The sequence below is a fragment of the Pantherophis guttatus genome, chromosome 1 (genome assembly GCF_059756535.1).
Source record: "Pantherophis guttatus breed Tessera chromosome 1, ASM5975653v1, whole genome shotgun sequence".
NCBI lineage: Eukaryota > Metazoa > Chordata > Lepidosauria > Squamata > Colubridae > Pantherophis > Pantherophis guttatus.
The window spans coordinates 83,341,482-83,402,939 of record NC_142063.1 but is presented as its reverse complement, the minus strand read 5'-3'; the positions used below and the strand labels follow the sequence as shown (position 1 = coordinate 83,402,939).

Genomic DNA, 61,458 nt, shown 5'->3' with positions numbered 1-61,458 from the left:
AAGCACTTATATACCCTATCAGTGGTTTACAGCCCTCTCTAAGCAGTTTACAGACTCAGCAAATTGCCCCCAACAATCTGGGTCCTCATTTTACCAACCTCAGGAGGAAGGAAGGCTGAGTCAACCTTGAGCTGGTCAGACTTGAACTGCTGGTCTGCTGAAAGCCAGCAGTCAGCAGAAGTAGCCTGCAGTATTAGATAAAAGAGCTTTGTGGTAAAATGGTACTAAAAAAAAAAGGGGGAAAAAAAAAAGAAAAACTTAAAATAGATCTGCTTAGCCACCCAGAGTGAAAATATCTCCATGCTCTCCCAAAGCATCTAAAAGGGGCAGAAGTAATATACCTAGCTTTCTGGATACATTAGTGCACTACCTATGTAGTTTTCCAAGGCACTCCACTAAAAAGAATATAGAAAAAAACATGGTCACCAAATAGAAAAAAAATTCCACTTCATCCTATTTTGCAAGGAAGTTAAGTATCCAATTTTGAAACCATTGTGATACAGCGTATGATCCTGAAAGAAAATATACACAGAAAAATTTGACCCCTATACAGCAAGCAAAAATATGTCTTCGTATGCTATTTTTTTAATAAACTTTATCTGATCTAAAGAAATATATTATTCAATTTTTATGTACTCCAAGGAAATAGAAGGTTTTTGTGCACACATACATAGATATAAACACACTTCAATTGCACAATTCTTCAAAGTACTGGATTTTTACATGTAAGAATAAAAAAAAATAGCTTAAAATGCTCAAGAGAATCCAGAGAGATAACCTGGAACTTTTCAAATCTTGGTGTGGGTTACAGTTCTGAACATACTATAACTAACATTAGTAATACTAACATTACTAATGTTATTGACCAAGTCTGTTGGGAACTGGAATTCAAGACAGCTAGAAGTCTATGAGTTACCTCTCTTCCATTCCATGCATATGAACTATTGACCTATAGTTTATGAAAGCTTATGCCTTTTAATGAAATTTGTTATATTGAAAAAGTGCATCCAGCTAATTTCCCCCCCCCCCTGTCCTATTCCCACTATATGGCAGAATATAAAACACTGAATTAAAAACAGTAGCATACTACACAGATAAGCACAATATATACAATGAAAAGGGATGGGTAGCTGGTAGTAAGGAAGCTAAAAACCAGGTAATTAAAAATAAAATATAAGATATGGATTAGATCTTATTAATGTCCATCTGCAATTAATTCCAAAATTAGGACTCATAGTTTTGAATTAAAAAACCGGATAAAACAAAAGCTAAAATATTGCAAGTGATGGAAAATAAAATTAATTTAATTAATAGACAAAAAGTAGATATTTTAAATAGGAATCTTGATACGTATTAAACCATTTTTAAATAAAAGATGAGACTGCACAAATAAAAGATGAGACTATTTTCATTATCTGAAAGTCTATTCGGGTTGACTTAACAGTTGTCCATAAGACTACCTGAAGCTGAAATAAATCTACATATAGTAATTAGCTGCTACCTTTATTTTATCAGAGAAGGATTTGATTTATGACAATTTGAAAGAGCAACTGACAAAGTCAGGATATGCTACTTAATAGTTTATTTACGAAATGGAATATGATTCCTTAAAGGTTAATGCTTATTACAATAAATTACTATTCATAACCTGTACCCTGGAAAATTGGGATTTTTTGTCAAAATAGCATTGTAAATATGCAGTAAATTGATACATTGTAATACATAATACTTTTGTATATAAAAATATCTAAAGATGCCAGCATTCTTCTTCTTAGCTTACTAAAAGATAGTTAGAAATAAATTCCAATGAGTGACATGTACTTTTGGATAAGTAAATGAAATATATCACACTAAGAGTTTCTACATCATCAAAAATGACATCCCTACAATTAGATCAAGTTTAAATAAAGAATAATCTATACTGTTCTTTTTCATAAAAAAGCATGAGACTAGATAATTATACGGTACAAATCAGTATTTATAAAAGTTTGTATTCTGAATAGACAAGCAATTATTTGAAATAATGCACATTTTCAGGGCCTGTGTGGGGTGGGAGTTTAGAAATGGTAATGTAACTTTTTGCTTCCAAGAAAGATTCTCTTCTATAAAAATGCAGAATAGGTAACTTTAACACTCTCTTACTCACATTACAGCACCAAGTAATACTTTATCTCACTCCCAAATGCTGGGAAATGTTTGGTTTAAATAAGCTTTGTCCTCATTTGTGCCTTTTCACAGGCAGGGTTCTCACAGGTGCCCTCAAAATCTGAGAGATCAACTCAAAATCTGAGTTTTTCTGTGATTGCTTCATTGCTGTGTAGCTTTTATTTGTTTGGAAGGCAGGGAACATACTCTGATTATTCTTATAAAATTGTAAAGAAAGATTATGTTCTCATGGAGCAACAGGTTTACTGTCATATGTTGCCACCAGTACTAGTTATATCAGTATTTTTTTTTTCAAAGTGATTATTTTTCTTTCATGCATCAAAGCCACATATTCATCCTTTAGTTAATTTTGGGCGTGACTCCACATTTTTGCTCTCATGGCACACGGGTATTATCAAGAGCACTTCCACCAAAATGATCTTGTCAACACCAATTTTAGTCAGAGACTTCTGTACACAAGGTAATAACTTTTACAATTACCCTGTTTTCCCCAAAATAAGACATCCTTGATAATAAGCCCAATCGGGATTTTGAGCACATGGCAATAAGGCCAACGCTTATTTCAGGGTTCAAAAAAAATGTAAGACAGGGTCTTATTTTCAGGGAAACACAGTAGCACTAATAGCATGTTTATGCACCAAAGTATCACATTGCTATACAGATTGTTGTGGTCAAAAATGTTATAGCTTTGCTCAGATCAGCCAATCTGAAACTGGATAAAAAAAACCTTAACATTCTTGAGAATTGTAAAACCTATGCTGAACATGTCAGCAAAATAAACTGAAAACACTGCAGAATGCGAGCATCTATGCCTATCCCAAATCACCTTTAAAAGAAGGGGAATTTCCTTTAAGCCTAACAGATTGCAACAGTGTTTCCAGGTAAAAATGAAACATGTCTAACATTTGTAGCAGAATCACAGTTAAAACTTATCATCATAAATGCAAAAAAAAAAAAAAAATGCAACAGGGCAAATGATAGGATTAAGCAGTGCAAATGACATAGTAACATGGAAATCTCAAGGATATCTCAAGATTTCATCAGGGCAAAGATGTCCTGAGGCAATCAGGTTGATGCCTCATTAAGCTTCTCCAGAAGACATCTGCAGTGAGCTTTTAGATACATCAAATCTAATTTGTCATTATGTTAACAGTAGTTGAGAATGGATTAATGCTAAATTCTCTGGGAAGGCAAAAAACAAGAATGAAGTTGTAATTAATACCAAATCTACCAAAATATGACTATTGACTTTCTCGCTTTCATGGTAGAGCATTGAGCAATTATGCATTTTATACAGGTAGTCCTTGATTTACGACCACAACTGGGACCAGAACTTCAGATACTAAGCGATACTAAGTTAAGTTATCACATGATCAGATTTTGCCGCCATTTTTACTGCTGTTAAGTGAATCATGTGGTCATTAAAATGAATCCAGCTTTCTCAATTGACTTTGCCTGTCAGAAGCCAGCTGGGAAGATCACAAATTGCAGACACATAACCACAAGACACTAAATATGAAACAGATGCAAAGCATTTGAATTGCAATCATGTGACTGCAGGAGAGGTGCAACTGTGGTACCTGAGGATGAGTCTTAAGTCACAAACTATGTGTGTGTGTGTGTATGTCTGCCTCACAATTTAGACCTAATTTATTAGCTTATATACTCAATTCATGAAATCATAGGAATTCTTTGGAATCCATTGGAAGGTAGCTTGGAGGCTTTATAATCCAAGTCTTCCCTCCCAGGGTAGGAATCCTCAGATAATCCAAGGCAAGTGGTTGTCCAACTTTAGCTTAAAAATCTCCACTCAAGGAGTACCAATGGTTCTGGGAAATACACCATTTGCTTTTGTCCTACATTTAGGCATTAGGCAGAACAAATTCATACCTTCTTCACTGCAACAGCCTTTCAAGCACTGGAAGACTGCTATCACTGATATCATGTCTCCTATTACCCTTCTCTTACTTAGGCTAAACAAATCCAGTTTTTGAAAGAGTTCTTCATAAGAATTACCTTCCAAGACTTTTACCATCTTTATTGTTCTCTTCTGCATTCTTCCCTGGCTCATGCTTAATCTGTGGTCTACTAGATCTTTTTCAGGAGATCTTTTTCACAAGTACTATGGCTGAGCCAGTTACTGTCTATCTTCTACCTGTGCATCTGATTTTTTTCCACCTAGGTGCAGAACCTGACTTTTTTTTTTTGCCACTGAATAGTATTTACTTGCATAAAGTCCAATTGTTCAAGCATAATGAAACATTTCGAACCTTGAGCATGTCATCTGATAGCTTTGTGCTATTTGCAAATTTGGTAAGTTTCCCTTCCATCCTTTTCTCCAAGTAATTTATAAAAATGTTCAAGAATTCTGGGCCCAAGACAGAACCCTGAGATATCCCACTTTCTATTTGCCTCTTATGTAGACATATTTCATAATATAACTTCTGAGATACAAATACAACGTTTATAGCTTTAGCTGTCAACCTTCTTATGATAAATAACAATAGAATTTGGCCCACTCCTGACTGTACAGTAAGTGGCTCTGTTTTAATTACAATTTTTAGCACACGTCAGCTACTGATAATAGTCAGTTATCTAGCTCACCAAAAGGAACAACAGAGTACACTAGATATATATTTTGTCTTATGACAGAAGAACGATTTCCCCTTTCCTGAAAAGCATACTATTTTTCCAGACTGACAGTCTAACTTCTGCTTCAAGATCTTGATTTTTATGAATCTCACCCTTCATTTACAGTTCTGCAGATTCTTCATATAAAAAGATAGAAAAAGCAGCTGCTATAGGTGAAAGATTTTTCATGTAGCAAAAAAAGGCATAAAATGTGTATTTATTTATTACTGCTGCCTTTTGATTCCTAAGGAGGAAGAAGTGACACTACCAGAATTTTGCTACCTCGGGTTAACATTGTGACTTTTTTCTTTTTGAAACAGGAGCTTCATTTGCTGCTCCCCTCAAGGGTTTAAAATAAGTTTGGTTTTATTAAAACCAAGCTTGGTTTTCATAATTACATAACAATCAAGACTGGACAATAGGCTATGATGTTCCATCTGTACTACGAGGCTGAAAACCTTCTCTTCGGAGACTGGTTAAGTCCAAACGTGTTAAAACTTCACAGCGTACCAAGAGAATATCATCTTTTATGTATGTTCTTTGTTTTAGGGCTTGCAACTGCATAAAAGTTACATATCCAAAACCCTTTGGGTTGCGATGGACCATAGGACGTTGGAAGGCTAGCAACTCAGGCTTGGTATCCATTACTTCTTCATGGTTGTGTCTTGGAGATCCTTCAGACTGATCCAAAATTGATAGACGTATGGTGCCTTGGAAAGGCCAAGGGAGATGACTGTCATAGTCCCCTTGCATGGTATGAACAAAAAGAGAAATGTAGTTAGCACAACGTTGAGCGCTTGGTAACTGGATATGCAGACGCAAGCAAAGTTTATATCCTGGTTTCCCTGTGTAGAAACCTGGACTATGGATCACAACGGGTCTTTCTTCCTCCTGGGCTTTCAGGTATGCACTGAAATTTTCAATTTTCCACAGGAAAATACCATTACATTGTTGGGCTTCAATGTCAGCCATTTTTTCCTCTAGAGTTCGGATGGTGCGTTTGAGATCTCCCATCTGGGAGTGTTGTGTCTCCATTTTTGCAATGAGTTCTCTAATTTGGTGATCTTGCCTTACCAAGCGACCTTCCAGTTGCTGAATAGTCTCCTTGAAGTTCTGGACCTCTGGGCTACACTCACACGAGGGTGGCATGCCTTGAGAGAAGAGTGATGGGTCAAAGGGTAAAGTTCCAGAAAAATTCATGGAAGTTGGAGTAGTAACACTGATGCTCCGAAGAGTCTGAGCCATCATTCTCATATGAACCTGAGTAAATTCTTGCATGTGGCGCGCCAAATCATTTCTCTTCATCTGCAATTAGACAAAAGTAAATACAACTCTATTTCTTTTGAGTAAAATCAAGGACTAAGTCTTAATGGCGAAAGGAAAATGCTGCATTAAAAAAGAAGTAGCTTTATTGCTTTATATTAGCTGAAACAAAGAAGGATAAACTGAACAGAACCGAACTATTAATATTGTAGGGATTTCAAATGGTCAGAAGCAGATCAGGTCTATGAAAATACTCAGGTGTAAAACAAAATATTTTCATATACTTAAAATAGCATCAGTATTAATGATCATTAATGTAATATTCGAACTATGTCATTTTGTATGTAAACAATATTTTTAGAACTTTGTTTTTAAAATTTATATTTGTCAAGAATGTAACCCTTCACATGCTAACAATAACTTTTTAACATTAATGGTCGGGCAAATAGATTAGAAAATATGAAGACTGAAATGAATTTTTTTCTTATTTAAGTACAGGAAGAACATAATCAGCATATACTCTTTTCCTTTGAAAAGAACATTTGAATAAACATTCTCACATGAATATATAAAGATTACAAAACAGCAGTTTAAGATGGGAAGCCGAAAAACATTTATGTACTTTAAAAAATCTGCAAAATTATAAAAACTTACTGAAATATTTTATTTTCATTTTTACAGATCTACATTGTTAAAGTACTTTATTTTTCATATACTGAAATATTTTGCTTAACTGTGTAAAAATATTTTTGCTGTTACTCCTTTTTCTTTAAAAAGTCATGTTGATATTCTACAGAATTGATTTACCAACATTTTCTGGAATTTATTAGTTAATCCCCATTTTAGAATAATTACAAATTTCCACTCCAATAAATTAGCAAACTGAGACCACATACACACAGATCAAATATATAGAGATTATTATTTATATTATATTAATTACTTGGCTTTATTTTTACATTAGTATATACTTTAACTTTGGAATAGTTTAAACTTCAACCAGAAGCCCTCCAGAATGCGTTGAGCTACAATTCCTAATCACCAGTGGCTAGTTAGAATCCTGGTTAGAATTTTGGACGTCATAGTCTAATGTTATTTGGAAGTCTCCCAGCTGTGGAAAGTCATATAAAGCCAGAATGACAAGCTTGTTCTTCTGAAATAAATATGAGATTTAAATTCTGTATGTGCTATCCATTATTCAGCAGTTCAAGGTACTGTATTTTACAGCCTCATTGGAAAGTTCCTTTTCCTCCCCTCTACATGGAATCTATTTCATCCTGCAAATTTTATCTACAAAGAATTATTGCAAGAGAAGAAATTAATAATTCAGAACAAAAAACTACTATATTGGTTGGAAAGAAACTAAAAAGCCTTAGCAGACACTAAATTGAAATCCCACTAAATGAAAGCTAATTACTTTCACATTAGCAATTACAGAATTAACTCATTCCACGGAAAAATCAAAATTAATTCTGAACTGATTTTCAGGAAAGACAGACTTTTTCTACCCTAGAGCCTGGATTGAAAAATGGGCTACATTTTGACAATCATATACACCTGAATAAACAAAGATTTTCCCCCCTCCAAGGCTCTATTTCAGCCCCAGCCTTCTTCTTCCTCTGTTGATGAGGTATGCGTAGTCCTATGCAAGGCAGCTGATTGTTGTGCCATGACTTCTTCCCAAGACTACTGTATTTGGTCTTCTCCAAATTGTGCAATGCTTCTCATGATGCTTCTGAGTCCTCCCAAAAGCTGGTAAGATGCCCTTATGCAAGTCTTCAAATCACGGACTGCCTTATCACAATGCTTCTGAGGCCTTCTAAAGCATTGCCTTGGTACGAGCCTTGGTGGCGCAGCAGACTAAAGTGCTGTTAAGTAACACCAGCTGCCTGCAATTATTGCAAGTTCAAATCTCACCAGACTCAAGGTTGACTCAGTCTTCCATCCTTTCGAGGTAGGTAAAATGAGGACCCGGATTGTGGGGGCAATAAGCTGACTTTGTATAAAAAAGAACACCACTTGGGGGGGCAGAAAGCCCTACTAAGCAGGTATATACAAAAGTATGAAGGCTATTGCTTAACGCATTGTAAGCCGCCCTGAGTGTCCGGAGAAGGGCGGCATATAAATCGAACCAATAAATAAATAAATAAATTGCAAAAAGGCCGTGTGTGATTTGTAGGAGCATGCAGCCTAAATTTTCTTTGTCTCAGGGCTAACTAAATGATCATAGTGGGATCAATCTTTATACATTTTACATTAATTACAATACTGTTTGATAAATATTCTTCTAAAATCAGCAAGCATATACATATATAAAACTAATTTAAATTACCTTTTCGAGACATCCAAATGCACTAAAAGTACATGGTACTGGAGCAATAGGGCAGTCATTATCATAATGATTAGGCAGCTATAAAAAGAAAAAAGAATGATCTGTAGTTTCCAGAAATCCTACACTGAAAAGTACATATGTATCATTTATAACAAAACAGAATTTATTAAATTAATATTCTTGATAGTGAAAAAAGTTGAAAATTCATAGCAAATTTGACATATATTGTCTAAATGTTTACACTCAAGTTCAGATCATTTTCCAGGCATCAAATAAAATAACAGATTCAAAAACATTGCCACTATTACTGTAAACGTAATTCATCAGTAGCATTATACTCCACTGAAATTACATTATATTAAATGTAATACTTTTAGATGGTATTGGCAAAAGTTTAAATAAATTATTTAATTTATTTTTATAAATTTAATTTAATTTTATACTAAATTTATTTAGTTATGTATTTTTCTTTTGGATAACAAGATTCAATTAGCCAAAGTTTTGATAAAACTGACAAGCTTTGCAAACATCATCATAAAATGAAACCTAGGATTATATTATTATCTATTCTGTTTTACGTTGCCTACAATATGAGTGGTACATAAAAAAAACTGATTCAATTTCTATTTAAATTGGCTGCCAGATCTGTTATTGGAAAACAATGGAAAACAAATTTTCTTCAGATCAATGGTATCCCATTGATAAAAAACTTTCAGATACTCAGGTCCCAAGATATTTCTGCCTGTACATACAAACACACACACAAAAGTCTTTTGAATCTAATTATAATATAGATCTAAAATCAGGTAGGACAAAACACAAGATAATGTTCCTCCCTGGCATTTAACTCTATGTAACAATTCACACTAACCCTTTATGCTTCATGATGAATGAAAGAATTCTTTATAGAATAGAATTCTTTATTCGCCAAGCACAATTGGACACACAAGGAATTTGTCTCCCATGCATAAGCTCTGAATGTACGTATGAAGAACAAGTGATAAATCATGATAATGATCATAAAATACAATCATCACGAATCATAAGATACAACACTCAGTCATAAGATACTAAATAAAAGCAATCAACTTAAATCGTAAGTTACAAACAACAAGGTGATAGTCATAAGATGTTAAAGGAATAGGTAATAGAAAAGCTGAGAAGAATAATAGTAATGATATTACTATTAATAGTAATAGTGATAATCAGAACTATGACTTAGCAATTTGTGCTATTAAGGCTTTGAGCAAAGTAATAAATAAAAAGCAAACAAAATATGTCCCTTACCTGTTCTCTGATTAGCGCTGTATTACAATATGTACAGAAGACATTTGCCAAAAGGCATATTTCATCATGAACCTTTATTTTAGTGAAAGCAAAAAAATAAAATAAAATTAGTTGTCATGGAAAGGGAATGATTCATAATTACGATTATTGGATATTTTACAATCTAGGATACAACTTCTCTCTCATAATTGCAGAAGATTGTGAAATAAGATTGTCTGCCTTTCTCCCAGAATAAGAATTTTGAATTAATAGAGGGTACCCACTCAGATGAAGTCAGAGGGATTGAGAGCATTTTATAAAGCCATGCTTCTAGGGCAGAACTATTATCCTTTTTCTCAACTCATGTATGTAGGCATGTACATTCAAATTTTGTTTTCCATGGGAGTTACCTTCTTGAAAAATCCCATGGAAATAGAAACTGTGTTTATCAAAACACTGATGTGAAAACAGGTGAACTAGTAGCAGAATGGTGTGGAGATTCGTTAGCCCAATAAACACCATGAGAACAGGAAGGTGGTTTCCCTTGGTGTAACTCATGTCAATGCTGCTGGTAAGGCTCTCAAACTTTTTTCTCTACTGCTATGGTTGTGTACAGCTGCATTGAGACATTTGACAAAAAAGTAACTTCTACAGAATCTACAGCAGAATATTCAGATGAGGAATGAGTATAGTTTATGTACAATTACGGTATGTATATAGCCATTGACTTATAGCCATAATGAAGCCTGCCCATTACAATGGTAAGTTGTGATGATCATAAAAATGGGTCACCCACATGACTTTTTTTGTCATTAAGCAAAGCTGGCAGTCGCCAGGGGTGGTTTCTACCGGTTCGGGCGAAGTGCATGCAAAGCGTGAAGCAAACTGGTTGTAACACTGTTGAAACCCACCACTGGAGTACACCGGTTGTAAAGCAAACCCAGTGTTCATAATGGTGTTTTTTGCTGAAAACCAAAAATGCCAGTTTTCAGCAAAAACATCATAAAACATAGTAGTCACATGACGAGATGCGGCAAACAGCCTTAAATACAAGTCTGTTGTTGAGAGCCTGTCATGTCATTTGTGATTGTAGCAGTGCCCTCCTGTCAGAACTTCAGAACCAGGTTGTAAGTAGCTCTAGGAAGATCTATTGTAAGTTTGAATGGTCACTAAGCGACTGGTCGTAAAGGACTACTTTTACAGTTATTTTAAAAGTAAGTGTAACACAAACATTTTGTTCAAATCATTTAGGACATGATTGAACAGAAGGAAAAAAAAGCCGTATACCACTTTCTGCTCTGACACCAATAAATACTGGTCTACATCCAATATTATCTAGAAAGAGTTTTCATTGTTCTCATCTAGATTAAGATAATGACCAGGCAGAACTGAAGAAGGATCATTTCCACAGAAAGATGTTATTACCTCAGTGGACTGAGGAATAGGATACTCCATTTTATGGAATATACCATTTTATATGAGACAACAGAAAGAAACTTTAGAACAGAGCCTGTAGTACAGTGGACTAATGCACTGTTATTAACATCTGCTGCTTGCAATTACTGCAAGTTCAAATCTCACCAGGCTCAAGGTTGACTCAGCCTTCCATCCTTTCAAAGGTAGGTAAAATGAGGACCCAGATTGTGGGGGCAATAAGCTGACTTTGTATAAATATACAAAAGTATGAAGGCTATTGCTTAACGCATTGTAAGCGCCTGAGTCTCCGGAGAAGGGCGGCATATAAATTAAAGCAAAAATAATAATAATAATAATAATAATAATAATAATAATAATAATAATAATAATAATAATAATAATAATAATAAATCCATTATTAAAATAAGCTTATTAAATTAGTATAAATATAAAAACAGTTCTGTTTTGCAACATACCTTTTTTTCTTCATAAGGCATACACATGGCACAATTTGGACAAGCAATTTGCCGCCGTGGACATTCTAGCTTAATATGTTCTTGCAACTGGTTCTTCTGGAAAATCCCTTGACATTGAGAACATTTTTCTGATGCGAATCCACAATGTAGCTCATGATCCTGGGGAAAAGCCATTAGAAGAACAGTCACCAAAAACCAAACCAAATCAAACCAAAGTTCTACTAATTTTTTACATAATTCCTGAATATAGCGTTTAACCATAATTATAATATTAGCGGACAAAAACATTACTGGTAACTAACTATAGCTTTAACAACTATAAAAGCAAAAATAGACAGATGGTTTCATATGGTTTTTCTCAATGGTGTTATAGAAATATTGCAGTGGTGAAATCTAAAATTTGTTACTACCGGTTCTGTGGGCGTGGCTTGGTGGGAAGGGGGGGTAATGTGACTGGGTGGGCGTGGCCAATTTTTTTTTAACTTTTAAAACCATTTTTTTTACCTCTTCGACAAAGAGGTTTAAAAATGCTTTTAAAAGGCTCTGACGATCCCAGCTGAGTTGCCTGATCGGGAGAGGCTTTTTTTCTTTTAAATGCCTCTGACGATCCATGCCTGATAGTCAGAGGCATTTAGAAGAAATGCCTTTAGAAGAAAAAAAGCCTCTGCATATCAGGCAACTCAGCTGGGATCATCAGAGCCTTTTGAAAGCATTTTTTCTACAACCTCTGAAGACGTTGTTGAAAAAATGCTTTTAAAAGCCTTTGACATCCCAGCTGAGCTGCGCGATCATCAGATGCTTTTTTTTTTTTTACTTTTAAAACCATTTTTTCTACAACCTCTTCGACAAAGAGGTTTAAAAATGCTTTCAAAAGGCTCTGACGATCCCAGCTGAGTTGCCTGATCGGGAGAGGCTTTTTTTCTTTTAAATGCCTCTGACGATCCATGCTGAGTTGCCTGATAGTCAGATGCATTTAGAAGAAAAAAAGCCTCTGCAGATCAGGCAAGTCAGCTGGGATCATCAGAGCCCTTTGAAAGCATTTTTTCTACAACCTCTGAAGAGGTTGTTGAAAAAATGCTTTTAAAAGCCTTTGACATCCCAGCTGAGCCGCGCGATCATCAGATGCTTTTTTTTTTACTTTTAAAAGCATTTTTTTGGCCGAAGAGGTTGTAGAAAAAATGCTTTTAAAAGTTAAAAAAAAGCCTCTGATGATTGTGCGGCTTAGCTGGGCATGGGGGGGGGGGGCGCGCAGGGATTTTTGCTACCGATTCTCTGAACCATCCGCCTCCATCACTACTGGATTAGACGATCCAGTCCGAACCCGGAGCATTTCACCCCTGAAATATTGTCATACTTTGTGACCCACAATCTATTTTTTTTTCATTTAAAATCAACCTGTATTACAAAATCAATAGTAAACTTAAAATGTAACAAATATTATGACCTGCTGCAGTCAGAGATAACACTCGTAAGTGAGCAGCTGAAATCCATTTATGAAGTACTCCTAAGGGCATGGCCTTCAGAAGACTCTTAATGTTATTACAGGTGGTTCTTGGTTTCCAACTTCTTTGCTGACTCAGCAAAGTCAATGGAGGAGCTAACAGGAAGGTGCAAACCATGAGGACCTCACCCGTAGTGATTTGCTTAACAGCAGCAACTGAGAGTGTCAGAATTGCTGTCACTAAGCAATGCAATTTTGTGACATTGCACTTTAGGATTGTTGCTAAGCTATAGCAATTCCAGCCCAATTAACACTGTAACTGAGGACTATCTGTAACTTATTCTAACAGAAATATCCCTTTTATCCATTTCTTTCAAGAGTTGTTGCTTTGCCTATCCTAAGTATCTCTTTTTATAAATCCTAAATATACTGATCAGAATGATATAGAACTGAACTTTAATTCTTAAAACAAAATACACATTAAAACTTACCTCTAAGTGCCTTAGCTCCATCTTTTGACTGCAGCCTTTGTTGGGACATTTCACTGTCAGTGAGAGGATTTCACGTTTTGCAAAGTTATCAGGGAAGAGTTGATTTTCTAGTAAGATTTCATTGTCTATTGGACATTTATGACCTGCATCTCTGTCAAAAAGAAACAATATAAATGTATGCATCTATGCATGCTTGTGTGCATATACTGGTATGTGTGTGTATGTTTGTATGTAGCTGTATGTATTAATACCAAATAGCATTTGGCTATAATATGGTTCTTCACATTTCTGCAAACAATCAGCTTTGGTTCAAAAGTGTCTCACATGAACTGGAAGTCATTTTTATTCCTGCTTGATTGCCCCTCCTCACAGCCACAGTCTGCAAATGTCTTCCTCTAACTACATCATCTTTTACAGCTCATAGCAGATTAATTGAAATACCTTAGGAGTGGTGGGAATAGAGATTGCAGCTGGGAAGGGAGTCAAGGAAAAGTAATATTCCAGATTTTTTTTTCTTTTTGCTTCCATTTATCCAGGTCGCAAAATATACACTTCCACTCTCTCTGTGTGTATATGTATGGCTAACACAAGATATAAACATATTCATTTCATATATTTACGACATGTAACGTGGTGTATTTATTTCTTAGACAATATATCTGTTTCATTTTCATTTTTTAAAATATTTAAAACAGAACATACAGAATCAGAATCAGTGGAGAAACCGGAATTTGTGGTTTGATGCTGAAAGAGAGTTCCTGGATATGTCCATATATCTAAGGTCTGGACTTTTTAAGTCAGAATTTAACATACTGAGTTTCTAGTGCTAAATGGATGGATATACGTATATGTGGGATTCACACTGCTATACTATTATTTTTAAATAGATTGTAAACAATTAAAATATAACTGAACCAAAAAAAAGGTTTAATTTTTTAGACATTTGTCTAATAAATTCAGACATTATGAAAATCAAGAAATGTTTATTTGAGGAAGGGAAAAGGGAAGCTTATATTTAAAACTCAGTCATTATAGGTGTTGAACTTCATGGGAAGGTTTTAAAATGATTTAATTTTTTTTCAGTGGAATAAAAGCTAAGGCCCATGATTCTAGTACTAAAATAATGGAGAAAAGTATTGAGGACTTGAGTTCCTACAACCTCTGTCACACTAACATAATTTATAATGCAGTAGAGGCCAATTGCTTGATCACAATTCTCATAACAGCAATCCAACTTCCAATTAAAAATGGACATTGTAATTTTAACTTCCATTCATAGTCTACGTTTACTATATATTTCAACCTTTATTTAACATAAAAACACAAAATACTGGGAAGCTGCCTTGGTTTTTAAGCAAAATAACTTTCATAATAATGGAGACAAAGCAGTGTAGGTGGAGGAATGAGATTAATACATTATAAAAAATAAAGATTTACTGAAATCATTACACTGCATTTTCTTATCCAAAACTGCTATCAAGTGCTACTCTTCATTTTTATCCATAAGGCCAAGTGATAGTTATGTATCATATGCAAGTCATTTATTCAAAGAAATAAAATGCCACGCCATTTATTCAAGATTTCAATGGCTCAGTTTTAAAACTTCTTCCCTTATGTGGGGCAATCACCAGCTGACTGTCATAACTCAACGATTACTATTAAGACCTGAATATAGGTACATATTTTGCACTTAAATAAGATTAACAGAGTCTGAGGAATTGGCCACTTGCTTGATACTATATTGATTCTTAGGACAGAAATGGGAAATGAAAGAATACAGTGCTGTGGTCTCCTGGTTATTCAGGGGTGATTCTTTATTATTAAGATGATTGTTCTAATTTGAACTGCTGTGGGTTTTTTTAAACTGTTTTAAATTGTTTTTTGATTCTGTTAGACACTAAGTCTACTAGGGCAGCAGCTATAACAAATTTAACTGAATCAATCCATCAATAAATTATTGTGCAATACTGTATTTTACTTATTGATATTTATCACAGCTCTCTAACAGTAACAAAGGTCTACTTTATATCAGCATATCACAGTTTAAAATCAATCAAGCATCAAACCAATCATACATAGAGAACACAAACTGTGTCATGAATGACCACAACTGAATGATTAAAAACAATTCTGACCTTGCAATGATTTGTTGAATTATAAATAATTTTGGAAACGGATAAGACAAAAAGGCCTTAAAAGCAGACTGTATGAATTTCTCTCAGGTGATTCACAGTAATCTTTCCTTTGATACCATTCATTTGCACTCACAAGAAATTTTAATTTTAATTTTTTGAAGATTACACAAGAAATCTGATGGAGCAATTAATGAAAAGGATGCTGTTAGGATACTGAACCTGGAGCACTACTGATTTCCTTTCAACATGCTCACTGTCTTACCTTATGGATTTGACAATGCAAGCTTTGCAAAAACGATGTCCACATGGCGTCTGTACTGCTTCCCGTAGAGCCATTAAACAGATAGGGCATTCATATTTACTTTCCAGTGGTGGGTCAAACTCCACATCATAGCCTTGGGTTTCCTCCATGAAAGAGTTTGAAAGTGTCCCACCAGTACCATTGCTGATGGGGGCAGTGAAGCTTTCCTCCTTGGTCCCAGCACTGCAAGCACTGGCCATGGCTGCACAGCAGTCACTCTCTTGATCATTGATTTCAAAACTTGTGTTACTATGTAGTAGACTCATAGTAATTTAAGAAGTGGCAGGATACCTACAGGCATGAAAAAGAAAAGAATAACTTGTCATACTTAGATGTTTATTACATTATTCCCTTTCGGAATATTAGGAAAAGTGTAATTTTACACGAAAGTGCTACAAGAGCAAAAGAGCCATCACTGGAGAATATTCTATACTTCTCCATATCTTTTCTAATGCTTCTAATGTGTTTAAGTATCATTTTATACATTGCTTTTCATTTCTTTATATAATGACTTATAAGATTTAATTTTGGGAAACCTTACCAATTCCATCCAACTACAACTATATTTCTACTCAATCTATACTTCTTTCCTTTTTATTCTTATTTTTTTCTATGATTTAATCCTTATTTACTTCTATATGAGCAAACCTCTTCAACTTATTTAATACCAGTCACTTATTTGAGGCAAAATGGTTACTGTAATGCTGAAGATAGAATGTTCCAAGTCCATGTACGACTCAACAAATGTACATCCTAATAGTTCAATCGTATCCTATTTCTTTCACAATCACTGTGACTCATGTTTTATTATATTTCTATTATCCATCCATCCATCCACATCAACTTGTCTATCTGTCTATAATCTAAGTTGCCATTACCATGTTATCAAAACCAATAAAAAAAATCCCTTATATTTATGCGAATGGATTATGAGAGTAAGGATATATAATTCTACTATGATAGGATAAAAAAAAAAGCTAGATCCATAGCTATTCAAGAACTTTATATAAGTACAGTAGAAACTATTCCATGTTTGTTACACATTACAAGAATGTACTATCCTATGTAGTGGAAGGTTTGACCAATTTCTATTCAGATATGTTTAATTTGAAGTTTAAGAATGCAATTCTGCCCAATCTGAAGGAGTGTTCAATTTGGCAGAATTCCCCAGAATTTTTAACGAACAAAGTAGCTACACCCTTCACAAAACTGTTTCCTAGACAGTGGGCATTTTGCCAGTTAAACATTTAAAGCAGGATGTGAACACCCCAGGGAAAGAACATGCTTAAGCTGTACTTACATTGCCTTAATTCAAGAATTCAAGAATGCCTGGCCAAGTCTTGGTAGAAAGGATTTATCTCTTACAGAATTCAGGGCAACTTTTAAAAAGTCCTCTGTACACCAATAATCATTCCATTGATGCAACGGTAGTCCTTAACTTGCAACCACAATTGAGCACAAAATTTCTGTTGTTAAATGAGTTTTGCCTCATTTTACAACCTTTCTTGTTACAGTTGTTAAATGCTGTTTAGTTAATAACACAGTTAAGTGAAACTGGTTTCCCCATTGACTTTGATTGACAGAAGGTCACAAAAGGGGATCACACGACACTGGGACACAGCGACTGTCATAAATATGAGTCAGCTGCCAAGCATCTGAATTTTCATCCGTGACCATGGAGGTGCTGCAACGCTTATAAGTGTGAAAAATTGTCATAAGTCACTTTTTTCAGTGCTGTTGTAATTTAATATGGTCACTAAATGAACTGTTATAAGTTAAGGACTACCTGTATAGTGTAGGATATATTTACACCTTGGAACAATTAGTATGTGAAATCACGGAAAAAGAAAAACTCAGGTGATAAGGGATTACCTCTCTCTGCTCTTGTGCATTTTAAAGAACTAATAAAGGGCATTAAAGATAGAACTGCTTTTCAACATCATGAAAAGTAACTTTATAAAGGTATTAAGTGAAAAGCTGTATTTTGTTTGAAAGATGAATTTAAGATATTGCATTATTTGCTAGTATTCCCAAAGTTCATAGTCCTCCCAAGACAGTATGCCAAGTGTTATTTCCTATTATAGAAATTCTCATCAGCAAAGCTTCCAATAATTTGATAAAACATTTCTGCCTGTCAATGAACAACCACATCATAGTATTCTGAGTTCCATGTAATAAAGAGTTAATATCAAAGAAATGACATTTAGTCTACAGAAGATACCTCAAAAATAAGAGAGGGGGCAAGATTTTGAAAAATTCCCATCTCTCTTCTAAAAAACTAGTTAACAAAAACATGATCAATTTTGAAAAGACAGCTGTCAAATAAACTGACATTTTATTTTATTTTATTTTATTTTGAATTTGTATACCGCCCTTCTCCCTGAGGACTCAGGGCGGTGAACAGCCAAGTAAAAACATCAAATACAAATATTAAAATACAATTAAAAATATATATAAATTTGGCCCCATTAATTAAAAACGATAAACAAAACAATTAAAAACACTTAAAAAAATAGGCCAGCCCGGCTTGCTGGAAAAGGAATGTTTTAAGGGCACGGCGGAAGGCACTGAGGTCTTGGATTCTCCTTATCTCTGGGGGCAATTGATTCCAGAGGGTAGGTGCCCCCACAGAGAAGGCCCTCCCCCTGGGGGTCACCAGCCTGCACTGTTTGGCTGATGGCACCCCGAGGAGGCCCTCTCTGTGGGAGCGCACGGGTCGATGGGAGGTCATCGGTGGCAGCAGGCGGTCTCGAAGATAGCTAGGCCCTATGCCATGGAGCGCTTTAAAGGTGATAACCAACACCTTGAAGCGCACCCGGAAGACCACCGGGAGCCAGTGCAGCTCACGCAGGACCGGTGTTACATGGGAGCGCCATGCTGCTCCCGTCACTACCCGCGCTGCTGCGTTCTGGACCAGCTGGAGCCTCCGGGTGCTCTTCAAGGGGAGCCCCATGTAGAGAGCGTTGCAGTAGTCAAGGCGAGAGGTGACGAGGGCATGAGTGACTGTGCACAGGGAATCCCGATCAAGAAAGGGCCGCAACTGGCGAATCTGATTTTGCTTATTTCAGAAAATTTCTTTATTAAAAATATAAAAGAGAAATATAATGGAATATTTAAAGCACAACTTGCAGTAAAGGTGCAATCCATTCAATCATCAAAGCTTTGGTTTGTTTAACTCTTATTTTTTAAAAAACAGAATTTAAGAATTCTCATTGTAAATTGTGTAAAATGCACAATTCTCAGTTGCAGCCAAGATACCTCATCTTCCAGGAATGGGATCTATGTTCCTTTCCTTTTTTTTCATTCTGTCCTTTTCTTACAAAGCAATAAAAGTCAAAAACCCCAATCCCTGTTTGTTGAGCAGTATCAGCAGCAGAAGGTATCAGAACAACTGTCAGTAAATTAGCAGGGATAATATAGATGATAAAGTCATTAGTGCTTTATTTGGCCAGCCAAGAGCTTCCATTATGAAATTTCTTGCCTTCCAAATAAACCTGGGTTTTTGTGAAAGATAGTGTCAAATCTTAAATGATCTTACATTTGTGTGTGTGTGTGTGTGTGTGTGTGTGTGTGTGTGTATGCATAGATTCCTTAAGATGCAAAACATAATTTTATAAATTACATGACAGCCTGATTTACTTGTTTATTCCATTATTGGGGCAATAAGGCGCAGTGGTGGCAGTGATTAGAATGCAGTATTGCAGGCTAATCCTGTCCACAGCCAGGAGTTCAATCCTGCCAACTGCCCACAGTTTGATCCTGGGGTCAGTAAAATGAGGAGCCGGATTGTTGGGGGCAATATGCTGACTGTATAAACCACTTAGAGAGGGCTGTAAAATCACTGTGAAGCGGTATATAAGTCTTATTGCTACTATTGGGAATAATGAAAAGAAGTTTACGTATTGTGACATAGTGATGAAGAAAACATGTATGCCTTTATATTTTATCATACATAAAATTAAATTTCACAAACACTTTCTACAAAAATGCCCACAGGATATTGCATCTTCTTTTTATAACTTATGGATATCAATGACTTTAAATAACTTTATCTTTCTTTGCTACACATTTTATTTTGCCAATGATTTTATGCTTCTTGAAAACCCCAAAATGTTTTCTCATTGAATCTATTCCAAGACACTTTGGAATAGTGTCTAACAGAAAGTAGCCGTATTTGTTTTTTGAAAGATTTAATAGTTATTTTTAATAACTATGCTTTTACTTCATGATGCAAAATGTTGAAAAAGATGATATACAGCTTTATGTTCTTTAAAATCATGAAAGTTTGAACTGGGAACAAAGACTATAAAAAAACTATTTGCCCATTACTACCTAAATGTGTATTTAGTTCTTCTGAATTCTCCACAGAATAAATTATTTCCCACGATACTTTCCACGGAATAAATTATTTCCCACTATAAAAGTATAATGCCTGTTTTAGGGGTTATTAATGCACACTATATCCAAAGCTGGGCAATGGAATTAAAACAGTTTTAAAATTTACTTTAAAAAAATTGGGATGTTGTGAAATTACTTGCATTGTTACCTAAAAAGTAGTGAAGCTATTCTACAGGAACCAGACCAGAAGAGCAACATATCCCACAACTGATGAAGAATTCTTTAAATATAGGGACTATTTTGAAAATATAAATTTCCTTATCTCTGTATATCACTTAGGAAACAGTCACAGAAAAAGTTACTATGTACATTGCCTATAGAATTATACAGTCAGTGTATCCTATCTCCTGCCTTTACCAATTTAAAAGGCTTCACATAATGCAACTGAAAAATATTTCAAGGTGTGTCCACACCTATGTACATATAAATACATACATATACAAGTAGACCACACTTAATGTCTGGCTTGTTTAGCAACCATTTGAAATTTTCAGTGCTGAAAAATTTATGCTCCATCCTTGCATTTACCACCATTGTAGTGTCCCCGCAGTCAGGTGATCATCATTTGTGTACTTCACAATGGGTTTCCAACAAGCAGAGTTTATGGAGAAGTTGGCAGTAAAATTACAATCATGTGATGTCTCACTTAAAGCCCATGAATGATTTGCTTAATGTTCTCAGCGGAATTGAGGTTGTAAGGCCATCATGCTCTTGTGGTGTTTTGCTTAGCAGTGGGAATTCTTGATTCCAATTGTGATCGCTAAGCTATATGTAAAATAAATATTAGCCAAAAATATCTAGAGCACTTAGCATTAAAGTATATTATTTTCATGCACCTTCTCAATACAACAATATTACTAATTTTGAACTACATATTGCTTCACAACAGCAACAGTTTGCTAGTTGAGATTATGAAGAGAAAAGAAAATAGTCCCATCTATGAAAAATAAACAGCAATAAACATTTGGTCTACAATTACGCTTTCAGTTATGCAGCTGCATGCAACTATTTTTATTCATGGAAGTTACCAAAATAGGATATTTTAGTTTTACTTTAACTAAAAGAAAGTCTGTTTTTCTTATAAATTCTACATAGTTTTTTCTATGAAAATAGAAATATCACATTCTTACACCCACTTTATTTTCTCTTTAGGAATGCTAATTTTCTCATAAAATATAATTTCTGAACTTCATTTACCTGGTCACTGAATGCTTTTTCCTCCTTTTACCCAGTTTTTGTTTATTAGGACTAGATCAAAATTTCAGTTTTCATATATTTATTATTTTGATTTATAACCTGGGTTTATTTTATACAACTCAAGGCAGTATTCATCTCCTAGTCCTAGAAGTCCTTCTTTGTACTTCCCAAAAGAGGTGCTGAACTGGTAAATGGAAGCCAGCTGGATAGTTTAGGGCCAGACATTTTCTCTTTCAACCCAACCCATTTTTACAGGGTGGTTGTTGTAGGAAAAGCAAGAGAAGCAAGCATTTATGCATACTGCCTTAAGTTGTATTAAAGAAACCCAGGTTATAAATCAAAATTAATAAACATATGAAAACTGAAATTGTAATTTTTCAGATGTTTATATTTTCCTTCCTCTTTTTAAAATATTGTTTTGAGGTATGCAGTCTGATCCTAAATGAAGCTCAGGAAAGCAATTGTGTGAAAGGCAATTAGTTGCTCTCAATGATGCTTAATATATACTGGTATACTAATTTGTGAGGGGAATACATATCTAAATTTCATCTTTGCTGTTTAACTTAACAGCATAGTTACACATGTGTTACTGGTGAGAATATATACTCAGGGACACTTTATTTCTAATAATCTGTCGTTAATGACTGACTTTGGGAAAACTTTAAAACTACATGGCAACCTGGATTTGAAGAGGAAAAACAGACAGTTAAATTACATTTATCAGCAACTGTTTCAAAAAGCTATATCTTTTCCTGATCCTTGTGCCATCAAGGCACCAACATTTATTATAACCTGTCTGAAAGCTCCATATTGGGTTTTCCCATTAAATCCAGATTTCTGCATAGCACTTTCTCTGCCTTTGTATATCAGAGCTAAAAACAGGATGTATTTTGAATGACATGATTGAAATGTAATGTGTATCTTTCTTTTATCATGCCCACCAGTTTCATCATCTCAGACAGCTACTTTCGTCATTCAAAGACATTTGCTTGAAGATAGATTTAAGAGATTGCTTACTATTTGTAGTTTAGCAGAATTTTGTTGGCTTCATTACTACTATACTATGAATATACTACATAGTAATAAATTCTCAAACCTATTAAAAAGCTATAATACTTCAACTCTTACTTTCAATTCAAAAATAGTGAAGAAATAGTGTATGGAATTAGGTTACATATCCTCAGTATACACAATACTGGAAAGTAATTTAATTCAGTTTCAGTTTCCATTTAAAATCATTGCCAATTAAGGAAAGCCCATTTGTGTTAAAAAGGAAAACAGAACCAGTTGCATAAGTTCCAATTTCTATTTCTGATAACAAACAGACAGCAGTTTTAAGAATTCACATCTTGATATCTTAATATAAAGCTAATTCACATTAGCTTTATATTAATGTGAAATATCAATATGATTTTGGAATGTGCTTTGCTTTAATTTCAACACTAAAAAATTATACCAACAAATTCTTCTGTTAATCGAAACTGTGGAAAAAGGAACAAAGTATGCTCATTGTCACATTTAAACATGAACAATGCATGGAACGTATCTGTCATCATTGCAGTATCTGATACTAGAGGTTCAAAAAAGCTGTTTTTGCAAACTAGTTTAAGTACTTGAGGAATTATTCAAAAAGAGTGAGGGGAAAACACTTTTTCTTCCAAGCCACTAAATAATAAGAGAATATTCATTTTAAGGCCAACTCAGAAGCTAGGTTTCGTTATGCTAAACAATGTAACTACATTAATCAAGAAAATAGGTTTAAAATGTTTATTACAGTAGTGGGAAAGCCCCTGTTCAAATCTTACCTAAAGAGCAGGTAACCTTTGATAGTCATTCTTTATTTCAATATATTGATTAGAAAACAACAAAAAACCTTTTATCTTAATATGTGGTCTGTCAAATAGAACTAAACATCTGTTTCATTCCATCCAATCTGTGTGCAGAACATCTTCTATTCATTTCATGTAATTTATTGAATTGTTGTGAGTTGTCCACAGTTGCTTGGAATTGGGCAGCATAAAATTTAATAAATTATTATTAAAACATGGGGTTAATAAATGTGAAGGCAATAATATCTGGTATTGAGAGATACAGTAAGATATATGGGATTACTTTAATGTTAACAGAGAGGTGCTATTTTTATGAGGCCTGAAATACTTCTTGCAAGTTCTATTCAAAACAGACAGGTTTCTACCATATATATTCTTCAGTCTTTGCAACTACAGACAAAGCATACTTTGTGTGCAATTATATGACATAAAAGCCAGACTCCTAATCCATTGTCTTTAAAATATGTGCTGTTCAGAGTTAAATTACATTTATCAGCAACTCTTTCAAAAAGCTTTATCTTTTGCTTGATGGAGACACCCTTCTGACCTCAATTTCACTTTTTACTGTTACTGTTACTGTTTTATCACAGTATGCCAGGACCTCATTTACAGGATGACTTCATTTTTGGGGAAAACAATTTTGTGTTCTAATCAAGTCTCTTGTAAATTCATGTTAGCTTTTATAGCACTGGCTTACAAGACATTCTTCTGATGGATTAACAGATGATCTTCTATTTAATGTGTTTATTTATGACTATGTTTTATGTTGTATGGTAATTATTAAGAGATTTTAAATTACTAGGAACTATCTATTTCACTATGATATACAATTATTATTAAGAAATAAAAAGGTAATACTAGGCTGGTCCCACCGTGCCTGAAACATCCAGCAAGGGCATTCAATATCTAGTAACTTTTAACTGGCAAGATCAGGCAGCAGTGATAATATCATCATGATAATTACAAACAGAACCAGTTTGTAAATTTTTAAAAGGTAATTTAATTAAAATTTCTCCAGTAGCAAAATCAACACTTTGCCCGCACATTAGATATTCCCACCTAATCCACATGATTAAACATAAGAAAGCAGCCTTTCTGAAGCAAAGTGAAAATTAAATGTGCTATTTCAGAATTAAAATATTAAGGAATTCCGGTTTGAATACTTAAAAAAATAACATAATCAAAAGTGCCCACCCACAGCAGCACAGGAAACTGAATATACCCTTTTAAAGCTTTGAGGACTAAACATTAGTAATGAGGTGTTTAATAAACAACCATGTTAGGCTTATGTCCTGGCTTCCTTTATTTCAAACCAGATCTTGATTTAGGATAGTTATTACTACACACTGTTAAATGGGGTAGTAAGCAGATATGATCTCAGAAAAGATCCTGGTTGCCACATAAATGAAAGCATTCCTGACTTCCTTTTGCTACCAAGGTACATATTTTTGCTTTGATGAAGAAACTAGCTATTTTTTTACAGGTACGACCCAAAAATATACAGGAGACAGACAGAAAAATATATATAGACAGCCAAAGAAGGGGTGAGAGACAAATGAAGAAACTGCCAAACAACAAGTGGGACATATAATCCTCAAAGGCCAGGAAAAGGGAAGGGACAACAGGAAAGAAGTTGCACTGTTCCTACTTCTACCTCTTAACTTTTCAACTTTAGAAATTGTTCTATTTATTAAGAGACACAAAGAAAACACACACATTTTCTATTTATTAATAGAACATAAAATATTAGAGCGGTAGAGTGCGAACTCTACCCATGCTCCCCAAATTCTTCACAATTTTATGTGACTTGGGAAAAATTGGATTTTTCACCTCTCCTCTATATTGCAGAATGTTCCATACAAAACTAACAACTCCAGTGTGTAAAGAACACACAGTTCAAAGTAGCAGCTTCCAAACTAAGTTGGAGGGAATAAAAGCACCAACTTCTAACTCTCACCATACTATACAGGTAGTCCTCAACTTACAACAGTTCATTTAGCGACCGTTCAAAGTTATTTTAAGGTGGTAAAATGAGACAACATTCACTTAACTGTCTCACTTAACGGCAGAAACTTTGGGCTCAATTGTGGTGGTAAGTCCACTACTACCTTGTAATTCCCCAACGTAGAAAGCGACGAGTGGCGAGGAAAGCTCATAGGTGGAGTCAGCTTGGCAGTAGGCTGTTACGGGCGGACATTTAAGCAAACGGCCACGGGTGTAGCCCGGACACAAGAGCTCAGCAGAGACGACTAAGCCTCCCTCACTGAACCCACTCGGGGTCCCACGAACCATTTCGGACAGTCCTGTAGCCAGAGGCGCGGGCTAGGAAAGGGGACCACCAGCAACGAAACCGGGCGCCAGAAGAGAGGAAGGTCGTCGGCGGAGAGACAAGCAGCCTCACGAGTTTTGCACTTTTTACAAGTTTTTTTTAAAATATTTTTTTTACACGCGCGCTAAGGCAGGCACCAAGCGGGCGAGTCCACCCCCTTCCCCCGTCAGAGTCCCCCCCCCCCCGAAGGAAAAGGGAGAGTGTGAGGAGAAAAACTGGGCACCGCGCTTACCTCTCGCTTCTCCGAGCTTTCTCCCCAGCCGCTACGCCAAGGCCGCGACCGAAGCGGACTGACGACGGGAAGGGGGAGGCGGCGAAGGAAGCAGCGCGAACGGAAAGACGCTTCCGCCTCCGCCGGGCCTGAGAGGGCTGTGCTGCAAGGGACGAAACCGCGCCACAGCGCCCCTCGGCAGCCAGCCAGGCAGTCTTCCCACGCCCGGCCGGGCGAGCCCTTTTGCAACGAGTGGGCGGTTGAAAAAAAAAAAAAAACTAACCCAACCCCGCCCGCTTTGCTGAACTTGCCCACGCGGGCGGGGAAAATTGCCCTTTTGGCTTGCTCGGTTGCGCTCTACGTTTGGAAGCCTGGCCTGGCTTGGCTTGGCTTCCCCTTCTGGCCGAGCCGCCTCCGCTTTGCCTTTGCGGAGCGCCATCGGCCCGCGGAGCCTCTCTCTCTTCTGTGAAGTGGGGTTGCCGAGTCCACCCACAAGAGCCGCGTCCGGTGTTCCTTGGGTCGATGACGGGATCGGGTGTCCCGTTTCTAGAGGCGTAGCTCGATATGTTTAAAACTCCGAAATGTAAACCTGGCCCTCAATAGCCTTCCACGGAAGAAAAGGCTGGGTGGGTTACACAGTTGTGAGTGCCCGCTCCTTCCCTTCTTGTACCGCCTTGTACATTTCAGGACAGTAGGACTTTCCTGATAATTCTGTTTAAGGCTTGTTTGCAGACCTAAGTGAAGGCAAGGAATGCAGCTGGTTTGGAATTTGTAAAATAAAAATGCTACTGTGAAGAAAGATACATCTGCCTTTTGTACTATGGTTCTATGCAGGCATCTTGTTAATAGTATTTTTTCAGATAGTTTAATTCGTTTTCAAACAAATGCAAAACTGTGTAAAATAAAATAAATCTGAACACATTTTGTACAGTTTTACTTTCCAAATTGGACGGCTCATTGCATTATTAATTTCCTTTTGGACCCTTGCATTTTTAATTGTTTTTGCTCAACGACTCTCCCAAGGTTTTCTGAGAATGGGGACAATCAACCAATGGAACAGAAGTTGCCTTCAGAAGTTGTGGGAGCTTCCTCATTGGAAGCTTTCAAGAAGAGACTGGATTGCCATCTGTCGGAAATAGTGTAGGGCCGTGATGGTGAAACTATGGCACGTGTGCCAGAGGTGGCACACAGCACTCTCTCTGATGACACACGACCGACCGCCCCAGTTCAGCTCTGCCCTGCATGTGCATGTGCCCATGCCTCCCACCAACCAGCTGGTCTTCAGGTCTCTGCCCTGTGTGTGTGTGTGGGGGGGAGCGCATGTGGAGAGCGTGCACACATTCATGGGGCGGGGCACATGTGAGGGGGTCACGTGCACAAGCATAGGGGCATTCGCGGGGCTGCTCGCACATTGCATTTTGGGGGTTCGGGCGCACTTGCATGCACTCTTTGGGCACTCGGTCTGGAAAAGATTAACCATCACTGGAATAGGGTCTCCTACTTGGGTGGGGGTTGGGCTAGATAACCTACAAGGTCCCTTCCAACACTGTTATTCTGATCCTCCCCCCCAATACTATTATTAGGGTTGTTGCCTCCCATTTTATACTTAGGGGTTTGATTTCACTTTGGTAAGTCTGAATTTGTCTTCATTTCGTTTTGTTATTCTACTGGTTTCAGCCCTTTTCAATAGTATATCAAAATTATCATAATTTTTCTTTCTTTTAAAATCCTGGCTTCCTCATCTGATTTTCTGTAATCTTGAAAATTAGATGAGATTTCCTGCCACATCTTCATTTGTCAATAATAAGCATATTAATGAAACAGAACTTTATGGTCTGCCACTTAATACTTCAGTTTGATGAGGAATCGGCTGATTTTTAGCCGATTCCTCATCGGCTAAATGATGAGGAATCATTTCTCATTTTTAGCACACTTGCTCATCCTCTTCCAGAAATTGTTTAGACATATAACCCAGAATAGTAACTTCCTAAACACAACTATGTGGAAAGCTTCATTAAATATTGTGCTGGAATCAAGATATATTATGGGGACAATATTTCTATAGTCTGCTATGGAGTGATTTAATCTAAAATAATAAAATAAGGATAATTTGGCAATACTTGCTTTTTATCAAAGCCATGTGGATTTCCAGTGATTACCATATTATTTTCAAGACTAGATTTGTTTCTTTATGACTTGCTCTATAATCCTTCTAGGAGCTGATTGTCAGATTGGTTGGTCTAGACTCTATAGTTTCTTGGATCTTCCTTTCCCTCACTTTTTTGAAAATAAGGATATTTGCCCTCCTTCAGTCTCTTTGGCACTTCACCAGTTCAATATAATTTCTACATAGTACAAAAGGCAGAAGTATCTTTCTTCATCAGCTGTATCCACAGATATTGACCTCTGCCCATTGAATCTTTCAGTAAGATAGAGATGCTGTTTAATAGATTACCAGCCTTTAAAACCAGTAACATACCCAGCAATACTTAGATCAGTACTGGTTACTCTTTTGCCAATATTAGCTCATCTTTAGTTGCAGACACCTTTAATCTATGGCTACTGAACTTACTTATTTGTTAAATAGTGATGAATCCTATATTTTCTAGCCAACAGATTAGCTAAAATTGATGAAGATTACAATCCAGCACTCAGGAGATCTGGAGATAAAACAGTTAATTTGAGAATAAGGAAATGCTCTATTAAATTCTTAAATAAATGCACAATAATGTTTTAAAATAATCACATTTTTCAAAATAAGCCAAAAGCATTTCAGCACAAAAGTGCTCATCAATGGCCTAATGTACCATCAAATGGCTAAATACAATAAATCAATAGATTTTTTTAATGTTTTTTATATATGGCATCAAAAGAAAGCAAAAAACCCAGCAAAGCAAGTGAGTTTTGCCCCATTGTATGACCTTTTTTGCCACAGTTGTTAAGTGAATCACTGTAGTTGTTAAGTGAATCGTGGTTGTTAAGGAAATCTGGCTTCCCCCCTTGACTTTGCTTAAGGAAACTGGCTGGGAAGGTTACAAATGGTGATCATGTGACCCCAGAAAACTGGAACTGTCAAAAATATATGCCAAGTGCCCATATTTTGATCATGTGACTATGGGTTTGCTGCAACGGTCATAAGTGTGAAAAATGGTCATAAGTTGCTTTTTTCAGTGCTATTGCATCTTCCAATGGTCACTAAACAAGTGGTTGTTTAGTGAACTGCCTGTAATTTTAAACACTGTAGCCAACCTTGGACTATGGCGAAATAAAGCAGAAAACACTACTTTAACATGGGTACAGCTAAAAACAACACAAGCCTTTTTCACTCATTGGGATAGGAAGGAGATGAAGACCAAGTTATGGAGACCCAGCAGGGAAAAAAAAAAGATGTTGACAAAGCATGTTTGTATCTTGATGAGTACAAATGGGGAAAGACTACAGGTAGTCCTTGACTTACAACAATTCATTTAGTGACCATTCATAGTTACCATGGCCCTGAAAAAAGTGACTTGTGACCATTTTTCACACTTACAACCATTGCAGCATCCCCATGGTCAGGTGATCAAAATTCAGACGCTTGGCAACTGGTTCATAAGTATGACGGTTGCCGTGTCCCGAGGTCATATGATCCCCTTTTGTGACCTTGTGCCAAGCAAAGTCAATGGGAAAGCCACATTCATTTAACAACCATGTTACTAACTTAACAACGGCAGTGGTTCATTTAACAACTGGGGCAAAACTCACTTAACAAATGTTTCACTTAACAACACAAATTTTGGCCTCCGCTGTGGTCGTAAGTCAAGGACTATCTGTATTAAGCAGCCAAATGACACCTGCTTTTAAAGATCAAATGACAGTTATCATCTTTAATTTTTGACACCCATTCCAAATCACTTTTGTCAAGTTCTCATTGCTAGTTTTTGTGCTGAAGCCCTTTCTATGACCTGATCTTTCCAAATTTTCATTCATTGGTTCTAATTGCTAGTTGTCTTTCTCCATATTCCCCCTCCTATTTTTCTCTTCAACAACCTCCATGATGTTGTTGTTGTTGCTACCATCATCTACTAAAATAATGTTCAATATTAAGACAATAATCTGGACACATACACACCCTGCAGAAAGCCACAGCCAGTACTGATTTGTGAATACTGTCCTTTTTCAATATATAATTGTTTTAAAAATACACTGCACAATCCATGCCTGTTGGATCATCACTTCAGAGATATTTCCCTATCTAAAGGACTATGAGTGGGCCAAAAAGCAGTGGGAGAGGCACCGATTTCCAACTTCCTGCTGGTTCCCCCACTGAGTTTCCCTGTGGGTAGCTCCCTTGTGGCTACCCACAAGCGAGCTACTCACAAGGAAAGTCTATGGAGGAAATCTTCCTTCCTTCCTTCCTTCCTTCCTTCCTTCCTTCCTTCCTTCCTTCCTTCCTTCCTTCCTTCCTTCCTTCCTTCCTCCCTCCCTCCCTCCCTCCCTCCCTCCCTCCCTCCCTCCCTCCCTCCCTCCCTGGAATGAGAGAAGAAGGGAAGGAGAAATGCAGCCAGTTTACAAGAATTCTCAATAAAGGAGCATTGTAGTCATCTATTTCCTGATTTGAAGAGCTGAAATACATAAATAACGGGATGGGTTGGGTTGGGTGGGGCAGTAAAGAAGAAACTGAGTGGTAGAATTTCTGTTGTAATGCCAGGATATAAACCATGTGACATGCAGACTTGTATCCACTGTTGCTACACGAGCATGAAAGACTGACATTTGCATGGTGCCACCATAATAAATACACATTTGATTTTTTGAGTCATGTCTCTGCCCAGAGATGTTGTAATAACTAATAAGCAGTTTGAACGTTCATAAGAGATAAAAGAATTATTAAACATTCCTCTTCTTCTGTCATCTTTCTTTTTCATCTCTAACTCCTACCTCACAAATCAGTTTCTATCCCATTAGCTTTTAACTTTCTATTTTCCTAGATATGGAAGGATGTAGTCAACTCCTGCTAAGCAGGGTTTACTCCAATTCTTGGATGGATGACTACAGGGAGATTCCTGGATTGTCAGAATGGAAAGTAAAAGAAAAATCCCGAAGAAAGCAAAGAAAAATTATTTTCTTATATTATAATGCTGCCAAGAAAACTAAATGGATATTGGACAGACAACTTTGAATCTAGGCTCTTTATTTTTTCCTTGTCAAGATTGGTGGTAACACCTAGTTTATCTAAGATGATATCAAACAACTAAGAAATTTGCATCTGATTCATACTTGTATGAGAGATCATCAGGAAATACCAGATCAATAAGATGGACTTTTAAGTTGAAAAATATTCTGGAAGGATATGGAATGGAAAATCACTCCTAAATTTTTACCAAAAAAACCTAGGCGAGTATAATGTCACCCATTAAATTGAGATTGTTTTCATACTTAATTCCAGTGATCCTAAAATGCAGAGGTCTCTGAAGTATTTTTTTTTTCCTGTAAAAGAAGTGCCATATGATGGCACTATTATTAGAGTGAATTGCAAAATTCCTACAGCAAAATATATTCATTTTCATCAAGTTTGTTTCAATCACTTCATCCAGGCTTGCAATCCCTTGATCTCTCCCTTACCCAGCAGCCGCCAATTTCCTGGCTGATGGAAAGGGAAAGAAAGGAAGGGAAGGGAAGAACCCCCATGAATCCTTCCCTGCCCTTGCCAGCCCCCATGCACTCCCCCAATCTGTGTTGCCCTTCCCCATGTGCTTTCCTTGATTCATGCTGCCCCTCTATTATGTCTAACCTGATCCATGCAGGACTTCTTGCACATTATTTATTTATTTATTTTATTAATTATATTTATATACCGCCCTTCTCCCAAAGGACTCAGGACGGTAAACAGCCAAGATCAAATACATAAATATAAAAATTAAAAACAATTTAAAACCAGATTAAATACTTTGGCCCATAATTAAAAACATCCCATTAAAATCCAATTTAAAATTTAAAACCGTTAAAATTAGGCTAGCCCAGCTTGCTGGAATAACAGAGTCTTCAGGGCATGGTGGAAGGTGTGCAAGTCCGGGATCCTCCGTACCTCTGGGGGCAGCTCATTCCAGAGGGCAGGAGCCCCGACTGAGAAGGCTCTCCCCCGGGGGGTCGCCAGTCGACATTGTCTGACCGACGGCACCCTGAGGAGCCCCGCCCTGTGGGAGCATACTAGCCGGTGGGAGGCTGTTGGTAGCAGAAGGCGGTCCCGTAAGTACCCAGGTCCTAAGCCATGGAGCGCTTTAAAGATGTTAATCAACACCTTGAATCGCACCCGGAAGACCACTGGGAGCCAATGCAGCTTGCAGCAATACATTCCCACGTATCCTTTCTGAATCCCACCAATCTCCTGGATGCCTTCTCTGACCTGCACAACAACTCTTCTGTGCCCCCATGTGCCTTCCCTGACCCATGCAACACTTCTTATGCACCTTCCCCAACCTGCACATCTTTCCCAATCTATGTGGCATTCTTGGACACTTCCACACACTCTTCCTGATCTGTGTCACCACTGTGTGCTGGCCTTGACCTGCACAGTATCTCTTGCACACTCCCAAGCACACTCAGGCAAACTCCCCAACTCAAGTCACCTCTTGCATGCCCTGCACAGCACCTCTTGCGCACACCCGGTATCCTTCTTGATCAATGCCAAACATCTGCACACTTTCCACAACCCATGCTACATCTCTGGCGCATAGCTGCACACACTTCCCAACACACGACACCTTTCATGCATTCCCATGTACCCTTTCTGACCCACACCTATGCACACTGCCTCTCCTACCATTTATCATCCTGCTCGCCTTGTACTTGGAATACCTACTAGCTTCCCCACTGACATTCTCCATGCCAACTTCCCAGAAGGAAAATAAAAGGGGAAGTTGGCAGAATTAAAAGAGAGGGAGGGAGGGAGGAGGAGAAGGAGGAGGAAAAGGGGAAGGGGAAATAATGAGAATGATAAGGAGGTAGGGAGGAAGGGAAAGGAAGAAAGGAAGGCTGAGAGAGGGAAGGGAAGGGAAGGGAAGGGAAGGGAGGAAGGAAGGAAGGAAGGAAGGAAGGAAGGAAGGAAAAATTCCAGTAATGAAAAATTGGTTGGAATGTATAGTTGAAAAAGTAGTCATAGAGGCTTCCGGTTTGCTCTCTGTCGCTGCCAGACAGTCCCTCGGGACCGCCAGCCCCATCGCCTGTAAAGAGCCGCCTTTACAACGGAAAGGCGGCTCGAAAAACTCCATTTCCATAAGGAAATGTGAGATAGAGCAGGTGAGGGCAGGTAGAGCTCTCCGCGAAGCCCCCAGAGTTTTTTTTTTACTCTTGGGGGCGAAGCGGATGAGGCTCCCTATATCCCTCACCACTGCTCCGGGCTTTGGGAGACCTCTGCCTTTTTTGCAGAGCCAGGCGACGAGAACAAGCCTTTTAAAGAAAAATAACAGACTAAGTAAAGAGGATGAGATCTGGACCTGTGACCCTAAATCGCAAGTATTTTTATTTACTTTGTAAAAGATATTGAAGAAAGCAAAAAAAAAAAAAAAAATTTAAAATGGCGACTGCTGAGGCTTGAGCAGGGAAAGCTGAAAAGGGAAAGTCCTTCCGTTTCTTATTAAGCTACAAAGTAGCGGAATAAATACTCCTGGCTACAATTGAAGAAAAAGCTCCACTTTTGTGTTTTCTCTTTCCTGGAGATTTGATATTGATCTTGGTTGGAAAGAACTTTTTTTTTCTGCTTTTCTTTTCTTTTCTAAAGTTTGTCTGTGTGGAAATATGGCGTTTAGACTAACAAAGCCAGACAAACAAGCAGTGGGGGGGGGATTCCCCCATTTACAAACTATATGAACAAGTTTTAAACCTACAGACTCAGAAAACTGATTTTAATATAATTGAATTTCTCTTGGAGGGGATTGTAAGAAGGGATGAGATTATGAACCAGAACTTTGAAAAAATTAAGCAGGAAATTAAAGAATTGGTGCAATTAAAGTTTGATACTTTGCAACGAAAGATTGTAAAAGTGACTAATGGTTTTTCAGAAATTGCTATGAAGTTGGATACAAATATTAATTTATTAGAGTCTAAAATGGAGGAAATTGAGGATAATTTGGACAATAAAATACAAAGAATTGAAAATGATTTGATAAACACTCAAGACAATAGCTTAGAAGAAAAACCTAAAATGGAAGCTGATCATGAGACTTGTAATGCTGAAAATATAAAACAACAGATTGAAAAAGAAGTTTTAATGATGCAATATAATCTCACAGAATATGCGATTAGACTGAGAGGAATACAGGAAAATAACAGAGATGACTTAAGGAAAATATCTTCTGAAATTCTGGCTGGGATCTTAAAGGTTCATCCTGAGGAAGTATTTTGTAGGATTGACAGAGTCTATAGAATAAATTCCTGGATTGCAAAGCAAAGGCAACTGCCTAGAGATGTGGTGATTTATTTTACAGATAAAGAAATAAGAAATAATATTGTGCAAAAATCTTTTAATTCTACTTTGCAATTGTTTGGAAGAAAGATTTGGATATATAAAGAATTACCGCCTAAGATGTTATTGGAAAGAAAGAAATTTGGATTTCTGGTGACTGAGCTTAAAAAACAAAATATTTTATTTAGATGGGATGCTCCAGTTGGTATAATATTGAGATATCAAGGAGAAAGATACCAATTAAATACTGTTGAAAAAGCGGAAGAATTTCACCTAAAAATTTTGAAAATGAGCTCAACATTTTTATGCACAACACAAGATAAGCAGAAGGAGTTGGAAATAAAGGAAAAATATCGAGCTACAGAGGCCTCTGTAGATGAATTGCCTTTGGATTCTTTAGATGCCCCAGTTGGATTATCTATAAATAAGAGAGACGTGGCATCGGATTCTAACGTGATGACTCATCAAGTCACAGACAAGCATGGAAATCAATTAGTTGATATACAATTTATAGAAAAGAAATATGAGCCACAAAAGCAAAACCAACAAGATCAAGTCATAAATCAGAATGAAAATCGACCAATTGATATACAACTCGTAGAAAGGAAATTAGGATGGAGATCAAACCCACAAAAATTCAAGAAAAAAAGAAATAGATCTCACAAAAATAAAAATTTCTAAATTAGGCAACAGTGAAGCCAGTTAATTAAAAGATGACTGAATACATGAAAAGATAGTTGAGGCGAAGTATTGGTTAATATTATCCTGAGGAGAGTGACGGACCTCTGCAATGCCATAATTTTGGGATGTGAAAAGGGCCTTAAATTGTTGGATTGGAATTATCTATTTTGGATTTTTTTTTGATAAATGTATTATGTTTATGCTGAGCTATATGGCAAGAGAGCTATGCTGGGGCATGCAGAAGATCTGGTTGTTACCCCAGTATGATGGTGGGAATTAATAATCCTGAAGAAAGCCACTACTACAGATATTATATGGAATATAATTACAATGTCACTCGGGTGGTTGTTTTCTTTTTTTTTACATACATGAAGATATTCATTACTGATGGGGGCAGATGATAACTGAGGATTTTGAACACTCAGTTGCAATTAGGATGTTATGTTACCCTAATATGGGTGATGGAGTTAACAATCCAGTGGAAAGACATCAAAGAAGACATTATGCGGACTATAAGTTTTAAGTCATTGATTTTATTTATATAAGGGAATATTTTTTTTTTAGTAGGGTGGGCAGAAGAATAAAGATATTAAGAATTGTTATGTATGGTAATTTTGTAGGAAAGTGGGTGGAGACAGGCTAGTTTATTGATTGTTTAGTTTAAGAAAAGGGATATTTAAGAGATATACTGGAGTGGAGGAAATGGATAGAGTTGAATAAATGTCAAATTAGGATTTATTATATAGTTTTATAGGGGAAGGCTGTTTCGAAATGTTATATTAATATACACAAAAGATTAAATGTTAAATTAGGATTTATTATATAGTTTTAAAGTGGAAGGTTGTTTTGAAATGTTATATTAATATACAGATATATGTATGGGGGAGGAGAAAAAGGGCAGATTATTGCTAAATTGGGAGTCATAATAATATTATTATGCTAAATTAGAAGTTATTATATAATGTTATAGTAGAATGTTATTTTGAAATGTATGGAAAAAGGGGGATGTAATAATATTATTAGAAAGAAAGGGTCAGTATTTGGGGGATGGAGTAAGGGGATGGTAAAATATTATATAATCTGTTATGAATTTGGATCTTACTTTGAAGAAGTCACAGGGGGATGGGTGGTGAGGGGGGTTAGGGAGGAGGGGGGGAGAAAAAAGGGGGAAAAATCTGTATTTGAAAAACTTTTTCAATAAAAAGAAAAAGAAAAAGTAGTCATAAATGAGCAGATTAAAATATTATGGGGATTCCAAATACAGACTCATAAAATCTTGGCTTATAATAAAACAGAAATAACTATGGTTGAAAAGAAGAAAGTATGGATAATTGATGTGACAATACCAGGAGATATTAGAATAAAAGGTAAATAATTGGAGAAGATCACAAAATAGCAAGATCTGAAAATAAAAAGGTTAGGCATAAATCTATCATGATGGTTAGTTTTTGCCACATCAACAAATCTTTGAAAATCTGCATATTGACAAATTTTCCATCTGTCGGCTACAAAAGGCCACATTGTTTGGTTCCGCACATACGTATACTATACTGATAAATTACAGCATCCTATGTTCTTGTGTGCATATAATAGTAATAAGTTATGGAATTTGGCCATAAGATTGAAACAGTGGTTTGGGTTTAGCATTACATTTGTTTCAGGTTTAGGATGGCATCACAATACCCTTTCCCCTCCCCCAAAATCATGTTTGACCCCGAGCCAGGACAATTGACAAATTCACTCTTCCGCTCTGTCTTTCCAGTGAAAATCAAGGCATTTTCAGTCCACAAAGTTGGCTACAAGCCATCTGGAAAGGGCTCAGAGAAATCCAACTGTTAAAGATAAAGACATTTTCCAACTTTATTTCATCTGTCTCCAAGAAAGCCATATGCTTCTATCCATGCTATCGAGATGCAGCCAGCGGGTCAGCTATGCCCATTTTCTTGCTGAAAGGTTGGTTTGATGTCAGTTCAATTTGGCAGCTGTTTTTCTAGAATCATAGCAATTCAAGGATATTTAAAGAATGATCCTGGGAATTTACAATGCTTAGTTCCAACTGGCCTTTTATTTCCCAACACAGGCAGAACTATGTTATGAATTGCGTGGACTTAGGGGAATTGTTTCCCAAATTCTTCCTTTTAATAGCAGTTCTGCTGTATGTAAATGAAGCAACTTGTCTTGTAAACACACACCATTCAGGAAGAAATGCCCATCACAGAGAGATCCTTTAACTGATAAACAAAAAAAACAAACAAGGACTTAAATATAGTTTTTTTTGTTGTTGTTGCATCACTTCATGAAAAGAGGCAAACAGCCTTCTACACTGGCCACCCGAGACCTCAGACCTGTTCAGCATCAGAACCTCTTGGCTTTACATGTTGAATACAGAAAGAAGGTTATTGCTGATAGGAGAGGTAAGTGAAAAAAAATCACTTTAAAAAAATCAATCATTTTTGTTTTATAGTAAGAAAAATGACCTTGATGGAAATATGTAAAAACCATTATCTAGGCAAAAGGATCTGAAACATTTTTTAAGTCCAGAGCAATAAGATAATATTTGGAAGTGACTCAGGTACACACCTTCCTAATTGATTAAACACAGCACGATCAGACTTGCAAGATTATGTTAATGTAACCAATCTCAATAAAAATAGTTTATTGATTTGTATAAGATGTTTTACAAGTGGAATTTACCCCCAACAAGAATAGCCAGAATGTTCAAGTACAAATTGGAAAAGTGCTGGAAATGTCATCAGACACAGGGTTCATATTACCATATGTGGTGGACATGTGTAGAAGCTAAAAGATACTGGATTATAATCCACACATGGTTGGAAAAAATGATAAAAAGACACATAGACTTTAAGCCAGAGATTTTTTATTAGGGATTGTGCCAGAAATATACAATAGAGAATTGAGATATTTGATTGTGAATGTTTTAACAGCGGACAGAATTGTGTTTGCGAAAAATTGGAAAAATGAGAAAATACCAATGCAAGATGATGTTATTAAGAAAATTATGGAATGTGCTGAAATGAGTAAATTGACATTTGAAATTAGAGAACAAGAAGATAAACAATACTATAAAATATGGGATTTATTTTATCAATGGCTAGATAAGAAAACATGGAAATGAAATATGAAACATGAAATGAATGTTATAAATATAATATTTGAAAATAATTTTTATGAAGCGGTAAAGCCATAGTTAAATAATGATAAATGAGGATGTTTATTTGTTTGACAATATGAGAAATTAAATAACTAGTAAATTCTGAATATGGAGATGAAGCACAAAAGATTTGTAACCAACCGACAACACTGTTTGAAACTGTAATGGAAGATGGATCTATGTTTTATGTTTTGTTTAAAAAATATTTTTTTTCAAAAAATAAAATAAAAATAGTTTATTGGAAGTATTATTTATTTCTTTTGGATTAATTAATTTCCTGGTCTGTTTAACCTAGTGGGCTCACATTTTGCCAATTGTTTTTGAAGATTATTACATTTATTGGGGACAAATCTGCTTATCATCATCACTATTATCATTGTAATAATAATCAACATCTGTACCCTGAGTCATTTCTCTGTACTCCTTTCTTTAGGCTGTTGCACAGAGCAACAACAGTAACAATATTATCAAGTGGCATGCATATGTGTCTATCATGACATTCCCTTTTGAAGCATATGCATAAAAGGGATCAAAATCAGGAAGCCAAGGAAATAAAGACATACCTTAAAACTAGTTGTGCACTCCAATGTTTACTTTGCCATATCTTTCTACCCTTGAAATTGTTCTTGCTTTCATCATGTCCATACAAGGCTTCTTACCTTGCCTTTTGTTCTTAAAACCTACCAACTCTCTCTTTCTTGGGATTTCTGCTCTTTCCAGTCACAATTTTCTTGATCATCTTCTTCTTGATCCATTCAATTATCTCTGTTAATTTTCTATCCTTCCTTCATATATTAATTTTGCAATTTAATCTTCATTTATACTTTCCACATGACTAAATCACCCCAATCTACTTCTTTTGTACTTTTCTATTCAATCCACATTAATTTAATATCCAATTGTTCTTAATTATCTCTTTTGGTTTTACCATACTCACTTCTTAAGTAATCATTCCCATTACATTCAACTTATATTTACATTTTTACTAATTTACCTAGCCAATGTTGACGTCTATATAATAAAGATAGGAAAAGCAAGCTCTTATATGGAGACATTTTAAGTTACCTCAATCCACATCATTTCCTTTTTGACAGCATATGCACTTATTAATTTTTTTTCATTCATTTTCTTATCTTCAGCAAACATTCTATCAAATCAAAAAAAATCTGTATACTTACTATGGTTTTTCATCATTTATGTAAAATCCAACTTGCAACTTTGTAAAATATAGTTACTTTGGGTTTTGTTATACATTTGCTTTATTTATTTATTCGTTTGTTTGTGTTTGTTTACTTATTTACTTACTTACTTATATCCCACCTTTATTATTTTTATAAATAACTCAAAGTGGGGAACATATTCAGCATACCTTCCTCCTATTTTCCCTGCAACAGCAACAATCCTGTGAGGTGAGTTGGACTGAGAGAGAAGGACTGGCCCAAGGTCACCCATACTGTTGCATCATACAATCTATCCAGTCATGCAGGTTCTGTGTCAACAACATGGCATCTTCTGCATGCAAAAGATACTCACATTCATGTTTGCACAACACAAATCTAATGTCTCTACAGGCTTTCCTCATCTTTTATTCATAAATACATTAAACAATCAAGTGGGCACAATGCATCTGGATCTAGTCATAGCTCAATGATTCTGCTGTGCAGATGATTCAACAACATCCTTAATTCATAAAATGGTTCCTTGTGGTTCTGCTCTTCAAAACCATGGAGCAGCTGCAGCTGCCCAAAGCTCGGTGTGAGATTGTAACACTCACCCAACCCTGCAAGCCTTCTATGCGCACACATTAGCTACAAAAAAGAATTCATGTGGATTGTGTAGCAACTTCCCAAACGAGTATCATCGTTTTGTGAATGTGGGGAATACAACTAGTCATTGCTGAACAACCATTTATTCAGCAACGGTTTGAACTTACAATAGTATTGAATGAGAGGTACTCATGACAGGTTCTCGTAGTTGTGGCTATTGTAGCATCTCTGTGGAAAAGTGACTGTGTTTAAGGTACTTAGCAATCAGCTTGCAATTGCGATGTTGCCATGTCCTGTGGTCATGTGATCACAACCTTCATAGCTAGTTTCTGATAGTCAATAGTCAATAGTGAAGCCTGCAGGAGGTCACAAAAGGCAATCATCTGACCACAGAACACTGTGACTATGCAGGATTCGCCTAATGATGGCAATTGGGACTGCTGTTGGAAGTCAACATGGTCACATGATATCACATCTTATGACTGTCACTTAGTGACAAGAGTTTCTAGTCCCAATTACTGCCAATAAGCAATAACTTCCTGTAGATCTAGAAAGGTCTACCTGGATGATATGCACAAAGTTAGTGACAGTGGTTGTAAATAGAGAAATTGTTGCCACTCTCCTAAAAGCATCACATTTAAAACTTTTTCCCCATAGGAAAAAGTTAGAGAAGGTCTCTTCTCATTGTAACCAATACCATCATATTTAAATATGTGTGAATGTAGCTAATAACCAGTGGTGGATTGCCCCCGGTTCGCACCGGTTCTGTAGAACCGGTAATAAAACCAGCGGGAGGCTCCACCCACTGACCCTAACGTCATCAGAATGCTTTTGCGCATGTGCAGAAGAGTCTGCGCATGCACGAGCAAAGCAAGCACGCATGTGTGGCCCCATTGTGAACTGGTAGTAAAGGTAAGTAGAACCCACCCCTGCTGATAACAATATGCTATACCCTAAGATACTTACTTGAGAGGTGGTATTCAGCAGGTTCTGACCAGTTCTGGAGAACCGGTAGCGGAAATTTTGAGTAATTCGGAGAACCAGTAAATACTACCTCTGACTGGCCCTGCCCCCATCTATTCTCTGCCTTCCGAGCCCCAGCTGATTGGGAGGAAATGGGGATTTTGCAGTAACCATCCCCTGGAGTGTGGAGGAAATGGAGATTTTACAGTATCCTTCCCCTGCCACGCCTACCAAGCCATGCCCACCAAGCCACACCACGCCCACCAAGCCACGCCCACAGAACCAGTAGTAAAAATTTTTGAATCCCACCACTGACTTACTCCCTACTTAATATTCTACCTTGTATAGAAACAAAATATTTATTATGTCTTCAGAAAGGGGATAAAGCCCATAGTGCTTATTTCAACTTCATTAAGCCCATTCAGGTGTTCTTTGAATGGTGTGGTGGCCTAGAGGTGGAGCTCTCGCCTCACAATCAGGAGGCTGTGAGTTTGATTCTAGGTAGAGGGGGATATTTGTCTCTCTGGGCACGGTGAGAATATATCTGATGAATATACGGTAACTCTGTATTGGCGACAGGAAGGGCATCCGGCCAGAAAACACTCAGCTCCATTCCATTGCCCAGATTCCACCCTGCAGGGGATTATGGGGTCATTAAAAGGAGATGATTCAGGTGTTCTTTCAATTAGACTATTTAACTAAGCATGCTATATAAGGAGGCATTACTGTATTGGGACTTTTGCTGCTCTTGTCCCATATTCCGGATTTTTGGTGGAAAGATATGTAGAAATTTAAGCCCAAATAAACAGCTCACATTTATATGCCATATAGGTAGTCGTCGACTTACTTCCACAACTGGGATCAGAATTCCTATTGCTAAGCAACGTGGTTGTTTAGTGAGACACGCCCAGTTTTATGACCTTTTTTTAGTCATGGTTATCAAGTGAATCTATTAAGTGAATCATATGATTGTTATCATATGCAAATCTGGTTTCTCATGTTGACTTTGCTTGTGGGAAGCCAGCTGGGAAAGTTGTAATGGCGACTACACAAATGGTTCTAAGTTGAAGATTGCCTGTAGTTCTCTCTTCAGACAAGGTCATGGTTAGCATGTAGTGTGGATGTTTTTATTACGTGAAGACTTTTTTTTCCTCAGACTGAGCTAAAAACTTTCTGGAAAATCCAACTGTAACATTCTGCCCCTTAGTTATTTTTTATTTTTTTTAAAAAAAAGGAATGCTGTGATAGTACAGAAGATTTTTACATATAAAAGACTGTATGTAAACTGTGTGTATGGTGTAAGGTTCTTCAATTTAAGCTCAGCTCATGGTGACTGTATGGAGATGTTCACAGCTAATAATAGCAATAACATTTAGACTTATATACCACTTCACTGTGCTTTACAACTCTCTCTAAGCAGTTTACAGAGCCAGCATATTGCCCCCAACAATCTGGGACCTCATTTTACCAACCTCGGAAGGATGGAAGGCTGAGTCAACCTTGAACTGGTCAGGATCAAACTCCTGCAATACTGCATTCTAACCGCTGCACCACAATGGCTGTTTTATAAGCAGTTTTCTATTACCTTTTTCTGGGATCTTCTTTGACTTCCCAGTCTGGGCTGATATTCTATAGAGAAATCCTGTTTAAGAATTAACCATTCCTTTTTGATGCTTATTTTTGGATGATGATGCTTATTTTCTGAACCCAGGCAAGGTCAGCTATGCACTGTTCCTGCTAAGGTAAAGCATTCTATCCAGGGAAGTCTGTATTCCTAAAAAGTTATTACAAATTTGCTTGTTTCTTAAATGCAGATCACAAAGCAACTGAAAATGAAAGGACATATTTTCAAAATCAACTTTACTGTAATGTAACATGAAACTAGGAAGAAAGATTTTGAGCTTTAATTCCTTAAAATACAGTGACATATTACAATGCAGAAATAATTTCCACCACATGGTGGTGCTGACTGAGCGCAAGATGAATCTTTTTTTTCATTGACTCATGATTTTGTGGTTTATCTCAATCGGATGGCTGAGACCTAACATACTAAATAATGTAAATGAGACACCCAAACTGGCATTAAGTGTACGGCAATCATATTTCTGCAGGATGATACTTTCTGAGGGGGAAAAAGATTTATATCTGTGGAAATATTTGGCAGACATAATTTGTTGGAATGTATGTATTCCAACGATGTAATTATGCAACCATAATGATTTTTTTTTCTTTTTATAGATAGAATAGATAGCACTATCCATTAGTTCTATCCAAAACATTCAAAAACCTTTTTGGAGGGTGGGGGGAAGTAAAGTGAAATAGTTATTTTATGCATCAGTCTTTGGAGACAACTGAAGCAGTTTTGAAGATGTTGCATAAACCTAGCTAATTATGTGGTTTCTTTAACAGTTAGAAAGGGATTTTAATTAGTTTACACAACAGTACTATTATTAAAGGTTTAAGAATTCTGGATAATAACCAAAATGAATCCAGGCTGGATTTAGTCCCAAGTACGAAGACGTAATCAAACTGATATTGTATGGCTATGTTCAAAGTGCACTCAGTACAGTAGGAAATGTTAATTTGACATGATTCATGGAATTATTTCTCTTACTATTTCCTGCACTGATTACTCTATTTTATTTGTTGATTTATTTATTCCTTTTTATTTTTTTAAGGTTCCTTTTAATTTATTAATCATGTCGCCTCTTGGATGGTTTATGATTGTTATTCTGATGACATGAATCATTGTACTATTTTTCCTCTGTTGGGTTTTTCTTCTTTTTCTTTATCTTGGTTGTTTTTTAAAAAATATTTTCATTCAGTCTTGCTCTTTAACGTCCTTCTGCATAGACTCTTGTCCAGATTTTTCTCTGTTGCTGCTGGCATCCTTCAGATGTGTTGGGACTATAATGTCCCGATTCCTATCCAGCTGCTCATAATCTCTGAGTAGATCTAACCTTACTATATTGTTCTTTGTCTATCTATATCTCTTTTCTATTTCCTACCATTAGACTGCCTTCTGACAGCTGGCGTGGGCTGTCCACTCCTATTATAATGGTCAGGTGAACACCCACAGGCTTGAGAGTAGATTATAGTCAGATATATTTTAAATACAGCCAAAGGCCAATTTTTTGTTTATTTTCTAAGCTTCTATTTTCCATCGAAATTGCTAACTCCAACAGCTTTCTTCTTACATGGTTTCAAAAACCTAAACAATACGCTTCATTTTAAAATGAAATGAAAACCAGTTGGCAGTTATGTGAAGTTCCTAGAATAATAGGGCTTGATGGGACCTTGGAGGTCTTCCAGTCCAACCCGCTACCCAAAGCAGAAATCCTTAAAGCACATCACAATGCTTCCAAAGAAAAATCATCATCGGTTGATTTAAACAATGTAAAGTCAACAAAGATCAACAAGCTATATTTTGTACTCAGATTTTGTTCCTGGATTTGGGGAGGGGTGGTAAGTATAATTTTATATTTCTTATCAGAAATATTGCCAATGGTAGAACCTAACTTTAAAATATAGTTTTGAAAAAAAATCAGCAATTGACAACAAAAATTGACTGAAGCCAAAGTTGAAGCATCTTGGTCTGTCTTGGGATAGAATACACTTTTCCAAATCAGGAGAGTTTGTATTCTCATTTCTCCCACTTCCATATTTGTTTCAACATCAATTGCTATGATACAATGAACCAATTCAGTAAAATTAACTGTAGTATTTAAATTAAATCCAAATGATTAAATATTAAATTTAATAATATCATAAGGGAATATATAACAATGTCTTTCTACAGTGCTTTATATAAGATTACTGAGTTAAGACAAAGTTGTATTGATCTCCATTTCTTTCTTCATAAATGAAGGGAAAAAGTGACAAATCCTTAGTATTTAATAACTGAGCTGAGACCCCTGAGTAGTTGAATTATCAGCTGTTGTTTTCCAGGAGATTTTTGCCAGAGTGACTGTAAGAGAGAGTGACTGGCCCAAATCACTCAGGTGGTTTTGTGCCTCAGGAGGGACTAGAACTCATGATGTTCTACCTCTTAATCACTGCACCAAAGTGGTTCTTTTTATCTGTCTAGAATCTTTCTACAAAATTGGGAGTAAATGGTTGAGGACAACAAAGGAAAGGCATTCAAACAGAAAGTCCAAATAATAAGTCTCCAAACTATCATTTCTGTAGTTAATTCGTGCTGAAACCCAACAGCTTATTCAAGAAAGTATTATGTTTGGTTATGCTGTCTGAATTGATTTTTGTTAGAATTCTCTTTGTGTGATTGTGGCCTTCCACAGTTTTCACTTTTTAAAAAAAGCTCTCTGTCTATGTGCAGGACTTCAAAGCAAGCCCTTTGTTCATGTGAAAGACTGCATGGTGACTTCTGTTTGTTAATTCCTCTACATCTGGGTAAGAAGTTACCAGTTATCTTCCTTTTCTTTCTAATTCTGGGCTGAAAAGCAAATTTCTTATAGAAATATAAGCATAAGTGTCTTGTTCCTAAAGGAATGTGGTGGCTCAGTGGCTAAGACACTGAGCTTGTCAATCGAAAGGTGGGCAGTTCAGCAGTTTGAATCCCTAGTGCCACATAATGGGGTGAGGTCACATTACCCCAGCTTCTGCCAACCTAGCAGTTTGAAATCAGGTAAAAAATGCAAGTAGAAAAATAGGGACCATTTTTGGTGGGAAGGTAAGAGCATTCCGTACGCCTTTGGCGTTTAGTCATGCTGGCCACATGACCATGGAGATGTCTTCAGACAGTGCTGGCTTTTCAGCTTTGAAATGGAGATGAGCACCGCCCCCTAGAGTCAGGAATGACTAGCACATATGTGTGAGGGGAACCTTTACTTTTACCTTGTTCCTAAGATGAGTCAAAATGATGCAAGCTTTCCCTTTTTGTACCTGTGATGTGATGTTGTATAGTATTGTATCAGGTGCTAGTAAGCATCATAGTATTATGATGTAGACTTCATCACTGCATTCAGTGGATGACTGAGGGTAGAAGGGCTAAGAACTGCCCAAATTTTCAGGCTAGAACATGTCAGGATTGCATGCCAGAAAGTTCAGCCTTACTGGTGAAAATTTATTGTAATTATTATTTTACTGAAAAATCCTTGGATCAAAAGACAGTACATGATCTTAATTACTAACCAAAGTTTGACTAAAAATCATCAAATGATTCAAAGTGCAGATTGTTCAAGGAAGCAGAAGAAACAATAGATTGCAAGAAAATTGCACAAACCTATCAGAAACAATGACATTACACATTTACAAAAATGATTCACTGGTAGATCTGCAAAAAATATGTGACATGAATGAAAAATTGAAAAAGTAGTTGGAAAGTCGCAAGTTAAAATGTTGTAGAGTTTCTGAATACAGACTGATAAAATCTTGGCTCATAACACACCAGATATGACTGTGGTTGAAAAGAAGAAAGTGTGGATAATTGATGTGGCAATACCAGACGATAGTAGAATTGAGCACAAAGAATGGGAGAAGATCAGAAAGTGTCAAGATCTGAAAATTGAAATTAAAATTTTGTGACATAAACTGGCCAGGATGGTCCCAATGGTTATGGGCAAAATCTTGGTGGCACCCATAAAATATGTACATTTACAAAATTTCCATCTATCTATTACAAAAGGACACATTGTTGGGATATACTACACCAATAGTTTATGACATCTTAGATTTTTTGTGGAAGAACTCAATGCATATGGAGGGAACACATGCTAATGAACTGGCAGCCATGATTTCACCTTGTTGCATGTATAATAATAAGCATAGGTGGGCATGGAATGTTGCAAGTACACCAGACAGTTGAAGAAGGAAAAAGAGGATTGTAAGAACATCTGAAGGACAATGAAGAAGATGTACTGAAGGTAGTGTACCATGAAGACTTACTGAATGCCAAACAGACCAAACTACCCTTTACTTGGAACAGCTTACATCCTGTGATTAAACCTTTAACACCATCAAACAATAACATCTCCCTAGCCCAGGATTTTAGGAAGAACTTGATAAGTGTCAGCTTTCCAGCGCTGACATATGAAAAGAGAGGAGAAGCTTGAACTTTTGCCTACTTAATTCCTTTGAAAATTCTGTTTTCTCGGAGATGGGAGGAGGGGGGACATTCCTGTGATCTGACGGAGATGGGATGAGGAGAGTGGCTTGGAAGATAGCCAATTAGATGCAGAGAATTGGGGATCAGAAAGGGAGGGCTTGGGGGGCAAAGGTCAGTGTTGACCGTGAAAGAGCCAGGGACAGATCACTATGCTCAATAAAGAGAAAATTTCCTCAAAGATCGGCAGTTTGGAAATTCATTTATTTTGAGATAGCATCGAAACCTGACAATAGGTGGATAAAAATGCCAAATCCAGTTTCAATATCTGGCTAACTGTGCAAGCAATCATAATAATTACATGCTCTGAGGTGGATGAGAGCTATGCCAGAGGTTCAACCATACTGGAAAGATCTCTTCAGAAGATCCAGAGGAAGAATGCCTCCCATAAGTAATACAATGAGATGTAACTTCTAGAAATCCATCCAGAATTGGTCATCATAAAATCAACAAGGACCATGTTAGGAGTTGGAGGTCTTGGACATCTGGTGAGAAATGGGCTATAGAGTTAGTGAGCAATCAGGGCCTGCAGCTACAGGACTACTAGAAGAAAAGTTGTGTACCCAGCACAAATGTATCATATCATGCAGTGACACCTTTAACACTGTCAAACAATGTCCTCCTATCTCAAGTCCTTGGGAAGGACTCAGTAGGTGGATAAAATGCCAAATCCAGCCTATATATCTGGCTGATTGTGTGATAAACCATAATAAACCTTTAATATTTTTAAAGCACAACATGTGTCTACCAGGTCCTTGGAAAGGATTCAATAGATGGACAAAAACACCAAGTCCAGTCTAAACATTTGGCTAACTGTGTGGCCAACCATAATAATAGGAATCCAAGTTCCTGCACCATGTAAAGGTTCAAATATTGGGTATAAAATCTATAGCAAGAAGAGCAAGCATGTCCATAATTAACATTGTTTTGATGAGCGGTGTGGCATGTTAAAAAAAAAAAAAACAGGTGTCAGCTGGAGCTGAGACTCCTCAACTGTGGATGATAGTAAGCAAGTTGTGGTTAGTAACCAAAATGTTCAGGGAGTTGGGAGGGAGAAGGTTAGAGTGAGATAAACAGCAGCCCAAGGAACTTATAAAGCACAGGAAAAAGGAGAAACTTGATCTAGATGCCAACTAAGCAGCCATACAGACTTGGGAGTGGAAGAAGGTAGGCTGATCATATTTATTAGTTTTCCAGTTTATTGTGTGATTTCTAAGACTGGAGTAAACAAATGTTTCTTTTGCCAATTATTTTTGTACACATATTATCAAATCCACCCAGCAGACCGTGACTCCATTTCAAGGAGAATACAGACATAAATCAATTAAATATTCATCTGAGAATCTGGGTCTAAAGGAGATGGGGTCACAGAAATAAGGCAAGGAAAATAATGGATATACAAACCAGTAATCCTACGTTTTTGAAATAAGAACTATTTGCCTATAAGTACAAATCTGGTTGTACTTTTAGATCCAAGTTTCATTCAGTCAAAAGAAGAGATCCTTTCTATCCTTTGGATAGAAAGCATTTAGTATTTTTTTTTTGTTTTAAAATTTTAAAAAATGAAGTGAGACATGAGTGTAATTGAAACGATCTGTGGCTACTTATCAAAGTAAACACTAGGGCTACTGTCCAAGTTCTATTCCTTTGCTTAGAGTTTACAGGTGAGATGTTTCAACTGGATAGAATTATCCAGTAGAGCTAAATATGCAGAGAAATGTAGGAGTAATGTATGAGAAAAAAATTCCAAATGAGACCTTTTAAATAATCTCCTGAGTAAGTACACATGAGTTATTATTCAACACAAGACAAAGTATTTGATTGGAGAGGCATTAAGTATGAGAGAATCTTCTCCTGACATTTTAGTTCTGAACTTTTCTTAGCAAGAAGATGAAATTAATCTCATGCAACCTCTGAGCAACATAACTATAGCAAGCATTAAGTCAAACTGTGCTGGTTGGCTCGATGGAAGACAGTTATGACTAACTTTGATTTAATCATATTCATTGCAGTCTGCTTCACTGCAAAGAGTGAAAGCAACCTTGTCTATTCCTGTATCCTCCAGGTATGTTAGACCACAACTCCAATAATTCTCAGCCAACGTTGATTATATAAGTTGGAAATCACAAGAGCAGTGTATTATATATGTAGGGAACCAGGCTGGAAAAAACTTGACTTCGAATAAACTGGTTTCTTTAAAATGTCTAAGAAATAATATAGAAGGCCATCAGCAGTTCAATCTTATCCACATTTGTTAATCCATTTAAAATAATAGGCTTATTTTTAAAGTAAACATGATCAGAATTGTTTTGTTAATAATCTGAGCCCTTACTTTAGTCAAATATACCCCTGATACATGTTTGCAGCCCTTTTTTATTTGATTTATCAGAACAAAATCCTAGTGCTATGTCAAGGTATGATGTAAGACCTACAGAGTACTTCAACTTGTAGTATAAATTATATTTGGCCATATAGACTTAGAAAGCAGAGGATAAACTTTTTATTTCATTCTTTTGAAGTGACATGTTTAAAAGTAGAGAATAAAGCTGTTCCATTGTGATTGCATAGATCTCACAGTGAAACCAGCATATCTTTTTAAAAGGAATATTTTCATTTAAGTATTGGTCCTATGGAAAACAATGACTAAATGAATACATGAATGGAGCCATTTAGAGAAAAAGCCCCAAAGTTTAGAGTTTTATCATGACTCAATGGTCCAGAACATTTAAAGGCTTATTCTAGAGCAAGCTAAATTGAAGTTTAAACTAGACAACACTGATATCTAGGAAATAAGCCCAATTGAAGTTAATGGGATTCGTTTCATAGTACCTTACGAGGATTGTGTCTAATCTTCAGCATAAGACTATTCAAAGAGCATTTATAAATGTCTATTGTGACCTACATAGTACTTACATTTAGAACATTTTCAGGTGAAAGTCAAGTAATTACTCTGATGTACTTTAAACCAATCTGTCTCCTATAATAAGATTTTTAGTTCTTGTGGGATTATATCCCTTGTCTGTTGCATATGCTGGCACGGTAACTCATAATAGCATTTCTATACTGGTTTCAACCATTTGATACATAGAAAAGAGCTGGTTAATATTTTCCCCAATTCTCACAATAAAACACTGGGATGGCAAAACGCTAAAGCTAAGTAAAGCATTTAAAAAAGAGTTTGGAACGTGAACAGGGAATTTATGGTCATTGGATGCTGTTGGCTTTGTATTGTTAGCCAACATAGCCAACAGGTAAGAAATCTGGATATTGTTGGCAAATAATACTGGGAAGATTAGATTAGAGCATTGCTTATTGGTTCAGTTACTACATGTAGTGAACTTATTGAGGAATTATATGCTTAAGGCCTAGAAAAAAAATCTGTGTGGGTTAGACTTGGCCACTCTGCTATTATGTGTTTTTGATGTTATTGGCTTGATATAATTTGACTTTTTTTCCTGGAATAAAATATAATGGAAGAAAAAGCTTAGGAAGCACACTCTATCTACATCTAAGACATCTCTGTGAGCTTGTTGGATATGACATAATTTAGTGGATATGAATTCCTCTATTAGAATTTAGAAGCACTAAATTATAATTATACAACAACATACAGAGCCGTGGTAGCACAGTGGTTAGAATGCAGTATTGCAGGTTAATTCTGCTGACTGCCAGCAGCTCGATTCTCACTGGCTCAAGGTTGACTCAGCCTTCCATCCTTCCAAAGTGGATAAAATGAGAATACAGATTGTTGAGGGCAATATGTTGATTCGGTAAGCCACTTAGAGAGGGCTGTAAAGCACTGTGAAGCGGTATATAAGTCTAAGTGCTATTCCTACATTTAGTAGACTGTTGGTTTTTTTTTTTTCTATTTCTGTTAGGCAAATTGTACCAGCCCATGTTTCCATCTCCTTTGCAGTTTTTAAAAGCACAGCCTTTGTCCAGTACCCTGATTAAGATTTAGCAAAGGCTTCCAAAGAGATGGCTTGCAGTGTGCGCAGTGAGACTGAAACACCTTTCATTGAACAGTTTAAAAAGGCTGTATCTTTTGCAAACCCACTCAACTATTTCAAAAGTTGGCTCCAGGGGCAGGAGTGGACATTTACCACTTCACTTTGCTAGTGGCCCAGTGAAAGTATTGCCTGTGCATGGCCATACATGCAGAGACAACCAGGCCCTGCTTTCAAAATAGTTATGTGAGCTTTGTGGAAATTGTGGCTGCTTTCACAATTTGAATCATCTATTTCAAATGCTTTGGATAAATAAGCTTGATTTGTATTTGAACGATTTAGCTGTGTTCTGGAGGAAAAAATGCCACTGAAAACCAACTATTTTGCCATAGAATTTTATCATCTGGGAATGTATGTGGAAATGGAGCTGAATGTTTTTTTAAAACTTCCCAGACCAACCTACAACCCTCCTGATATTTTGTGGAGGTCTAACATTAAAGTAATAATGCGGTCCAATTCTGCTTAGTCCAAATGAAGTCTCCCACTGAGAATATGGGCCCTTCCCCACTTGTACTTAACCATGATTCAAATATGCCTTGGCAACATACTGTGTCCTATGACATTGTCTTCATCTGCCCAGCCTGTGAATGCTTTAAGATGTCTTTAGCTCTACTGGTATCAAAGTGTGTTTTCCCTTAAATAGAAACTTCTACTGGCAGTCGCAACCTGTGTAAAATCTGCTCTGTTTTGCCACTAGTTTACTTCAGAGACAAAAAAACATGGTAGTGCATGGGAATGAAATCAAACCAACTGTTTTGAGCGGATAAGAACCTTCCCTCAAATCGCTGGTTTGGATTGTCTGCTTCCATCCTGCTGCTGACTCTCTAAAAATAAGAGCATTAATTGAATAATAGCACTAGAGTGATCAGCCAGATATGCTGCAAATATTTTAACTCTGTGACCCTTATCACAAAACTGAAACAGATAGATGATTGGGCACCTCTCTATCCTAATAATTACTGTATTTTTTGGAGTATAAGACACACTGGTGTATAAGATGCAGCTTAGTTTTTGGGGAAGAAAATAGGAAAAAAAATCTGCCTACCAGGTATTCATCTAACTAGCATCCTTAGTCTGGTCAGCTTCAGCACATTAGTTTGCTGGTTTTTTTATCCCCTGTACAGCTGAGAGGAAGCAGCAATGAGAAAAGCAGGCAAAGCATGGGGGGGGGGAGGGAGATTGCTTCACTCAGCTAGCTCCTAGTTAGGGCTGAAAAAAAGCTTCTAAAGAACAGTTGAGAGTCGGAGCAAAGCATGGAGATTTCACTGGCTAGGGCCTCGTTAAAGCACAGTGGAGAGTTGAGGGAGCAGGCAAAGTTGTGAAGATCGCTCTCTAGTGCCTCGTTATCACCTCGTTAGGGCTGAAAAAAGCTTCAAAAAAGCTAGATTTGGAGTATAAGATGCACCCAAATTTTCAGCCTCTTTTTTTGGGGGGGGGGAGGTGTGTCTTATACTCCGAAAAATACAGTAGGTCTTGAGTAGAACTCACTGGAATCTGGAACTCAGCATTTCGTACCTATAGAAAGAAAGGGAAATGAAGAAGAGAAAAATCCTAAATAAAAAGGTTGGTTGTGATTCAGCTCCCTTTATATCTCTGCCCATTTATAAACATTCAATTATATTCAATATACAGCCTCATGGGACGTAGAAGGAAGGACACCGAGGAGCTTAGAGTTTATCAACAGAATCCTACAGTCAAATCTGTCCATTCCTCTTGCATTGCCAAGACTGGCAGATGTTTGTCCCAAAGGCTAGTGATATGCAGAAAGAGAAGATAGTAAATTTGGAGGAATCAACCAATTAATTTGCTTATCAGCTACTACACATGCAAAATCAAGAGCACCCTTCAGCAACTATTTGGAAGAACCTCAATAGAAGCATGAGAGAATCAGCAGTGGGGACTGCAAATTTGGTGCCAGTAGTATTTTCTGCTGATTCATAATTCATGATTTCTATCATGATTGGATAGATAGTACTTTAAGGCTGCAATGAGAAAAACCCTTTGTAGGATTCAAACTCCTTGAGTCAAACATAGATTTGGGATATAAACATATAGTTGGATGCAGATTTAATTCTACCATTATCAAATATAACCAATTTTTTTTCCATATGGTTGTAAAATAAATTTTATCTGATTCATCTGATGGTTAGACATCAATGGGTATATAAGATACCCATTTTTCTTTTTGAAGCATTGATCCCTCCCATGTTCTCACTACTAATTTTCTGGTTTAGAAAGGTTGCATACTTAAAAAAAAATGCTTTATTCATTGTTTATTTAAGAAGCCAAAATTCAACTGCTGTATTGTTAATAAAAGTAGGATTATTTTTTTTAAAATGGCAAGCTTGTTCCTAGGGAAAAGAACTTATGATATCACTTGGGGTAACCAATCAGCACTCTGCAGAGCTGTAGATCACCAAAACTGGAATCTTTATATTCTATTTATATTTATCCCAAAAGATGGGATAAATGTATCAACCGTAAGAGACCTGCTTCTAAAGAAAATGAAGTAGTTCATTCAGATTTGTTCTTGTGTTTAAATAGGAACACATGTTCTTATGTGTTTAGAGATGCTTTATCAAGATAGCATCTGTGGTTAAAGACTGGTAATATTCCTCTTTCTTCTCATTATGTAGGAATATATTCATCCCTCTCCTAACCAACATGTTTATACACACTGTCAGTGCTTGATAAGCATTTTGGTAGAGATGAAGTAAAATATTGTGGACTATTTATTAGGTTTTATTCATTTTCATCAGGTTGTTAATCATGGAAGTTCCTTACCAGTTTCTTTTCTCTCTCTTTCTCTCAATAGGTAATTCAACATCTGCCAGGATGGAGAAGCTACCCCCACCAAGCATAAACTTGTGTTTTGGACCAGAACATGTCCAACAGCCGTATATGAAGTTTTCTGAATGGAAATTCAAGCTGTTTAAAGTGAGACCGCTTGAAAAGCCTCTTCCTGAAGACAGCCACCAGGATAACTCTGCTAAAGAAAATGTCACAGGGTCTCTGGACATCACTGACGAACAACCTAAGGTAGCAGCTGTAATGTCACAAGTGCCCTTTGAAACAGACACTGAGTTGAATAAAAATAGCTTGGCAAGAGAGAAAGATGTCTTTCACATGAGCCAAAGGGAGATGGAAGCTCACCAAGCAAACCTGCAGCACCTCTGTCGCATCTGTGGAGGCTCATTGAAAGCTGACCCATACAAAAAGTGCCATCCAGTTCATGGGCCAGTGGATGAGGAGACCCAGGCTCTTTTGAGAAAGAAAGAGAAAAGAGCCACTTCCTGGCCAGATCTTCTTGTCAAAGTTTTTAAGATCGATGTAAGGGGAGATATTGACACCATCCACCCTACTCATTTTTGTCACAATTGTTGGAAAGCCATTCAAAGGAAAGTCAGCAATGCCCCCCATGAAGCACATCTTCTAGAGAAAGACCCAGTGGAATGGCATCCCCATTCAACAAGCTGTGACATTTGTGTCACTTCCTTTCGTGGAGTCAAGAGGAAAAAAACAATGCTGAATTCACAGCTGAGCAAAAAACTCAGGATTATTGCTGGGCATGCGAGAAAAATAAGATGCATCAGAAAGGTAAAGCAACTGAATAACAAAAGTTTGATGAAAAAGATTTCAAACTGTAAGCAAATCCATCTCAGCACAAAAATCCTTGCGATAGACTACCCTGTGGACTTTGTAAAGTCAATATCTTGCCAGATCTGCGAACACATCCTGGCTGATCCAGTAGAAACAACATGTAAACACTTATTTTGTAGAGTCTGCATTCTTAAATGCCTTAAAGTAATGGGAAGCTATTGCCCATCCTGCCGATATCCTTGTTTTCCTACTGATCTGGTAAGCCCTGTAAAATCCTTCCTAAGCATCCTCAACAATTTGGTTTTGAGATGCCCAGTAAAAGGCTGTCATGAGGAGGTCTTTTTGGAAAAATACTGCCAACATCGTTCTAATCATAAAGGGGCAGAAAGTACAGACAGCTATGTCTATATCAACAAAGGTGGCCGACCGAGACAACATTTGCTTTCACTGACCCGGAGAGCTCAAAAGCACCGCTTGAGAGAACTCAAGCTTCAAGTGAAAGATTTTGCAGAAAAAGAAGAAGGAGGAGATGTGAAGTCTGTGTGCCTAACTTTGTTCCTGCTGGCTTTGAGATCTAGAAATGAGCACAGACAAGCAGATGAATTGGAAGCTATAATACAAGGGAAGGGATCGGACCTTCATCCAGCTGTTTGTTTGGCAATCCGAGTCAATACCTTTCTTAGCTGCAGCCAATATCATAAAATGTACAGGACAATAAAGGCAATTACAGGAAGGCAAATTTTCCAGCCTTTGCATGCTCTCCGAACAGCCGAGAAGTCCCTTCTGCCTGGTTATCATCCCTTTGAATGGGAACCTCCTTTGAAAAATGTGTCTAGTAACACAGATGTAGGCATTATTGATGGGCTGTCAGGAATACAACAGTCTGTGGATGATTACCCAGTGGATACAATTGCAAAGCGATTTCGATATGATGCAGCTTTGGTGGCTGCCCTTATGGATCTAGAAGAAGAAATTTTAGAAGGACTGAAAACTCATGACTTGGATGACTATTTGAAAGGACCTTTCACTGTAGTGATTAAAGAATCCTGCGATGGAATGGGAGATGTCAGTGAAAAGCATGGCTGTGGCCCAGCTGTTCCTGAAAAGGCAGTTCGATTCTCCTTCACCCTCATGAACATCACTGTAACTCATGACCATGGCAGTGCAAGGATTTTTGAGGAAAACAAACCCAATTCAGAGTTGTGTTGTAAGCCTTTGTGCCTTATGCTGGCTGATGAGTCAGATCATGAGACACTCACGGCCATCCTGAGTCCTCTTATAACAGAACGAGAAGCCATGAAACATAGTGCACTGATCCTTTATATGGCTGGTATTCCTAGAATTTTCAAATTCATATTTAGAGGCACTGGATATGATGAAAAACTTGTCCGTGAAGTTGAGGGTCTTGAAGCATCAGGCTCTACTTACATTTGTACACTTTGTGATGCCACCCGCCAAGAAGCCTCTCAGAACCTAATCCTGCATTCTGTAACCAGGAATCATGCTGAAAACCTAGAACGATATGAAGTGTGGAGGTCCAATCCTTACCATGAAGCTGTTGATGAACTACGTCACAGAGTGAAAGGCGTCTCTGCCAAGCCTTTTATTGAGACTGTGCCTTCAATAGACGCACTTCACTGTGATATTGGCAATGCCGCTGAATTTTACAAAATATTCCAGTTTGAGATTGGTGAGGTGTACAAAAATACCAGCGCAACCAAAGAAGAGAGAAAGAGGTGGCAGTCAACTCTTGACAAACACCTTAGAAAAAAGATGAATTTGAAACCTGTAACAAGGATGAATGGAAATTTTGCAAGAAAACTCATGAGTAGAGAGACCGTGGATGCAGTCTGTGAATTAATCAAATGTGAGGAGAGACATGAAGCCCTCAGAGAATTAATGGACCTTTACCTGAAGATGAAACCAGTATGGAGGTCTTCATGTCCAACCAAAGAATGCCCAGAACTTGTATGTCAATACAGTTTCAACTCTCAGAGATTTGCTGAGTTGCTGTCGACTAAATTCAGTTATAGATATAATGGGAAGATTACCAATTATTTTCATAAAACACTTGCGCATGTTCCAGAAATTATAGAACGGGATGGTTCCATTGGTGCCTGGGCAAGTGAGGGGAATGAATCAGGCAACAAACTGTTCAGACGCTTTCGAAAGATGAATGCCAGGCAGTCAAAATGTTATGAGATGGAGGATGTTTTGAAGCATCATTGGTTATATACTTCAAAGTATTTACAAAAATTCATGAATGCTCATAATACATTGAAAAGCCAGATGGTCCAAATTAGGCCAGAACAGACTGAGAGCGATGTCATGATGATGGAGGATTCTTTGGAGATTCCTGATTTCATGGACTTCTAAGTGGAATTAAATTTTGCATTGGTCTTGCAGCTGAAAAGTCAATATTCATTTGCATCCAGAAATAGTGGAGAGGTTTTTTTACACTGAGCTGTAAAAACCTTGAGGAAAGCTGTTTGATGGTGGGCTGTGCTGTTCTAACAACAGGTCCATAACACGAAAGTGTGTGTGAGCAGATGTGGCCTGGCTTAGCAGCCAATTTTAAAGAGGAAACCAGAACCAAAACCAGTAATTATTTTTCTGTGACCACATTTAAATACTATGTAGAAGGCAAAATAGAGCAATTTCAGTAAAATTTGTAAAAGGTTAATGATAACATATTGCTTTTATAAATATTTATTAGCCTTTTATTAGCCATGAGCAAATATTGTCCCAATATTTTAAAAAGGGGGGACAGAAGACCTGGGAAACTAAAACCACTTACTTTGAAGCCTATTAGTGGTCAAAATACTAATACAAATAGTGAAGAAGCACTATTTTCCTTTAGAAAATAATTTAATTAGCTATCTAATTAAACATTTTATTTTTAATAGCTTCTGGCTCCAATTCCTGATCAATCAATCTGCAATATGGAGACATTTATATACAAGCCTATTATAGCAATGCTGTAAATGGATCATGGTGTCAGTTCTTTAACTTCAGTAGAGCTTAACAAGGGTAGGATATATTTACAATAATACATTTAAAATAGTACGTATATAAAATAGTACATATAAAATAGATATGATTTTGCTACTCTTCATTAGCCAAACTAGGTAACGCTATTAGTGCTGATGATGTTACCTAGTTCAGGTAATGAAATACCCGCAACAAAACAACCAAGCTCAGAGGGCACAAGGATCCCTCATAACTAATTCATTCTGGACTGGAGATAGAATAAATCTTTGTCCCATGATTCTTGTACCATCAAATATATTTTATGAAATTTCTCAGTTCATCATAAAGCAGAATTTGCTAGCAGAATCCTATAGTGTTCTCTCACATTATGTTATTTTGTAATGCTTTATAACAGGAGTAAAGAATCAGTGTCCTTCCAGCTGATATTTGTTTTTAACATCCAGCATTTCCTTGAGGTTGCATTTCGATAAAAGCTAGAGAGAAATGAACATGAGCTTTCCATTATTGACTAACTATTTACCTTGAAGGACTGTTTGGGGAATATTGCTTGGGGAACATTGTTCAAATTGTTCAAATACTTTGAAAGAGCAACTAGTGTAGCCATTAGTAATAAGCTTTCCCCATTATAATCCATCTAAACTAGGTTAGGAGGTTTAAAGGGGTTAGAAGAACAATTCTGATTGGTTGTCAGATTTCCATGGGGCCATGCAGAGGTAACTTGGTAGATTGTCTTTTGAGTCCCAGGCTTGGTTGAGCCTTGCTGGGTGATGCAATGAAGGGTAATTAAATGGCTCTGCTTGAAGGAGAACAATTAGAAGAACAATGTGGCGAAGAAGGAGAGAGCTACAAGGACCCACACACTGTTCACAAACAACAGATTTTCAAGATATTCCTGAAAATAGATCCGAGAAATATTTTATAAGAAATGCTTCTCTGTTCAGAAGCTTCTGAGGTCAGATTGCTTTGACTGTTGTGTTTCTCAACCTTAGCAACTTTAAGACCCAGGGACTTCAACTCCAGAATTGGAAGTTGAAGTCCACGCATCTTAAAATTTGCCAAGCTTGGGGAACATTGCTCTACAATCAGAAACCAATGAATTGGGGATAGTGGGATAATTGAAACATGGTTTCACCGATCATACATATTTACATAATTATAGCTCTTTATTGTCATGTGGGGGGTGGTGGTGGTAGTGTCATGGAATGTGAAACCACATTGTTTCATTTATGATAGATGTCTGTCACAATTCTATCAATAATTTCTCAGAGTTTAAAAGAATTCTCCATGAGTGCATTTTATCTAACTTTGCTTTGCTTTTAACTGCCTAGTAGGATTGTAATTAATATAAACTTAGCCCCTTTTTTTGCTGTTACTTACCTGTTAGTCCTTACCTATAGACTAGCCTATATTTATAAAAGTATTTACGCATTAGGATGGCAACCACAGGATATGTTTTGTATTTGGTTGGCAAAGTTGAGCAAATATTTCTATTGATGTAATATCAGACTGTTTTTCATTAAATAAACATTCTATTTTAAAACGAACACTTGCATTTTATTTTTACATAAAGTGATTTAGCTGAAGCAGCAGAATTTACAAATGGACACAGACACAAATATACACCCAGTACTTTTTTTTTTTTTAATTTGATTTATATGCCGCCCTTCTCCGAAGACTCAGAGCGGCTTACAATGTGCTCAGCAATAGCCTTCATCCTTTTTGTATATTTATACAAAGTCAGCTTATTGCCCCCACAAACTGGGTCCTCATTTCACCTACCTTAGAAAGGATGGAAGGCTGAGTCAACCTTGAGCCTTGGCGAGATTCGAACCCTGCAGTAATTGCAGGCAGCTGGTCTTAATAAGCTTAATAACAGGGTGCCTTAAACCCCTGTACTACCAAGTACTTATGATAAGCTAATTCATATCCTTTACTTTTAAACAGATAGTTTTTCATATATTGAATATTTTCATTTTCATTGTGTCCTAAGCTTATTGGTTTGTTTCTATTTATAAATTAATGCCAAAGGCAGATTACAATCCAAGGGGGGGGGGGGAGTGTTTCTATACAAGGCAGTATTGTATCACATCTGAGTTCTGCTTTTTCTTTCGAAGAAAGCTAGGATGCTATGTGCACCCTAGATAAATATAAGCACTCTGAACCACATTGTTTTTTAGTAGAGCCTTAGGATTTAACAGATTAACAGAGTTGGAAGGGACCTTATAGGTCCATGATGGCGAACCTATGGCACGTGTTCCACAGGTGGTACACGTAGTCATATCAGTGAGCACACCAGCTCAGCTCTGGCGTGCAGGCGCGCGCCAGCCAGCTGGTTTTCGGGCCTTCTGGGCCCACCAGAAGTAGTGAAACAGCCTGTTTCCTGCCACCAGAGGGCCTGGGGGTGGGTGGGTGGGTGGGTGGAGGAAGGCCCGTTTTTCTATCTCACCTGGTTCCAAATCCTCTCTATGCATCTGGGAAGGGCGAAAACAGCCTTTCCCGCTCCCTCGGAGGCCCTCCGGAGGCCTGAAACGGCCCATTTCCCAACTCCCGGTGGGACAGGAAGTGACGTTTTTTACTATCCCCAGCCTCCAGAGACTCCTAGAGAGCGGGGGGAGGGGGCATGAACCTCCCCCACCCCTCCTCTCCTGGCACGCGATGGCAAAAAGATTAACCATCACTGTTATAGGTCATCTAAGATTAACCATCACTGTTATAGGTCATCTAGTCCACCCCCCTGCTCAAGCAGGAGACCCTATACCATTTCTGACAAATAGCAGTCCAATCTTTTCTTTAAAGTCTCAAGTGACAAAGCTCCCACAACGTCCAAAGGCAAGCTGTTCCATAGATAGATTGTTCTCACTGTCAGAAAGGAGAACAAGTAGTATAAATTACTTGAGACATTAGTTTGGAAGTTACATTTTGACTTACACAAGACTCTTGGTGGGTTTCCTTGGCCTGTGTTGGTACCAAGCAAAGGAAATACTTTTTGCTTTTATAATTACTGTATATAAATTTTAATCCCCATTTGTGTTTTCTTTTCTTTGTCCCTGTTGCTTAAATAAAGGCATCTCTTTAGCTGAGAGATTGGGAACTCATTTAGACTAAAATAATACTCTTCCAAATTAGATTATATTAGAAGATTATATTATATTAGATTAGAATTCTTTATTGGCCAAGTGTGATTGGACACACACAGAATTTGTCTTTGGTGCATATCTCTCAGTGTATATAAAAAGAAAAGATACATTCATCAAGAATCATAAGGTACAACACCTAATGATAGTTATAGGGTACAAATAAGCAATTGAATCTTACTAGGAAACAATATAAATCATAAGGATACAGCAACAAGTTACAGTCATACAGGCATAAGTGGGAGGAGATGGGTGATAGGAACGATGAGAAGATTAATAGTAATAGTAATGCAGATTTAGTGAATAGTTTGACAGTGTTGAGGGAATTATTTGTTTAGCAGCATTAGGGGAAAAACTGTTCTTGTGTCTAGTTGTTCTGGTGTGCAGTGCTCCATAGCGTCATTTTGAGGGCAGGAGTTGAAACAATTTATATCCAGGATGCAAGGGGTCTGTAAATATTTTCACAGCCCTCTTTTTGACTTGTGCAGTATACAGGTCCTCAATGGATGGCAGGTTGATAGTAATTGTTTTTTCTGCAGTTCTAATTATCCTCTGAAGTCTGTGTCTGTCTTGTTGGATTGCAGAACCAAACCAGACAGTTATAGAGGTGCAGATGACAGTCTCAATTGATTCTTTCTGAGTGGAAGAGAGGAACAATAAGATAAAAGCACAGGCGTGCATCTGAATTTTTTTTTTTT

At 37.0% G+C, this 61,458-nt stretch overlaps 2 protein-coding genes across 2 annotated transcripts; one reads left to right on the top strand and one right to left on the bottom strand.

Annotated features, from left to right (window-relative positions):
• Window positions 1-1,565: 1,565 nt before the first annotated feature.
• TRAF6 (TNF receptor associated factor 6) lies at window positions 1,566-26,375 on the bottom strand. The gene is made up of 7 exons (XM_034417389.3): window positions 25,904-26,375; window positions 15,880-16,209; window positions 13,483-13,633; window positions 11,551-11,709; window positions 9,680-9,751; window positions 8,393-8,470; window positions 1,566-6,102 (listed from the first exon to the last, which is right to left on the bottom strand). The coding sequence occupies exons 2-7, from the start codon at window positions 16,182-16,184 to the stop codon at window positions 5,221-5,223; spliced, it is 1,647 nt and encodes a 548-aa protein (XP_034273280.1). The 5' UTR covers window positions 16,185-16,209; window positions 25,904-26,375; the 3' UTR covers window positions 1,566-5,220.
• A 27,290-nt stretch (window positions 26,376-53,665) lies between these two features.
• On the top strand, window positions 53,666-57,011 carry RAG1 (recombination activating 1). The gene has a single exon (XM_034418649.2). It carries the CDS (start codon window positions 53,805-53,807, stop codon window positions 57,009-57,011), a length of 3,207 nt encoding a protein of 1,068 aa, XP_034274540.2. The 5' UTR covers window positions 53,666-53,804.
• Window positions 57,012-61,458: the final 4,447 nt, after the last annotated feature.

Coding starts and splice junctions, on each gene's coding strand:
- TRAF6 (XM_034417389.3), bottom strand. CDS start 16,184: ATGAGTCTACTACATAGTAACACAAGTTTTGAAATCAATGATCAAGAG. Junction 11,710..13,482: donor TGGAGCTAAGGCACTTAGAG/GTAAGTTTTAAT, acceptor GCTTTTCCCCAG/GATCATGAGCTACATTGTGG. Junction 6,103..8,392: donor CATTTGGATGTCTCGAAAAG/GTAATTTAAATT, acceptor GTCTAATTGCAG/ATGAAGAGAAATGATTTGGC.
- RAG1 (XM_034418649.2), top strand. CDS start 53,805: ATGGAAGTTCCTTACCAGTTTCTTTTCTCTCTCTTTCTCTCAATAGGT.